The sequence below is a fragment of the Myotis daubentonii genome, chromosome 17 (genome assembly GCF_963259705.1).
Source record: "Myotis daubentonii chromosome 17, mMyoDau2.1, whole genome shotgun sequence".
NCBI lineage: Eukaryota > Metazoa > Chordata > Mammalia > Chiroptera > Vespertilionidae > Myotis > Myotis daubentonii.
Window position 1 is genome coordinate 6,938,869 of NC_081856.1, and position 72,089 is coordinate 7,010,957.

The window sequence follows — 72,089 nt, forward strand, 5'->3', positions numbered from 1 at the left end:
AGAGCTGCCTCAAACAGACTGTCAAAAGGCAGCGAGAAGGCCGGGGAGGGTCGGGGGGCAGAAGAGGGAAGTAAGAGATCAACTGAAGGACTTATATGCATGCATATAAGCATAACCAATGGACATAAGACACTGGGGGGAAGGGGAGGCCAGGGGATTGTCAAGGGTGGGAAAAAAAGAAGACATATGTAATACCCTTTGTAATACTTTAAGCAATAAAAAAAAGAAATATTGCAGAAATATTAAAAATTTGGAAAAAAAAGAAAAAAGAAGTAAAGAAAAGCTCAGTGCTGTAGTAATAGAGCTCTGAGTATTCACAGGAACCACATTGTAATTTTTTATATTTATTCTATCAAGAGAGCTAGAGTAGGTGGGAACTCACCATTCACTTGTGCATGGGACAGTTTCTATAATGTTGTGAGAGATGTTTTTGTTGCTGTTTTCATCAAAGTGTAAGAAAATGAAAGAAAAAGAGTCTCCTGAAGATGCTATACACTTGGGCCTACTATGTGTCACACATATAGTCTATATATTGTAAATATTTGCCATATGACATATATTGTACTTACAGTAATCTTATGTAATCTTTATAAGAAGCCTGAGTGGTAGATAATATCCACATTTGATGCATAGGACCCAGAAGCTCAGTAAGCTTAGGTAACGAACTCAAAGTCACACAGCCCGGAGGAGTAGAACAATTGGTCTAAGTAGTCCAGAACCCACGTGCTTTCCACTCGATCATGGAAGCAAACAGGATCCTAGTGAAATGTATCTAGTGAAGATCAGTCAAACAGATGCTCTACCCAAGTCATCTCTAGAATGTTGGCTAATGCCAGAGGTGAGGCAGACGCCGGAACCAAAAGAGTTTAACTCTCCACCATCAGCAGCTGAGCTAGAAACAAACAAGCACAGGAGGAAAACCCTCAAGAACGGAGAGTCAGTTAACATCTAACACACTAAGAATGGGTTAATGTGACTACATGTCATGCTGCCTAAACTTCATATAAAAGAAGGGACGTAGTAGCTCTTACTAGGTGCACGCGCTCGGATGTGATCCAGGACGGTGTCTATTTCCTGTGGAAGAGAGGGCTGGCACTCCCTGCAGTGCCCCGGGTGTGCATCTCCAATATGTTGGAAGTAGGAGTTTAATGGAAGGTAACGATCTATAAATTATCTTCCCCAAATGACAAGCAGGAAAGCTAGCGTCTTCTATTTTCTGCTGACATAGAATGTCCGTCAACAGCAAATGTCAAGTAGTAGAAACAACTCCAAAAGAAAGGTATTGTACAACAGAGCTACTGCTAAAACCATAAGAAAAGCAACCACAGTCTATGCAAACAGATCATGAAAACACTATTTTGAATCACCCTTAATGACGACAAACACAGCCTCACCAAATTAGTGAACCACCAGGAAAAATTCAACCAATGGAACCTGCTGGCACCCTCCATAATGATTCCATTTCTTAGAGCCTTTGCAGGGAAAGCAACTTTGGAGGAGAAGATGGAGAGAAATGCTTCATCAATTTCCTTTTAAAGACCCTTGCTGCTTACAAAATTAGAAATCAATCTTTTGTGTGTTGCTTAAGAGCTAAGACAGTGAAAGCAAATGGAAGAAAATACTCTTTCAAATACACACTTCTATTGTTGACGTTAAACAACATATCATTAAAGCAATCAGAACCAGTGCAATTTTCTCCAAATACACAAAAACACAGAGCTAATCAACTGTCACATTGTCAGGCTCAGTCACCCACAAGCCTGTCCTCACTACTCTAACAATTTCCTTCCTCTCCTGTTCCTTCAAACATTGACTTTGAAGGTAAATAAGGAATAAATTTATTTTGAAGGGTGTTGAATGTCTGAGCCTTTTAACAAAAGGACATTTGCAAAAAGGAGAAAAAAAGCACGTGTCATGATAAAGGTAAAATAACACAATCTCTTACCACCTTAGAATTCTTAGAAAATAAGAGTTTTAAATTAAAGCCACAGTGACACAGTTCAGATGAGAAGGGCTTCTGTTACATTTCAAGTTCATTTGTCTTCTGAATCATCCCAAAACATTTAAAGCTAGTATAAATTCACCTTACATTATGTTATTCTTCTGGAAAAGGCATAAAATAAAGCTCTCCATTAATTTTTAAAACGTGGCAATCTCGGCATCATGAAATGTAAATAAGAACCAACAGCAGGATGGGTATGGCAAAACAAAGACAGAGTCAACAGAAGGGTAGGAATTTGTCTTCTCCCGGGCCAGACGTTAGTTAGTTTTACTGATTCCAATGCTTCCCTGGAAACACCGAAGGCCTGGGTTGAAATGGCTCTGTGCTATTCACCCATTAAAGAGATGGGCTTCTTTTTCTTTTAGGCTTCCACTGATCCCGATTTACACACACTTGGTGAGTAAAAGGAGTTGCTAAGGGACTTTTTCTAATACACAGAGTTTTCTGAAAAGCCCAATATCTAGCTGAGAAATCTGCTTCAGTATTGAGCAAACATAAAGCCTATGGTCTGTGAGGTTTCTTCTACACATTTTGAAACTAAAGCTTTTAAAGAAAGCAGCTTAAATAAACTCCCTAAAATCCCCTTATAAGTGAATTAGAAATTTGTGAAAAATATCCCAAAGGTAGCTGCCTGCAGACATCAGAATTAATTTTCCATTGAAGAGTTTGATGAGACATAGCATAATCTCTCATTAAACTTTTCAATACTGGACAAACTTTCAGACATAGAACCAAAAGTTTACTTTCAGTTTCAAGCTGGCTTCAAATATGTTAGATTAAAAATTCATCATAAAATTTGTATAGCAGATGTATTCGATTTCTGTTGCTGTGTAACAAATTACCACAAATTCAGTAACTTCTAACAACATCTGTTTATTATTTCACAGTTTCAAAGACTGAATGGTCATAATTGGTTCTACTCAGCTTCTCCCCCAGATTGACATCCAGGTGGTAAATGAAGCTGGGGTGACATCTAGAACTCGGATCCTCTTCCAAACTCATTCAAGTTTGGGCCAGCATTATGTTCCTTGTGGTTGTAGGACTGAGGTTCCTGTTTCCTTGCTGGCTATAAACTGGAGTCTGTTCTCAATTGCTGGAGGCCACCTGCTCTCTTCCCCACATGGCCCACAGCTTCTTCAAGAGCAGCATAAGAATCTTCCTCACTCTTGATCTCTTTACCTCTTTTGAGAAATCACCTGAAACCTATATAATCATATTAATTGATGTCAACCTAATACATTTAATTTTTAAAAGGGGGAAAAAGAATTCACCTGGTTAGATCATGTTCTGGAGGTCAGGGGGGTGGAATTGAAAGTTTCAGTCCTCTAATTATCTGGTTGGTTGCACTGGCGTTCAGCCCCATCCTTGGGTGCTATCCAGAAAACACCTCATTAACATAACAAAAGACACCTGTATCACTCTCAGCACTTAGGAAATTCTAAGGCAGTGGTTCTGGATGAGGCCCAGAAATCAGGATTTTTAAAAAGATTCCCAGGTGATTCTAATGTGCAGCCAAGGTTGAGAACCACTGTTCTAAGGGTTTTGGGAACTGTGAGCCAAGAACTGTGGACTAAGACCAATATATATGAGAAATAGATTTTGATCATCTGAATGATCACAACATTGCAGCCCCCAAGAGTACAAATTTGCCCCTGGTTAAGGTTATAGAAAGAAGCTGAAACAAAACTCTCAGTTACCATATGAAAGCAAAAAATGAACTGTATTGATGTCAGCAAGCATCAGCAGGAGGTTCCAGGGTGAGTTTAATGGAGTGGGATGGGATTTTGAAATCCTCTTCCATATTCGCCAGCTGGATCCCAAACATTGGCTACTCTTGGGGGCGTTTAATCCAAATGCTTGTTATGTTTGATGTTCCTCATTGTCTGTTATGCTTTTCCAAGTATCAGTTATCTATTTGCCTGGGCTATTTTTTTCCTTGCTGAAGTTGCCAAATTCTACGTGGGTGGTACTAGGTACGTAGCCCTGTTGCAGGCTGGGTTAGTCCAAAGCATAACAGTTCAGTGGGGGAGAGGGCTTTTTCTTATACTCCTCTGCTAGAGCCCATTAATGCTTATGGCTGGGGTAAGGATGGGGAGATATATACATTCCTCATGGTCATCAATTCTGGAGATTAAACCTATGGTGATAGGTGTGAACAACCCATAATGCAGACTGTAGTAAGGTTTCTTAAGTGAAAGTACAGGGAGGGAGAATTCTGAAAGCGACTCTTTCAAATGGAATCAGTAGACCCAAATTTATCGAAGTTGGAAGGAAGATTTTACGCCTGTCACTGCAGAGCACAAAGATTTAGGGCAGGATCAAAAGAGAGGCCAGAAATTAGCACATGGACAAGAATTCAAAACACAAAATTTATATTATTCATATAACTTTACATATATAAAATCTTCAAGTATCCCTGACTCACAGCAATGAAACAAATGATCTGAGATTTATAGACTTTTCCTCTTGAAATTCTGACCGCATGGGTGTCAGGAATTGTTAGGGCCGGGTGACAAGCTCATTTTACTCCTCCATAAACTTTGCTATTACCTCACAATGTTCCATAATACCAGAAGGTCACTTAAGAAAATTATTACTTTTCTTAAAAGCAAATGTCTTATTTTGGTTGCACTTAATATTTTCACCATTCCAGGGAAGGAGGGCATCCAGCCCAGGGTCCATATTCGGCCTGAGAAATCACGTGGTCTGGCCCTGCCAAGGCATTAGGGGTGAGTAAATTAAATGTTCGACCAAATACAGCAGGCTAATTTTTAAGCTGATAATTTTGTATGGCCCGCAAATGATATTACATATATCCAAATGGCCCTTGGCAGAAAAAAGGTTCCCTACCCCTGGGCCAGCAAAAAAGGAACGTAACACTTGTAAAGTCAGATTCCTAGTTGGGCCTTTTAAAAACGAAGAGAAGTTTCTAGAATGTTGTAACTACCTAGTTATTCAAACTATTTCGATCATAGTTATGAACTTTTTGAAGTAATTTTACTTCTTTTCCATGCAATACATTAGGGACTTCAACCCTTTTGTTTTATTAAAATGCAAAATAACTGCAGCATCCTGCTCTTTTGGAAAATTCAATTACATTGAAAATCAAATACAGAATATTGCGCCTGAGCTATGGTGATTCAGTGAGCTACAAATGTATGCAGATTATCATGGAAGAACACAGACACAGTAATAATGGCAGCTGCAATTTGCTCATCACTTTCCCATTTACAAATCACTTCCATGAATGTAAAGTTATTCTTCCATCCGATGTTCTATATCCACCCCCACCCCTGTCCTCTCAACCTCCCAAATAAGAGGATTTCAGCAGTCGATTACTAGAATTAAGAAAAACTATTTAAATGTTGTTTGTTGGTGAAGCATGTCTACCGGTTTATACATTTTTGTCCCTAACTATATGATTCACATGAAGAGTATGTATGTGAATTAGATTTCATGACCCTCAAATATTCCTTTCCTGCCTTTCAAACAATTAAGACAAAGTTCACAGTTCAAAAGACTGGTGTCCGGATCCCAGGTTATAGCAGACAGTTCTATCTTAACCTCTCCCACCCGGGACTCCTGTAATGCTGACCACCGGAGGCAGGTGACATTCCCCACGTTTGCAAATTCCTGTCTGGCTTCTCACCTTGAAAGGCCTGGGGAGGAATTATTGTGTCAAACTATAACCAGCAAAGATGTGTCTGCAGGCTGTGAACTCCATGAGCACACTCTCCTCGCAGTCAAGAAGACCCTTCAGGCTTCCCAATGCTCTTTCTTGGCCTCTGAGTTGTAATAAATTATCAGGCATTTTTATGTTGCAAAAAATTAAAACAAATAGAAAACCTCACCTTTCACTGATTGACTAAATGACTTAATCTGCTAACTGATACCTTTTATCAGATTAATTTTGAGAGACAACCCATTTATTGATATGTAAGACAACTCTCTATCCCCAATGTTCTACTTAATTATTGACTAAATTAAATTCAAGGTGGAATAGAAATAGATTTGCAAACATTGGAGTCTTTTCCATACATTTAGGAATCATATTTAATGGTACCATGAAAAGAGTCCTTCCCCGCCATGAGCCAAATGACCACATGAAATACATTAGGCAAAATCCCAGAGTTTAACAATTGATTTTTCCTGCAAATTGTGCAAGCAGAGTGCAACACCATAAACAACCAGTACTTTCAGGTGAGGATGATAATTAACAGGACAAGCTTACTTAAGAAGAAAAACGATGAAAATGAATCCAGTTCACCTTGAGAAAAGACCCTGAGTGACAAGTTAATATGGTTGCTAAGGAAACATCAAGTGCTTACAAAAGAGGATTAATGGCGAGAAGGAACTAGACTCAAATAACAGATTGCTCTCGTGTTTGCATTGTTCAGGCAGGATAACAAATAGAGGAGGGCCTGCCAATTGAATCTGCAATATCCAAGCAATGCCACACATAATTATTTAATACGTATGACAGATGTGGCTTCCCACTAGAAAGATGGGAAAGCACCAAATATGTTCCCCCAAAATGCACTGGTTTAATGTACACAAAATACATGCTAAACTGATGCAGAAGATAAAGCCACACCCAATATTTATGAAATAAGGTAAGCCTACTAAGTAAACAGAAGTTTGTCTAATGAAATTCTCCTAACAGCTAGAAGAAATGGGTGTCTTTTTTTCTAATTTCTTCTTCCTTATATTTTGGGTTATTGTACATTCCCATTAAGGAATGTCATTTAAAGGTGGAATTTAGATGGAAAACTCAAAGGTTAATGCTTTATTTGCATTTTGGCTCCTTTAAAACACAAAGCAATAAAAATTCTGACTTGTAGACTCACTGGCCCATAAAACATCTTAGTCTTTGGCAGAGAAGGTGGAGGACAGGCTCCAGGTGCCAGGATGTGCAGGAACCTCTTTCATCTGGGAGAATGGATCAGAGCCCACCCTCAGCCTGTCTTGGGAGGGATGGTTATGGAATGGTTTGACCGTGTCTCTGGGGTTGTTGGCTGGTCTGCATCTTCTGCCTGGTGGCCCATGAAGAGGTGAGAGAGACAGGGGGCTCCTGACCTTGAGCTCCAACAGAGGCTTGAATAATATTTTACAAAGATATCCAATAAGCATCCAAAAAGAGTATTACATATGTTTCCTCCCCACCCCCCCCCATTGACCTCTCCCTGGCCACCCCACCACACACCCACACACACACATGTCTCCCTAGTGTCTGTGTCTATTGGTTATGCTTATATGCATGCATACAAGTCCTCTGGTGGATCTCTTACCCCACCCCCTCCCCTGCCTTCCCTCTGAAGTTTGATGGTCTGTTCTATATTTCTCTGTCTCTGGACCTATTTTTGTTCATCAGTTTATGTTGTTCATTATATTCTATACTAGAGGCCCGATGCATGAAAATTTGTGCACTTGGCGGGGGTTGTGCGGGGGGGGGGGGGGGGGCATCTCTCAGCCCGGCCTGTGCCCTCTCACAGTCTGGGACCCCTTGGGGGATGTCTGACTGGCGGCTTGTTGGACATCCTTAGCGCTGCTAAGGAGGCAGGAGAAGTTCCTGACCCCACCGCTGAGCTTGCAACCGTCAGCCTGGCTTGTGGCTGAGGGGAGCTCCTCCTGTAGGAGCACACTGACCACCAGGAGGCAGCTCCTGCATTGAGCGTCTGCCCCCTGGTAGTCAGTGTGTGTCATGGTGACTGGTAGTTCCATTGTTAGGGTCAATTTGCATATTACCCTTTTATTATATAGGAAATGAGTGAGATCATGTGATATTTATCTTTTTCTGACTGACTTATTTCACTTAGCACAATGCTCTCCAGGTCCATCCGTGCTGTTATGAATGGTAAGAATTCTTTCTTTTTTATGGCAGTGTAGTATTCTATTGCATAGATGTACCACAGTTTTCTAATCCACTCATCGGCTGATGGGCACTTAGGTTGTTTCCAAATCTTAGCTATTGTAAATTGTGCTGCTATGAACATAGGGGTGCATATGTCCTTTCTGATTGGTGTTTCTGATTTCTTGAGATATATTCCTAGAAGTGGGATCACTGGTCAAATGGGAGTTCCATTTTTAATTTTTTGAGGAAACTCCATACTGTTTTCCACAGTGGCTGCACCAGTCTGCATTCCCACTAGCAGTGCATGAGGGTTCCTTTTTCTCCATATCCTCACAAGCACTTATCGTTTGTTGATTATAGTCATTCTGACAGGTGTGAGATGGTATCTCATTGTTGTTTTGTTTTGCATCTCTCAGATTATTAGTGACTTTGAGCATGTTTTCATATGTCTCTTGGCCTTCTTTATGTCCTCTTCGAAAAGTATCTATTTAGGTCCGTTGCCCATTTTTTGATTGGGTTGTTTATCTTCCTTTTGTTTAGTTGTATGAGTTCCCTGTAAATGTTGGAGATTAAACCCTTATCAGTGATAACAGTGGCAAATATGTTCTCCCATGAAGTGGGCTCTCTTATTGTTTTGTTGATGGTTTCTTTTGTTTTGCAGAAGCTTTTTATTTTTATGTAGTCCCATTTGTTTATTTTCTCCTTAGTTTCCATTGCCCTAGGACAGTGATGGCGAACCTATGACATGCATACTCATTTTTTTTGGTTGATTTTTCTTTGTTAAATGGCATTTAAATATATAAAATAAATATCAAAAATATAAATCTTTGTTTACTATGGTTTCAAATATCAAAAAATTTCTATATGTGACACGGCACCAGAGTTAAGTTAGGGGTTTTCAAAATGCCGACACGCTGAGCTCAAAAAGTTCGCCATCACTGCTCTAGGAGCTGTATCAGTGAAGATATTGCTACGACATATGTCTGATATTTTGCTGCCTATGGATTCTTCTAAGATTTTTATGGTTTCCCAACTTATGTTTAAGTCCTTTATTCATTTTGTGTTTATTTTTGTGTATGGTGTGAGTTGGTGGTCTATTTTCATTTTTTTTTGCATGTGTCTGTCCAATTTCCTCAACACCATTTATTGAAGAGACTGTCTTGACTCCATTGTATGCTCTTGCATAACTCATATTCTTGAACCCACATGAAAGCATCAGAAAGTACAGTTTCTCCCTTGAGGCCCTTAGAGAAACTCCCACCTGGGAATTCTCCTGCTTCCTAACCCTGTCTCCCCAGCAGCCCGTTCCCGTCCCACGGTGACACTTTCATTTTCTCTGCCTTTGGAAAGCTCACCTTTCCTCAGACCTCTCCCCCACCCCCACCCCAATTTCAGGAAAATTCTACCCTCCCCAACGAGAAAGGAGTCTGCTGTCTTTATCTCTTTTGCATGTTGCATACTCTGCCATCCCAGATTTCATTCTTTCCAGCGTTCTTCGGACTCAGAAATAAGGCCTGTGCATCACTGTCCTCAAGGACTGTTGCTTCCTTCCTGCGCTGCTTTCCCTGCAGAGCGCTCCCCCCTCGCACAAAGGAACAGGGGTTCTGCCTGAGCTATCAGAGCACAGGCAGGTAATGGAGCTCCGTGGGACTCCCAAAGCCTCCCCCGTGGAGGAGAGAGAGTGTCGGTCACACAGACTCCCTTGTCTGGGGCCTAAGGTCTTGTTCTCAGAAATGCTGGGACACATCCCCAGAGTTGTTTGACCCACAGCTACTTTTACCAACTAGGTTTCTATCTGACCATCCTGGCTGAATTATTAGTAAAATTGTTAGACATTTTGGTCATAAGAACAACAGGACTGCAGATGACCAAAAAATGGACAGAATTCTTATAGTCCCATTATTGACAATAAGTTAATTGTAAAGGTAACTGACATATGAAAAGATGCTCAACTTCACTAGCTACAGGGAAAATGCACATTAAAACCACAATGACATACCACCTCACACCTGTCAGAATGGCTATTATCAACAAGACAAGAAGTTACAAGTGTTAGAATCTTTATACACTGCTGGTGGGAATATAAATGAATAGCCACTATGGAAAACAGTATGGAAATTTCTCAAAAAATTAAGAGTAGAGCTATCGTATTACCTAAAAATCTCTCTTCTGGGAATCTACCCACAAATTTTTAAAACATTTATTTGAAAATATATATGGTCCCCTTTGTTCCCTGCAGCATTATTCATGGTGGCTAAGACATGGAAACAACCAAAGTGACCTTCAGTAGATGACTGGATAAAGAAGATGCGGTACATATACTGGTATACAATGGAATACTACTCAGCCAGAAGAAAAGATGAAATACTGCCACTTGTGACAATATGGATGGACCTTGAGACTATTATGCTAAGCAAAATAAGTCAGTCAGAAAAAGCTAAGAACTATATGATTTCACTCACATGTGGGATATAAAGCTGAAAGCAACAAATGAACAAATAAGACCAACAAACTCATAGACACAGACAACAGTATGCTGGTTACCAGAGGGAAGGGGTGTGGGTAGGTAGTAAAGGGTAAAGGGGCCAAATATATGGTGATGGAAAGAGACTTGAGTTTGGATGATGAACACACAATACAATATACAGATGATATATCATAGAATTGTGCACTTGAAACCTATACAATTTTATTAAGCAATGTCACCCCAATATCTATATAATAAAAGGCTAATATGCAAACTGACCGAACAGTGGAACAATCTGTTTCCATGATGTGCACTGACCATCAGGGGGCAGACACTTAACACAGGAGCTGCCCCCTGGTGGTCAGTGCACTCCCACAGGCAGAGCGCCACTCAGCCAGAAGCTGGGCTCATGGTGAGTGCCGCGGCGGTGGCAGGAGCCTCTCCCGCCTCTGCAGCAGCGCTAAGGATGTCCAACTGCTAGCTTAGGCTAAGCCATCAGTCAAACATCCCAAGAGCTCCCAAACTGCAAGAGGGCACAGGCCCAGGCTGAGGGAAGCACCCCCCTCCCCCCGCCAGTGCACAAATTTTGTGCACTGAGTCTCTAGTATTTAATAAAATTTTAAAAAGAAATATTTTCAACTGCATAAACTTACAAATCCAAAAGAAAGTAGCTGTAGCCAACCACTGACCTCAGATACAAACAAACCAAGAGGTCACTGGTATGATTCCCGGTCAGGGCACATGCCAAGTCCCCTATTGGGGGTCATGGAAGAGGCAGCTGATTGATGTTTCTCTCTCTCCCTCACCCTTCCTTTCTCTTTAAAAAATAAATCCATATATATAAAACCCTAATATGCAAATAGACCGACCAGCAGAATAACCAAAAAACCAAACAACTGATCGCTATGATGTGTGCTGACCACCACAGGGCATGAGCAGAATATGGTGGACGTCGGCAGCAGGTGGCAGAGCGTGGAAAATGGCAAGTATCGACCGCAGCGGGATGGTGGAGCAGGTGAGCGGAAGCGCCAGATCAAGGTGAGGCACCAGTCGCTGTCATCAGGGCGAGCCTCTGGTGGTTACTGAAAATTTTTTGGTCCTGCATCTGTGGTCCTGCCAGGTGCTTGCACCCACTGCCAGCACTCAGCGCTGGCCCCGGTCGCTTGTCGCCGTCAGTGGGGGTGAGCAGCTGCTGCCGGTCCCAATCGTCCCTCAGGGCTTCTCTACCTCCCCTGCTCCTGAGGGGCAATTGGGGCTGGCAGCCACCTCTTACACTTGCTGCTGGCAATGGCCCTGCTTACACCGGCACTGGAGCCACTGCTTGCACCTGCTGTTGGCGCTGGACCCATTCGCTCCGCACCACCAGCGGTCAGCAGGTGCGAGTGGGGCCAGCACTGTCAGCACGTGGGAGTGGTGGTGGTGAGAGTGGGGCTGCCTGCAGGCAGAGGACCGGGGAGCCAGGGTGGGAGGGGGTGGGCGGGGGCGTGGAGGATGGGCCAAGACCCACCCTTGTGCCCACCGCAGCTTCGCAGCCCACAGTTCCTTTCAAGGTGCACGAATTCATGCACTGGGCCCCTAGTATAAATATATTTTTAAGGGAAGTAGGTGTCGTCTAATCAACTATTTCACCCCAAATGTTGATTCACTCATTCAACAAATATTTAATGGACAGTAATCTCGCGTTACTGGCAGGTAGCAGGGATGAAGAGCTAACAAACGACAGACAGAGCCGCCTGTTGCGGTGCAGGAGCCTGTCCCCTTTTTACACCCCAGCTCTGGCTCCTGCGTGCTGCTTTATTGCTCCCTAAGGGAGAGACTCCCAGGAGCGGAGTTGGTGTGGGTGTACCTGCTAAGCCACATCCTCATGCAGGCAGAATCATGTGGGGAGCACAGCCTGCTCCTCCCGCAGCCGATCCAACGCCCTCATCCACCCTCTAAACAGCTCTGAGTGCTGCTGCAGTTTTGGTTTGTAGACAAGCATCTACCTCAGACACAAACAAACCGAGGGTGCTTCCCCTGTGAACGTGAGCGGGGTGGAGGCTGCCCACGACTTCTCCATGACAGCATGGAATTGGCAGGGACAGTGGCCACCAGTTCCCACAGTGAACTCATGTGGCAAACCTCAGGGGAGAGGAAAGGGGCCTCTCTTTCATCCACAACAAAGTAACAGCACCGGGAGCAGGGAGGGAGCGGCCAGGATGGCATGCTTCTCACTGTGCTCACCGCAATCACGCCTGCTGCTCTGAGCATGGCCAGGATGCCCTTGGTGCTCTCTGTGACCTCTGACAAACAGCGGCCAAGCAAGGCTCCGCCTGACAGCATCCACCTCCATCAAGGAAAGAGCTTTAAAAGGGCAAATGCCATTCTCAGCTCCCCAGGGGACTGGGCATAGCCCCCAAGTGCCCTGATGTCCACACCAGAGTATCTGCAAGAGGCATGTATTAGACGCAGCACAATCATACACGAAACATATTTTCCCTGCAGGGAGGTGCCGGGGAAGCCAACAGTACATGTTTCCAACAAGAAAAGCTGTGGCCACACTTCCACTTTCTCCCCTCCCTCCTTCTAAGCTCTGAAATCATTTTCATCTTTGCCTGCATTTTCTCCATCCCTTTCCTCTCTATACATGTTTGCTCTTTGCTCACTAAACTATAAGGATTTTGTATCCTTACCTCCAGAATAACTTGAGCCTCAGGAAAGAAGGTGAGCGGGTTTGGGAGCTGATGGAAGCTCTGATACCTCTAGAATCCTGTGAGAAACAGGGGGTCCTCATACATAGTCCCAGACATGGCTTTGTCTGCTGTGTTCCTGTGTCCAGTGGCAGGCGATGGAGAAAAGAGGCATTGAGGGACAGTTGGGAAACTATGGCAGCACAGTGGAGGACCAGAAATGGCTCCTCGTTGAATAACTCAATGTCCTAGGTAGGACAGGGAAGAGGGAAGACAACCCTCTCCTCCCCCAAGTCCACCCCGTCCCCAATGCCACACAAATATTGAAAAAGCTACCATGATGAGCCCAAACTTTAGGCAAAAATTGTTATGAAGAAATAGAACTATACGTTTCTTTAACTCACTTTATACTTTGAGTCTTTATTGAGTGATGCAAACCGAATTTTAATCCATTTAGCCCCTCTCTATTCTGAGGTTACACGAATTCTGGAGGGCTCCCATATTGCCGAGGTTGGTGTGGCCTGGGAGGACAGGCATCACCTGAGAGTTGATTCCCATCAGATCTTGGCCAACAGTCGACCAGATAGATGTCATCCAAGCTTCCTGACTGCAGGGGTCTCAGGGCCAGCTCTTGCTCAGCTGTCACTAGTTCTTGGGATAGCATTCCATTGTATGTATATACCACACATTCTTTATCCATTCATCTGTCAACAACAGGGGTCACTTCCACACCTTGGCTGGTAGGAGCAATGCTGCAATGAATGTGAGAATGCAAATAATGCCTCAAGATCCTGATGGGGATTCTCTTAGAGATAGACCCAGAAGTAGGATCGCTGGGTCATATGGTGGTTGTATCTTTAATTTTTCAAGGAACTTCCGCACTGTTTTCCATATTTGCTGTACCATCATCTTGGATATGAGACCAAAGGCACAGGTAACAAAAGCAAAACTAGTCGAGTGGGACTCCAGCAAAGTAAAGCACTTCTGCACAGAAAGGCTGCAATCAACGGAATGAAAACCATCAGCTACTGGATGGGAGAAAATATTCACAAAACATGCGTCTGATAAGGGATTCATTTCCACAATATACAAGGAGCTCCAACAACTCAATCACAAAAACCAACCAGATAAAAGTACTCCATCATTTTTTCAAAGATTAAGACCATTACTATACTGTAAGTGAGGCTTTTTGTCCTTTTAATTTTTGTTTTTCTTATTGAACACCTTGGGTAAAGTGAGAAACAAGGGAAGGAAGAGGTTACAGAAAAGCAGTGAATGTTATAAGCCAACAGAAGTCTATTATCTTTCATATTTTTATATTCATATTCAATATTTTTTTTGGAAATTATCTCACATGTTTTCCATTTTCTGTTCCTTCAGTTCTTAAAAGTCCTCCACTACAGAATGAAAGGAAAACAATGAGAAAGAGTGGCTCCTTCCACAAAGTGCCATAATCTGAATATTTTTCCAGAAATAAATAAGATTAAACTCGAGGGAGAAAGGTGTCTCCAGGCAAACACCGAATTTAGAGCCCATTCTTATTGCCAAGCGCTAAGTATGCTGTCCCTGCAGCGCCCTGGGCACCTCGGAGAACTGATCTCCTTCAAGCAGCCCCCCTAGGCCAGTGGCCGGCAAACTCATTAGTCAACAGAGCCAAATGTCAACAGTACGACGATTGAAATTTCTTTTGAGAGCCAAATTTTTTTAAACTGAAACTATATAGGTAGGTACATTGTTATTAACTTCATTAGGGTACTCCTAAGCTGGCCTTTGCTAAAAACGTCTTCAATCTGATTGAGGTAAGTTTGCTAAGGTTGACCCCTTCCAACTCTCCCATCCACACTCGCCTTGTATACTTGTTTCAGACAGACGAGTGTGGATGGGAGAGTTGGAAGGGGTCGACCTCAGCGAATGTACCTCAAAACAATGTACCTCCCCCGCACTGTGTATCCCGCGGCCGCCTGCACTGCATCTCCCATCGCCCCGACCGACCCACACCCATTTCTTCTAACGCCGCTTCTTCAAAATAGACTCGCCCAGGACAAAAACCAACTTCTGCGCATGGGCCACGAAGTTTCAATCGCACTGTACGTGCGTGCCTGCACGTGGTATTTTGTGGAAGAGCCACATTCAAGGGGCCAAAGAGCCGCATGTGGCTCTCGAGCCGCGGTTTGCCGACCACTGCCCTAAGCTCACTACCAATTGACCCCCCTTGTGAAATTCCTCCTGCACGTCTCTCCTTTCTTATTTGCTATGCCTATACTTAGAAAACCCCTGTTTGTTTTAACCATCTTACAGACACTAGAAAACAAAATCTGTTCTAGAGTAAATTGTTCCCCAAAAGAGACATCTAGAAATCATACTATATCTTCGTAAAGATACACAAATCAAAGGGGGTCGAAATGGCTCCTGGTAAGAGGCCATGAGTCACCTTCGCAGCCATCCCTGCTTCCCCAGGTGGGAACCCCTTTCCTTCGGAAGCCGCTCCTTCCCAGGCACCTGAGCACAGAGCGCACGTAGCAGAGCGGTGGGTGGGACACATGGCGAACCTTTCTGCTACACCCACACCGTGTCATCCACCTTCTCCTCATGTCTCTCCAACTCAAAATGTTTAATTCGAATTTTCAATGATTAGGAACCCAATTATGTCTTGGTTTCAACTTTGGGAAATGGTCACCTTGAAATTTTGTCATTTGAAATGGTCTGAAGAGTCACAGAGGTCACCGGTGAGTGTATTCAGTACCTATTCAACCACAAGTAAGTATTTTAACGCAAAAACAATGTTAATAATCACTCGTGAAAATCTAATTAAACTTTTACTCTCCATTTGATCCCCAACTTCCAATAATAGATCCTTTTTGGTGCCATTTCTCTCACCCTTTTGTTTATACAATAAGTTAAGCATCCCGGAAGCACCAATTGTCTTTGTTTTTCAAGGAGTTTATTTCAGATCCATCCTTTTCTTTTCATCTGCTAATTTATCTGTGTGAAAAATGCATGGACATAAAATGTCTTATTGTGAAAGGAAAATCTCTGCATGATTCATATTCTCCAGCGGCTGTGGAAGACGAGTGCTCCGCTGTTACACAGCATTCCTCCCACTTCCGCTCATCGCCTAGGAGAGCAGCAGACCCTCTCCATGAAAAATTCATGAATGCAGACTGAGTTATAGCAGTAATGTAATTGACTTGAGAAAATCAATAAATTAGACTATGGAGTCATAAGTTGGAAAAAAAAAAAAAAGCTGTAATTTGCCGCTTCTTTCAACTGGTTTTGGAAACGACTTGATTCCATCTGGTCTGTGCAGACTTCTCCCAGACATGGCCATCATCTGGCTGCAGCTCTGGAACCTAAATTGTTTCCTTTCCCAATAGGAGAAACACTTCTTGGCTCTCAGAGTCTGGCATTGTCTCCCATGTGACCCCAAATCACTTTTCCTCAAACCCTGTTCATTGCTAACCAAAATATATGATTTCCCCTCCATATTTTTTGCACCCAAATGCTATGTCTAAAAACAATCATGCCTCACGCATCCAGAATCAGCAGACATGACTGCTGCTGCCGCATGTTTAAGTTCACTTTTTTCTTCGCGACATTAGATCTTCTAGTAGGGGAGAACGTAGTGTGGGGATCAGAGCGTGGTGCATTGGAAGGCTCTGGGTTCAAATCCAGCCTACGCCTGGCTGTGTGACCTTGAGTAAGTTCCCACCTCTCTGCATCTCATCTGTGTACTGAGCACGTTTAAATAAGATAGGACAAGGAAACCACGCAGCATGTACCTGATACAGAAGCTCCATCCTAGCCTTCAGATGCCTTCATAGTATACTTTATAGGAACCTTTGCATCATGTGTACAGCCTTGGTTCTCATCACCCACAATCCTGTTTGCTCAGTTAGCCGTGTCCCTGAAGGCCCTCCCCTTTCTGTACGAGCACAAATTTAAGTTCTCCGAAAGACCCTTTAGCCTGGATTCTAATTCTCCTCTGGCAAGGACATGTGTCCAAAACAACTAAAGTATAAAACAAGTGAGAGAGAAGCAGACATGTGTGTCTTTGGGACTCTTGGGATTTTAATTTATGGAGGAGGTTAAGTGACAACACAGAGGCCCATGCTATTGAAAGCATTTATTACTTACACCTCAAGAGGAAGGCGCACTCATGCAGGGCCACGTGGGCAGCATCAGGATAAGTGTGCTGTTGGTCAGAGGGCAGAAACAGGAGCCAGGGGCAAGCCTGGGCCACAGCCTTTATTGGGGTTTCCACTGGGAGGGCAAAGCAGGCCAGGGAAACATGTTGGGATTGGCTGGGTGAGTAACGGAGCTCCAGGAGCAGTCTCTAGCCACCTGGCGCCTGGTGCTGGGGTGTGTAGGGCAGGGGGGATAGTGTCTGGTGTGTAAGTTAGTAAAGGGATTGTTGGGAGTATGAACTCAGAGTTGGTGATCTTCATGAGAAAGGCATCTTCTTGCTAAGCCCTTTGCCATCTCCAGGAAATGCTTACCCAGAGGGCAGTCTCTCCCCAGCCAGCACGAGCAATGTTTGAGATGTCAAAATATCATAAGTTTACGAAAATGACATGATTCATGCAATAAGGAAAAGAGAGAGGAAATCAGTGGCATGATGTGAAAGGGAAACGTTTCAAAAATGGGGAAGGACTAATGCAACATTTTACAGAGAAACACATTTCAGCTATGAGACTCTGTTATTACAGTGAAACAATAAGTTCCCAAACGAATCTCTCATCAGTGGCTCTAAACAACTTCATCCATAGCAATCCCTTGTATTCACACCTACACCCACATCTCTACTTCCCAGCAAAAGGTCTGGCTCCCAGCAGCATTCTCTCCTCACTGGTAGAACCATCCTTCGCTGAGGGCTTACCTTGTGTTAGAAACTGCCTCGCCCAGAGCTTTGAGCATTGGTAAAACCAGGCCCCCTTCTAGGGGCTCATCATCACTGAAACCAGTTAATACAACACAGTGGGATTAGTAAAGCCTGTCTGAGTAGGTAGTAGATTAGAAGAGTAGATTAGCAGTGAGTAGGTAAGCAGGAAATTATGCAAGTCGGTGCCTGTTCCTGGTGAGTGCGAACGGAGATGTGTTGATTGTGAAGTACACACTGGACCCCATGAAAGATGAAAATATCTCATTAAGAATTGTACTTGTCCAACCAGCATGCCTCAGTGGTTGAGCACGGATCTATGAACCAGGAGGTCATGATTCAATTCCCAGTCAGGGCACATACCTGGGTTGCAGGCTCGATCTCCATGGGGGGCATGCAGAAGATCAATGATGTTTCTATCATCATTAATGTTTCTATCTCTTTTTCCCTCCCCCTTCCTCTCTGAAATAAATAAAAATATGTATATTTTTAAAAGATTAAAAAAAGAATTCTTATATGAGAAAGAAAATATAAATATATATAAAAATTGTTATATTGATTACATGTTGAAATCAATGTTTATAATATTTGCATTTAAAATTATTAAAATTAAATTTACATGTTTCTTTTTTCCTTTTTCAATGTGGCTATTAAATTTTTTGTACTCCATATACGGTTTGCATTTATGACTTTAATTACATTTCTGTTGAACAGTGATGATCTGGCATACCACTGGCGGCCACCCCAGTTGGCCCCTATCAGGACTGGACGAGATGGCCCCAATCACCCTGATCGCCCTGATCGCCCCAATCACCGGCCAGGCCAAGGGACTCCGACTGCACAAATTTGTGCACCACGCCTCTAGTTAGTCATATATGTCAATATCAGGGGAAGTCATGGCTTCTTACACTCACTGATGTCCTCTCCTAATTTGGGGCATATTCATGTGTGGGTTTTGTCCCTTAAGTTGCTGATTGGAACTGGCTGCCACTTAGCACATAATTTTGTCTCAAGCTTTCCTTCTGTCAGTTCTTTGACATCCACTGAAAAATTACCAGGGCTCCCAGGGGCATTTTGTCATCCCCCCCTGGTGATCATTAACCAAATTGTGAGTTGGTTTCAAAAGCACCATTTTTAAGAGCTCTTTTTGGTCTGGTAAGCTCACAGTAAGTTAGACAAAGCCACACCAGCCAGGGCTGGTGTTTACTGTTTGTCATTCCATGACACTGGCTTTGACCCTGAGCAGGAGATGAACCACATCCTGACCACCCCTGGCCAGGAAATGTAAATCAAATGACAATGTTCCAACACCTGCAATGAACTAAATTTAAAGCAGAGAGACAAGTGATGGGATCAGCATATTTTTTGTGTGAACTGAAATAAAATCCACATGTGAAGTTTAAACTCTCTATTCATAAACTCTCTATATATTTATGGATCCTATATAAAATTTAGTATTCTTCTATGTATTTTAATAATAGATGCTAACACCTTTAGGGTGCTTATATGTACCAAAGTGTCATAGGCACTTCATATGTGTTGTTCCATGTAAGCCCAAAACACATTTATGAAATGCTATGGACTTAGTGGTTGTGTTCCTCCAAAATTCCTAAGTTGAAGCCCTAACCCCCAATTTGATGGAGCCTTTGGGATGAGGTCATGAGGGTGTGGTCTTCATTATGGGGTTAGTGTCCTTATAAAAAGAGACCAGAGAGCTTGCTTCCAACCATCTCTCTCTCTCTCTCTCTCTCTCTCTCTCTCTCTCTCTCTCTCTCTATCCCTCCCTCCCTCCCCCGGGTGCACAGACAACTGCCTGAAAGCCAGAAAGACAGCCCGCACCTTGGATACAAACCTAATGGCATCCTGATCTTGAGCTTCCCAGTCTGTAGGCTGTGAGAAATATGTTTCTTCTTAAAATCACCCAGCCTATGGTATTTTTTTTAATCACACATGGAGAAGACTAAGACGTGAGATTAAGTACTGTATGATTATAGTTGAAGAAGAAACTTCACAAGGTCATTTTTCTACTGAGGAGGGTAAACCCACGTGCCTGATTTTAGTGTCCACACATCTTGCCTCCCCTCAGAGAGCCAAGCATGGAAAGAAAACCAACCTTTCCATGAAAATGTGACCATTCTCATGTGAAGCTGTTCATACACTCAAGTCAACCTGGTCCTGGGATTCACAACACCCATCTTATTGTACTGAGCCGAGTATCACAAATGATCACAAAAACTTCCAGGAGAGTAACAATTCAAAAGCTTTATATTCCCTATTTGACCAGAATTTACCTCTATGTTAATTATCATAGTAAAAGAAATGTGTTTTTTTTAAAATTTTATTTAAAGTATTACTTAAGTCTCCTATTCACCCTATTGACTCTCCCTGGCTGCTTCCACTCCCCAGCACATGTCCCCATTCCCCTACTGTCCGTGTCCCTTGGTTATGCTCATATGCATGCATTCAAGCCCTTTGGTTGATCTCTAATCCCACCTCCCCCCCCCCAACCCACCCCCACTTTCCTTCTTAGGTTGGACAGTCTGTTCGATGCTTCTATGTCTCTGGCAAAGTTAATGCTTTTTTAACAGGAATTGGGTGGATACTGACTTTACCTTTTCATTCACTCAGTAGCAAGTTATGTACTAGACTGGAAGTGAATAAATATTTTGCCGAAGACTTTCACTCTTTTTCATTCATTTATTCAATACAGACATATTTGGTGCCTATTCTGTGTCAGGCACTCTTTAGGGCGTTAAGGAAACATTGATGCCGAAACCGGTTTGGCTCAGTGGATAGAGCATCAGCCTGCGGACTGAGAGGTCCCGGGTTCGATTCCGGCCAAGGGCATGTACCTGGGTTGCGGTCACATCCCCAGTGGGAGATGTGCAGGAGGCAGCTGATCGATGTTTCTCTCTCATCGATGTTTCTAGTTCTCTATCTCTCTCCCTTCCTCTCTGTAAAAAAATCAATAAAATATATTTTTTTAAAAAAGGAAACATTGATGAACAAACTAGGTAAAGATACCTGTCCTCATAGAATTTACATCTGGTCGGGAGAGGGAGGATGATTGCAAACAAATAGTCAATTAAATCAGTACTTAAGTTCTGATAATGAGACATTTTATGGAGAAAATAAAACAGACAAATGAATGAGGGGGTGGGAGCAGAGATGATCTCTTGAAGGTGCTAACATTTGAGTCAGAAATTTTGGGGGAAAGCATTTCAGACAAAGAGAACAATGAGTGCTAAGTCCTTGAGTTGGAATTGACTTTCAGGTTCCAAGGAATAAGGCAAAAAAAACTTTCTAGAGCCACTGTCCAATTTCCTTTGGGCTCAGTGGGATTCACTTTAGACCCTAGGTATAAACCAATTGGCATGGCTGGATTAAATAACCCAGCGAACTCTGGCCCATGTGCTTGGGCATTAAAGATGTCAAGTACCTATTTGGGTTTTGTTTATTCCTTCTTTCCTGTTGAATGTCATCTGTACTTGAAATCTTCCCAGGGTTGACTTTAAAAAGGAAGCATAGGTCATTCAAATGAGAGAGCAAGCAGACGGGAGATGCTGTAATCAGAGCATTAATGATCATGATTGGATTTTGAACATCTTCCAAGAATACTCTTTGCATTCTCTTGCAACCTCTGTCAATCTGATTGATTTATGCTAGAAATTATGATCTCATGTTACAATCTTGCATGGGTTTGCTGCTGGGATACTGGTGTTCTTCACTGGCAGTGATAATGAGCATAATGAAGATCATTAAATTACTACAGCCATTAGCAGAGGAATTTGGGGTGGGAGATCTCATTTTCTTTTTATTTGTAAAGGGAAAGGTATTTGCTAAATAACTTTGCATATTTAATGATATCTCAGGCAAGTATATTTAAGTATTTATTTTAAAATGTAGTAAGCCATTTTGGCTACTGGGGTTTGTTTTTTGTTATTCCATAGAGTTCTATAACCACCCTATTATTAGCTAATATCATAGAAATGCTAATGATGCACCTTACTTGGGGTAGACAAGTACCCTTTCCTTGGAAGTTTTAAAAAAGAACTAATTGCTACATTTCAATTTTTATACAGGCCACTTTTCCCAGTGAACAGATACTATACTTATTTTTTTTTAAAACCAAATTGCAAGTTGCTGCTGCAGTATGTCTGCCATGGGCAGAAGTGGTATGCGATCCTGACAATCGCAGTGGTCAATTAAGAGAAGAAATTGCCTTTGCCATTGATGACCTGGAAACCCAGAGATTCAGACATCCATGGGGACCGAGGCACCTTTCTCAGGCTTGTCTTAATGGGAGGACAGTGTCTAACAAGTGGGATTTATGGGCCTATGTAAACATGGAGAGAGTGCACAGATGCCTTGGTACTTTCTCAAGGGTCCACCTAGAATACCTGGAGTTCCAACATAATTTATTTTGGGGTGGTCGTTGGCATTTCGGAAAATCAGGACCACGCATCATGGTGCCTTGTTAAAGAATCAGGTTGGGCTGATCTTTACCAGCATTAACATGTTTTAAAGCAGAATTTCTGTGAAACATCCATCAAAGCAATGATGCTTACCCCAGAGCTGCTGGTGGTGGTCTACTTAGCATCTTGATTGAGAGGGCAGCATTGAACATCTTCTTGTATCGTAAACTGGAGAAAAGAAACCATTCTTTTCAGTAATTATCCAGAAGTCAGTAATACCTAGCTAGAATGGAATCTGTTTTTGCTCTTTCAAAGGATGGTAAATATTCATCAAATGTCAACTATGCATACTTATAATCAGATAAGACAAGCACTCAAGAGAATTGCCTTAGAAATTATTTTGTATTATCTGAAAGACAAGTAAAATTTTACATTCTAAGCATAACCAGAGGATTATTTAATAATTATATATAAATCTATTAAAAAATATGTAAATATGAGATAATATATTATAGAATCTTCGCAAGTCATTTATGTTCAGAGCACTTGGAGCTTTTGTTCATCATGAAGGATGTTGAGAATATTTTAGCTCAGTTAATATCATGTCTTTAAAGAAGATATATTAAACATTTCTTTAAGTCACAGGCTGGGAAATGTTTACAAAATCAATTCAAATCACTAGAATTACTTAGATCCATCTAGATTTTCTTTTAATCTAACCCTGGCTAAATAAGAACGATGATTCATTGGGAGCTTAACTTACTCTTTGGCGGCCTAAAAGGAGATATTTTAGGTTTGTTAAATAAATATTTGTTTTAGATATGCCAGGTTCATGATGTCTGCAATTCTAGAAACATTGATGTCATTGACAATGGCATTTTATCATCACTTAGATGTTTGTGACAGTATGAGAAAGGATAGAAATGTGTAACACAGCATTACATCAAATTTTGTGGCAGAAGAGATCCTCATCACAAACTATTGAAAGTTTTGTTAGTATTTAATTATTTAAATATTTCCAAAACCATTTAAAACTGAGATTATTAGTATTATTCATTGCTTTCCCAGGTTGTAATGCTAACATATCCAGTCATTTGTTAATTCAATGAGTGCCCACTGTGTATGAGATTCATTCCAGACACTGGACATTTGCGAACAAAACAGGAAGAAACTGTCCCAACTGTGAGTGAAACTATCAAGTAAGCACAAAAAATTATAAAAATAGATGGGTCATCACATTGGCTAAAATGTGATGCATTAATGGCCTAAAAGGTTTCAGGAAATGACATTTGCTCTGAGAAGAATAAAGTATCAGGATAATTTCATGTGTGGCATAGTTGACCTGCCATAACTTATTTCTTATGGGAAATATATTCCTTAACTAAAAATCTGATCATAATTTCTCACTTATTTTTTATTAAAGTGAAAAAGATCTATAAGTAGATTCACAAATAGGTAAATAGAATAATGAACACAAAAACCAGACACAGTGCTCTGCATCCATGTTCCTCTAATATTCTTCAGAAATAGTTCAATTAGTTGATGGCTAAGAATTAGGAAAGATATTTAAATACGATGTGAGCCAAAAGTAGAATCATTTTGGCACAATTGCTTTGGCAACCAGATAGATGAACTAAACTCCCTCCATCCAGTTAAATGACAGTGATATGGAGGTCCAAGCTCACTGATCCTGATGGCTTCCTAAGGATGCATTGTCAATACACATGTTACAGGAGCTGATTTAAAGTTATCCCATGAAGTTACCAGATAATCAGATTTCCTCATCGCTCCCCGAAGAGCGAGATTCTTGGGGTACTGCAGAAATAAGAATTCCCAGAAGCCCCCACAGTAGGATGAGGTGTGATAAAAGGCTTTATATGCGTGAAGTTACATTTCTCAGCTTCCAAAGCCCCCTGCCTCTTAAGCCAGCCCTGAAAGAGGTACAGCTGGGGGTCCAGCAGAGCCAAAAGCAAGGTCGGTGTCCAGAGCTTCCGTTCCATGTTGCAGCGGGTGTAGCTCAGCATCCAAGCTACTAGTATTTAAAGTCTATTCATCCATTGTGTGGAGTCCCACAGGGCTGTGAGCCACGTGGGCGCAGGGGAGTGCATCCCCCCGCCACAGGAGAGCCAGGAATCCAGCGCCAGAGAGAGAGAGGCTCCCTTGTTTAGAAGTTTAAATATTCAGGTTTCCTTATAGTGGCCACTCCCATCTTGGCCACTAATTTGTTCCCAGGTGTGACTGATGGCAAAGTACCTTTCCATGTCACTCAGACCTTACTGGGCATGTGCCTAAACTGCCTTTGTCCAGTCCTGTCTCCCAACCATCTGGGGAACAGACTTGGAGAATGTGAAATGCAGTTTTTGGCAAAGCTGTATAAATGGCATGCCTGTGTCACCTGGTCTCCCCTTTACTGCTTTCCTGTTAAATAATAACCAGGTTATTACAATGGCATCAATGATACAGGTGGGTGTTCGATAACTCTTACCTTCAAAAGCTTCTGCTTCTTTAATTTATTGGTAGGAAAACATGGGAGTTTCTATCAAGTACTTGGGTAATCATTAGAGTGGATCCATTAGACTCCGAGCAAAGTCCTACCCTTGATTTCAGGTGTCCCTGTGGGCCACTCTTTTGTTCTGAGATAGTAACAGTAATAACAGCAATGACTAACGCTTATTATTTTGAGATCATTATACTAATGATAATAGCAATAACAGTTTCCATTTGTTGACTTACTCTATACTAGACCCTGTACTAAATGCTTATGTGCATTTTCTCTTTTAATCATCCAAGCAACTTGAATTTTTAATAGTGGAAGCTGAAATGTGAGGAGCAAGTAAGTTTCACCATTAGGCAGGCAGTACAGGGGGACCCGGGACTTGGCTCAAATTTAAATAACTCCAAAGACTATCATTTCAGTAAAAAAAAGAAAGCCTCCATCCTTCTACTCAGGATGTAGAATCTAAGGTTATACCAAACTTCTTTTAACCACAACCTAGATAATACCTGATATCTTGGTTCTTTCAGCAACTTTTATTTTGAGGCCTGTTGAGGAGAGAGAAATTTTTCTCTGCCCTTCTAGGTTCTTCTGGAGGGTATAAGAATTAATTGAAATGAGACAGATTAATTGAAGAAAATAACCAAATTTAATTACGTGCATATGTACGAGTGAACTATGTAAATATGAGGCCCCAAGACAAAGCAGTGGAGGTTCCTATGCCATCTTGAGCGGAGAAGAGGGTGGTGGCTTGGAACTTCACATGCAGGCGGAAAAACAATTGTTGGGTAAACACCTGTTTCCTGGGCCTGCAGAGATGCAGAAACAAAGAGACCTAAGAGACACGACTCTGAACTCTAGGTCTTGTGGAGTCTCCCCCACCACACACAGTCCATATTCTTTGTAGATGTCTCTGCTGATAGCTCTATTCCCAGGAGAGGCCCTTTCTCCAAACCCTTCCATGCAGTTAGGTGGGAGGCAAGAAGAAAAGCTTCCTTTCTGTTCCTTAAAAATGATCAGCCCAAATTAATCCTCAGACCAAAGAGACACATAGTGGGGTGGCCCATTTTGTTCCCCCACAGAAGTTTTTCCTAGAGCACCTAGCAAAACTTAGCAGTATCAGTGGGCATTCACAAAGAATAACCTAAGAATGTTAATCATAGAGTTTTAGGATTAATTTTAATATGAAGCCAGAAATATAGAAAGCTGTGTGAATTAATTATTAAATTGGCTTTTGAAAACCAGAAATTCACTTAATTTATTTTTTTAATTTTTATTGAATTTCTTGGGGTGACATTGGTTAATAAAACTATATAGGTTTCAGGTGTACAATCTATAGTACATCATTTGTATATTGTATTGTGTGTTCACTACCCCAAGTCACCTTTCTCTCCATCATCAGTTATCTCCCCTTTGCCCTCTCCCACCTCCCCCCATCCCCGTCCCCTTTGGCAACCCTCAGTCTGTTCTCTGTGTCAATGAGTCTGTTTTTATTTTGTCTGTTTATATTGTTCTTTAGATTCCACAAATAAGTGAAATCATATGATATTTGACTTTCTCTGTCATAATACTCTCTAGGTCCATCCATGCTAGGATTAATTGTTTTAATGAAATGGCCTTGATCCTGAACAAGGTACTTATCTAAATAGATGGCTATCCCACCTTTGGGTGCAATTGGGTCAAGATGAGGGAGGAGTAGAAAGTAGGATAGAAATGTGTGATGAGAATTTGGGTTGAAAAGCTGGCTGAACATTAGTAGTCTGAGGCTTTGGCAAGTATCTACGTTCTGTGGACATCACTTTCCTTCCTGAAAATCAGAGATCATAATCATTACTTAATATGGTTGTCATGAAGAGTAAGGAGATATGGTAGAGCTGGAAACATGTGCTATTTCATTATTTTTCCCCCAGAAAATATTTCTAAAATTATAGTTCTTCCTTGCCACTGACACTTAACTACTTGGTCTTTGGTATTATTGTATCTGTTATATCAAATTAAAATTAGATGTATGTCAGGACAAGTAAATAACCATTTATATACACATTCATGTTAATTTTGTACTTAAGATCATGCAATCTGCAAAGCAGAGTAATTATCCAGTGGATCTGATCAGAAGAACCAGATGTGTTAGTTTCTGAGAGTGATGCGTGTGCGTGTGCGTGTGCGTGTGTGCGTGTGCGTGTGCGTGTGCGTGTGTGTGTGTGTGTGTGTGTGTGTGTTACACAAAGGAGGGAGAGAGAGAGGGCAATTCAGAATTCAGATGCAAGTCTCCTAATACTGTTAGATTAAAACCAGGGGTGGGGGAAACACCCATGTGTGTTTGGAGGATTTTGGGTGCCTCACAGCTGGTGCATCGCTCCCTGCCGGGGCCTGGCTGTAACCTTGACTCTGGTATGCAGCACACTAAACATGGCATGGACCACTAGCTGAGAAGTGGCTGAAGGAGATGTCTGGGCTGATGGTCCTGTCCTGGTTATCTGTTGCTGATTAACAAGCTGGGGCAGGTAAGGGCTGTGCCCAGAGCCTCCACAGTATACTAGCAGCTCTCACAGTATTCTAATTGGTGAAACAGTTTAGAAAGTGTAGTAGAGCAGTTATGGAGAAACTGAGCAGAACAGAGGCTGAATTAAGGACTATCTTCAGCGTTGAAGGTGAGGGCTGAAAGGCAGTGTTGATTTTGAAATACGAACTTGCTGCTTCTGGCAGCCAGATACCCTGTTGATGAGTTTGTCCTCCGGAGTAAGTGACTAGGAAGCGCTGTCACATGTTGGCCACGGGCCACCTCTGCCAGAGCGCGCTGTGAGGCGAACACATGGCTTCCTTCCTCCCAGCCCAGTCCTGGCAGGTGGGCCTCTGACAGTGAGCCCTGGAGCCAGGAGGCAGTAGCATCAGTAGAGGCAGCAGTCAGTGATAATGACAGTAGAAGAGGCAGATTGGGAAAGCAGAATAACCCTAGGTTGGTTTTCTATTGCTGCCATAACAAACTGTCATAAAGTCAGGGGCTTAAACAGCAGAAATTTATTACGTCTAATTCTGTCGGTCAGAAATTAAACACAGGTCTCAGTGGGTGAAAAGCGAGGTGTTGGCAGGGCTCTGTTCCCTTCTGGAGAGGAATGTAGCCCCTCACCTTTCCACCCTCTGGAAGTGCCCACATACTTTGGCTCTTAGCCTCCCTCCTCCAGCTCCAAAGGCACCAGCATTGCCTCTCTTTGATCCTCCTTTCTTTGTCACATCTCCCTCAACTCTGTCCTCAGCTGGGAGACATGCTGGGCATTGAAGAACTCGTGTGATTAGGTCTTGCCCAGGATAGCCTACCCAACTCAAGGTCATTCACTTTATCACATTCTCAGGTTCCCCTTTTCCTTGGAAGGTAACTTATTCATGGGATCCATCATAGGATTTAGATGTCTTTGGAGACGATTCCCCCACAAATCCTTTAGTGATGAAGAAGCATTGTCCTTTCCTCTTGTTCCTTCGCTCACCCCACATCCTTGCCTGCTTCAGGATTTCTGGGGTACTAGGTTCTGCCCTCACCCGTGACCATAGCAGTAGCCAGTTTCCTGTATGGCTAATATGGTGGCCGTGGTTACCAATAATGGCATCAAGGGAAATGTGATGGGGACTCATGTCCCTGGCAGGCTGACGAGATGATCAGAATGAATTCTCAGGCACCTGTGGACCTTAGAGAAATAGGAACTATTTGAAGAAGAAAATCTGGCAGAAAGATAGGACTTTCTTAGTTGAGCATTCAGAGAGCCAAAAACAACAACATTTAGGAGATTACATAAGAACTACTTCTCAAAAGGTGGTGGAATGCAGGACATAGCCGTAGAGTGAATGAGTATATAGATCATTCCTTACTGTTGCTGCTTTTTATGCCACACTCAAATGCCGGACTTGCTATTTCGAAGAATAATGACTGAAGTACACAAATGTGCACATACACACAGAGGGACAGAGAAAATAATTTTTAAGCAAAACCTCTGTGGATATACGAGATTTAGTTTCCTCTCGCATTCCCCTGCAATCGTCTATTAACAGCATCCCCCAGTATATAACACTCCGAAGAGGTTTCTCTACTGCTGAAATTTTTGCACATCAAAGCTGTTATCAGTTATCTGTGTTTCATTTGGGGAGGCTGGATCCAGAGGGGCATTCACTGGGGTGCTGCTGTGGCTTTTCTTCTCAGTGTCAGCAAGGTTGCAGTGCTTAAAAAATTCAGTGAGCATTTTCCTTGTAGCGTTTATTAAATTCCATACCTTTCATGAAACAAGGACTACCAGCATTGCACAGCCATACTCTCCTACCTGTGAAATCTTAAAATCCGAATAACGGGAGCAGTAACACTGAGACCTAGCAGAACGCAAGAGCAGGGGCGAAGGGGAGGAAGGAAAGGAGTGGTGTGGAGTTTTCACATTCAGGAAGGCAGCATTGATTGACAGCAGGCTCCCAGCTCCCTAAGACAGTTCATTTTCTAAAGTGCTGTTTGCAGCTCTATTTGGGGCACCAAGTGAAACACCACAATTTGAAAAGAGACTTTCATTTATTGACATGCAAAGAAAGAAAGCGTCCTACAAGTATGCCATGGCCTTCTTTTCTTTTAATTTTGGTTGGAGTGTTGCATGTGCTGGATTGATATACCCTCCTTGGGCATGAACACATGTCAGAGAAAAAAGCAAGAGACTTGATTAAACATGTCATCTGTTCCATGCACTTTCCTTCCCTAAATGCTCATGAGCTCAAATTTTAAAGAGAAAACAATTCAGTCTATGTTTTGGGCTTCAAATGCTATGTTTGACTTAAACAATAAAGCAGGCCGTGTTCTCCTGCCTGGCTGAGCTTGAGTCTGACTCATGGCTGTCTCAGCCTGGACCCAGTTGCATCCAATAACTGGAATGTTGGTCTTAGTCACCTTTTATGAGAGAATTCTTGGCACCAAGGGAGAAAGATGCTGGGTAGAGACTCATCACTGATGTATTTCTTCAACAGGTTGCTTGTTGACATAATAATAAATAGGCAACATTAAAAATTTTATGCCTGTTTTGTGGTGGGAAGTCACCTAGATCCTAGGAAACTCCATCCTTCTATCTTAAAAGGTCGGGAGGAAAACTTCAGGAGAAGGTTGAAGGCTCTGTGTTTTGGCCTGAGCTGCCTCTTCAGGGAGGTGGGTCTGTGTGGACTTCAGGGATCCATTTATTACAATTTGCAAAATGTGGGTGTTAGTTACTCTGTCCTGATCCAAACACTTACTGATTTTCATTTCATATTTAATTTTGAATTTCTCCTGGGCTAGAGCTCCCTGCTTCAGAAGACAATGCATTCTCAATCATGTTTTAAAGTCTTCCCAAAAGAAAGGGGGGAGCTTATGTACCTCTTAGTACAAATGGGGCTCACTTCTTAGAGGTTGGCTATTTAATAAAGAATAGATGAGATATGCCAGCCATTTGGCTTGCTCTAATGAAAATAATTCAGGGTTGGAGTCAATAGATCACAGCTTTAGTTTGACTCAGCAATTTATTAATCTGTATGACTTTGGGTAAAAGAAAAAAAAAGGCATATACATACAATGGAATATTATTTAGCGTTGAAAATGAAGGAAATTCTGCAATTTACAACAATGTGGATGGACCTGGAGGACACTGTGCTAAGTGAAATAAGCCAGTCATAGGAGGACAAATACTGCATGAGTCCACTTATATGAGGAATCTAATATAGTCAGACTCATAGAGACAGAGTAGAATGGTGGCTGCCAGAGGCTGGGAGAGGAGAGAACGGGAAGTTTTAGTCAATGTGTCTGAAGTTTTAGTTTGGTTCTGTATAAATAAGTTCTAGGTACCTGCTGCACAACACAGTGCCTTAACAATACTGTACTGAGCACATAAAAATAAGAGGATAGATCGATATCATGTTAATTATTCTTACCGCAATGATAAAAAGAGTCTAAATTCTATGTATTGTCTGCTCCATGTAGCTTCTCATATGGTATCTCATTTATCCTCATGACTATTCTTTGAAGTTTATTTGGCAATCATCCCTACTGTACAGAAAAAGGAAATGAACGTCACACAGGTAAACCAGTTGCTTAAAGTCACACTGTAACTAAGCAACAGGGAAAGATCCCAATCCAAAAGTGTTTCAATTCTAAAGTCTCTGCTCATTGTGTCTCATACATTATTCTTCCTGAATCACATTTTCTATGGTTATATAGTGAAGTGAACAGCACCTGACTTGTACAACTGCTGAGACAGGTAAAAATAATGTATGCATGGTAGATGGCACAGAGGTTGAATAAATTTAACCAAGTTACTGAACAAAAAAGTTATTGAAACCTGTTACGTACCATGCATGGTTGTAGGGGCTAAGGGGCAGGTGGCAGACAATCAGCATGGCGTTTGATGTCATGGGCTCTTCCTGGTTTGGTATTATCCCATTTTATTATTTCAATGTGGGGGTGGGGGTAGAATGGGGAGTGTATTAGTCTGCCAGGGCTGCCATAACAAAGCACCCCTGGCTTACACAATAGACATTTATTGTCTCGTAGCTCTGGAGGCTGGAAATCCAAGATCAAGGTGTTGGCAGGGCTGTGATGGAGAAGCTGCGCTCACTTCGGGTGCTTTGTTGACAGTCTTTGGTGTTCTTTGTTTTGTAGAAGCACCACCCAATCTCTGGCTTCATCTTACATTGAGGTCTCTTCATGTGCTTCTGTGTCCAAATTTCCCCTGTATAGGGACACTAGTCATAGAGGACTAGGGTCCCCCTCCTCCAGTATAACCTTATCTTAAGTAATTGCATCTGCAAAGATGCTACCTTCAAATATTTTCACCTTCTAGGGGATTGGAAGTTAAGAATTCAGCATATGATTTTGAGAAGGGGCCACAATTCAACCCATAACAGCGAGTTTCTCAATAACTAAATTTTGATATTCTTTGTTTGGATGCAAAAAAAAAAAAAATTGCTGTCAGGCCTTTGTGCAGGGATAAGGGGACAGGAGATGTTTTCACAGGAGTGAATGCGCTGGTCCTGCGTTGCGGGTCTGCAGCTCGGGGAATTGCCATAACAACCTTTGGAACAGAACCAGGAATCCGTTCCTCATGGGCCCTGAAATAGGGCCAGCTTTCTCTCACTGGCTGGTTTCTCTGGACACCAGATTGCTCTTTTCTGAAAGAGACTTGGCTAATGGTGCTGCCCTTGCCCCTAGTGCGAGTTTTCAGCTTCTGATCCACGAACAGCAACCAAAACCAGAGTCTGGTGTGTTCAGATGGAGCGTGGGGCTGAGTGGGAGCAGTTCATGCAGCCATTCCACAAGCCTTTGTGACAGCTTTCTGAACACAAAGCTTTCCAACAGTAGGGTAATTAAGAAACATACTGTGAGGTCTTTGTCCAAGAAAGGCCAAATACTGTCCCCCCAAAATACCAAGAAAGCAGCAAGCCTGACCATGTGTCCGTCCATCTCACCTGATACTTAGGAGAGGAAATAACTGAGTTTCAAAAGCTGATTAACACTACGGACTGCCTAGTGTTCCATGCATGTTTCTCATTTCCTCCTCCTGGCAACCTTGTGAGGGAGCAAAAGGAAGTTACAAAGTTGAGTAACCCAGTGAAGATCTCTCCAAGCTGTTTCCACAACAACACGCTGAAGTAACTGGCATTATGCAGCACACATGGGAACATGGGGCCCTAGGTTTTGCTTTCAAAAATTTCCTGCTATTGGGCACTCCCTGGAATCCATGGATCACATCTCAACAGGCAGTGAGGAAATGCTTGCAGAAAGCTAGGCCTGCATCACTGGGAGCTCTGCCAAAAGAGGAACTCCACCAGGTGCCCACCTTCTCAGTCCTCAGTAGATGCTGAGGACAACCCACCAGGTCCTATTATCCATCCCTCTTCACTGGGTCCTATTACCCATCCCCTTTCATTGCAGGACTCATCTGTCCCGCCATCTTCTTCCTCCTAGTCCTTCCCCATGCCTGTCCCTCCTGCTCCCTGTGGATATTACATCTTGTCTTTAACAAACTCTCCTAAATTCTTCACCCCTTTTATTATCCTTCCTCCCTTCTCATCCAAAGCAAAACATATGTATGTCCCTGAATAGCTGTTTTCACTCTATGAACCTAAGTAAAGGCCACTCTTCCCTCCCCCCTACTTAGTAAGTCAGAGCTCGGCGGCACATTTCCCAAGACCCTGAAATCTTTATGATACTCGTGATCTTAATAAATAACTGTGCTGATCAGAATTGTGAAGAGGGTGTTAATTTCCCTGGTGCCTGCAGCCATTTGATTCTGGGCCCTTTCCAGGTGTTGAGAGTATCCCTTATTGTTCTTCTCAGATATCACGGATGAGAGCGCTCGGGCTGTGGCACTGTTTGGTTTCCATGAGGTTTTATCCAGCCAATCTGACTGCATGTCTCATAGCTGTCACTGACATATAGAGAGTCAGCTAATTTTTTTTTTCTTTCACTTGTTTTTTGTAGTTTAAATTTTGAATTACAGTTTACATTTAATATTTTTTATCTTTTAAATCTTTATTGTATTTTTAAAATTCCTTATTGTTGAAAGTATTACATATGTCCCATTCCCCCTCCCATTGACCTTAACCAGCCCACCCTCAGCCCCCAGCCCAGGTCTTCACCCCCTTATTGTCTGTGTCCATTGGTCATGCTTACATGCATATAAGTTCATTGGTTGATCTTTTCCCATCCTCCCCTGCTTTCCCTCTGAGGTTGGACAGTCTGTTTAATGCTTCTATGTCTCTGGTCAGATGTACAGGATAGTGTTTAGAGAACCATGTAATTTACTGAGTGGTCCCCCTGGTATTTCAAGTACCCACCTGGCACAATTCATAGTTATTACCATATTATTAACTATATTCCCTATGCTGTACTTCACATCTCTGTGACTATTCTGTATCTACCAATGTGTACTCCTCAATCCCTTCCCCTTTGTCACCCAGCTTCATAACCTCCTCCCCTGTCATCCATCAGTCTGTTCTCTGTGTCTATGAGTCGATAGGCAGCTAACCTAAGGGTGACATGGGGGAACTCCCTGGCTTTGTGGAAACAAAAAAGAGAGTGATAAATACGAATGCTCCTAGTCTGACAATGAGTCAAAGTTTCTGAGAAATTTTGTGTCTTTGTTTTTACTTTTGTTAATTAAATGCAGGCTTCCCTTCTCCTCCCAGAAAGTAAATCATGTGGGCAGAGGAGGAGAGGGGAAAGCGGAGACTTCCATTTAATCAATGAAATTCAAAGCCAACTTGAGGGCCGTTGATGTGAATTGCTCAAGTACTTTTGGTGTATAATCTGCTAATATCTATCCAGTTTTAAAGCCCATGTATCAATCACACTGAGCATAGGAAAAAACCTAAAGAGATTAAATAGTTTATTGGGCATAGTTTATTGGGTATAGTATATAATATTCCAGCAATGAAGAAAAATCAGCTATGGAAAGCATTAGTAAACTTTACCATAGTTCCCTTGTAAATATTGAGATAACATTTCCTTTACTAAATAGCAATTTTCCACTGATTTCTCTACCTTATAATAATTCAATATTGAAGTGAAAAAAATCTTACTTTTTTGATATGGAATAAAAAAGTATTTGACAAGCTTCATGCTTTTACTTTTATCTACAAATTATATGTTTTAAACAGAATGGCAATGCTTCAAAATACAGTTTAGTGCATGCCAGTAGTATCTCTTAATGACTCAGACAGAATATAATGTTATACCATGAGCAAAACTCATCTGCCATAAAGAGTACAGACATATCAAATGGCTTATTCTGTGGAAACAATTCCAAATCAGTTGACTCTCGTGTTACATCTTATGTGACATACACCTTAACATTGCTGTGACTTTGTATGGACATCTAGCTTCTCAGAGAAATTTAGAAAAACATGATCAAATAAGGTTTCATTGAGAAAAGAAGTAGCATGTCTAATGATACAACTCTCAATTCTCTGTAGGCTTTATTATTTATTGAGCTATAGTATTCTGAGTATTTAAAAAATGAAATAGAATAAAGTTTTACACTACCCTTCACTTATTTGGGTCTCTCTCTCTCCCCCTCTCTCTCTCTTTTCATACAATTTTTTTAAAGTCCATGTAATCTAATTATCCTAAATAAAACTCTGAAGAAAGCAGCCCTTCATAAAGGAGTACAACTGTTCATTTTTCTATGATTTGTGGAAATCACTCGTCTACCTTATCAGTTTTTTCTTTTTCACTATTATCTTTTGTCTTTGTGGGTTTGCAGTGTTGGAATTCCCTGGCTGGATTCGGCTCCAGACCATGGGTTAGGTGAGGTAGGGCTTTTGCACCTGCATTCCCGTGGTGGAGTGGCCTGTGAGGGGGACACTTTTCTCATAGCAGAGGCCAGGAACACGGGAGCTCCAGTGAACACCGCAGGACCGTAAGGTATCCTCTTACAACTTCCAGTGTCACTTCTGCCCATCTGCCATTGGTCAGAGTCACCTGATGACCCAAATCAGGAGAGTCTGGAGGCCTGCTCTGGCCTTAGGAAAGCTACAGCAAGAGCGGGAAAAGGAGGAAGAATTGTGAGCAAATGTTACTGTCTTAAACAAGGAGTGATGGAATCACATCCATCCTTTTCCTGCATGCCTGTAGAATTAAATGACTGTTCCGGTTCCTCAAACCTGACTGACTGTTCATCAGAATGATCTAAAAAGTTTTTAAAAATATAGAATTGACTACAGTATTCCAGAAATCCCTTACACCAAAGTTTTGAGTGTGGAAACTGGGATTTTTTTTTTTTTATAATGTTCTATATGCTCTTAGTGCGGGGTTGGAATCTTCTGGTCTGTATCATAAATTTCTGCACCTACATTCCACCACATTCTTAGACAACATTCACAAGAATTCTCTCTACTTGCTTTAGATTTCCTCCTCCTTTAGTTTTTTTTTTTTAAACCTTATTCTACTCTGGCTACTATAATAGCAACTTTGAGACTTTAATCAATTTATTAAATTTTACAGAAGTGTTTGGACTCTGGCCTTCTGAGTCCAGGACACTGTCCATCAGCTTCCTTTGGAGAAAAAGAACCCCCAAAAGCTCAATATTGTGAGCCATTTTTAAAAAGATTACATTTTGCTCTTTGGCTTCATGGAATTAATTTTCATGTATGGTATGTAATATAAATGAATCTAAGTTCATATTCTCCATAGAGTAATCTGGTAGTCTCATGTTTATATAAAAACATGCCTTACTTTTCCATCCTTTCAGATTTCTACTTTCATTTTCAAGCAAATGAAAAGGGAAAGTAGTTGTGAACACTCACTAATAAATGTTACTCTTCCGTGATGCTCACAGAAGGATTTTAGTTCCTTGTATTTCTTTCCTGTCTACTTTATATGCCCTTAATATCATCCTTGTCCTGAACTTCTTGCTGTTGAAGAAGGGTGTTTATCTCCAAGGGTAATCTACTTTAATATTTGTAATCAATTTCTCAAATTCCAAAGAAACAGTCTAGGAACATGGATTTTAGGCTTAAGATGTTGATTTGAATGATAGTTTCATCATTAATTAGATAAGAGTTGTTGGATACGTTTCTTAACTGTGTTGATCCTATGTTTCCTCATTTCTACAATGGAATTAACTTGTTTGCTTTATAAAGCGTCAAGAGAATTAATTGGATACTGTATGTAAACTGGATCAATTAATCTGGATGAAAATTACATTGATTTCCTTCAGAGGACGGTAAATACGTTTCAGAAGGTGGATCATGCACAGTAAAGGCCGATGATAATACTTAGTAACGTATAAAGGACACTGGAGCCAATTAAACCCAGATTTAAAATACTGGCTCTCCCGTTTACAGTTCAGTGTTTTTCATCTGTATATTGGGATCATTATGGAATGAAGTTTGTGAGGTTGCTACGAAGATTAAATGAAATAAAGAATGTAAAGTACTTAGTAGTCCTTGTCTCTATATTGTCAGGCTGTGGAAACAAACTGGGTTTATTATTACTATTTTCACTTGAACAAAGTCTCGGGGAAAAGGAAAATCTCTGGCAGGGGGCTGTGGATGTGAGGGCCAGTGGGAGGGGGGCAGCGAGGTCAGGGACTGCACTGCCCACCCGCTCTCCCTTCCTTCTCTGTGGCCTCATACCTGACACTTCACCCAGCCAACAACTGTTTGTGCAATGCATGAACACAACAGGAGCACATTCTAGATGATGCATGAAGTGTGAAATCAGATACATGGAAAAAAAGATGAAGTGTGTTTCAAAATTTGTTACAGTCAAAGCACTTACCAAATATATTTAAGTAGAGGACGCAGAGGTTCTTGAAAAGAATAACATATCGGCATTTTGGGGGATAAAAGAGTAAACAATTATCTCTGTTTTTACTTAGTCTTACAAAAAGAAATTATTTTTTCCTCTCAGAGATGCTCTCTTCGTTGGCATCAAGTCTTGGCAAAGAAATGCCATTCAGGGGCCAGGCTTTGCAGTACTTATTATACCAGTTGGCCAAGGTATCTGCATTGTAATTCCATCATTGGAAAAATTCCTACAGACAGTCTTTCCTGTGTATGGTAGAGACTCTGGGTTAATTATACAATGAATGGCCCAAATAGAAAAGGCAGACAATTAGGAAAAATGGGAATCTGTTCTCTATTTCCGAGTAAAATCAACACCAACCACCTCCCTGACTTCTGTCTATATCTGAAAATCTCCCTCCTTCAGCCAGTAACAGTAACACTCATTTAGACTCTCTTCACTTCCCCGCACAAATCTATTTCACCCTGAAATTGAGGACAAGAATACATAGCTAAAGACACAGAGGATTGAGTTTTAAAGGTATTCTACCATCGTAGTCCTGATTGCCAGGGTTTTAGGGCTAGCAAAATTAGTATTTACTGAAATCCTAAAATAATATTTATATCAATACATATATGTGTGTGTTGTGTGAATAATATTTTGAGCCCTACAACAACTCCACCAGGTAGGCAAAACAAGTGTTATTTTCCCCATTTGTAGAAGAAGAAACAAGTTCAAAATGTTTCAGTGCGTTTCTCAAGGCCAGTCATGTATTGAGTGGTGGGCCCAGAATTTGACCCAGGCTCTAGGTTCCATGTGCTTTCTTCCACTAACATCATGATCCGAAATAATGAAGACTATAAAAGCCACAAACTAGTCATTAAATCTTCTCTAATTGAGATAAACAGGTAGAGTGGGTATGAAGGTCCCTGTCTGACTGGTCGGAAGACCATGCTGAGTCCAGGGTCACTCACAGACTCTGGGCGGGTGAGGTGAGCATAAGCTATCAGGGAATGGGACACAGTTTAACCAGATGAGGACATTGGTGCAGAGGTCAGAAGGTGGACATAGACAAAGAGCAGCATGCCACCAAGCTGTCACATCAAATAACCCAGCAAAACACACTGTTAGGATCTTCTGTGTGGATCCCAGTTTAAAGTCACTGCCCATTGCCACTCCAGAGCAAGCTCAACAGAAGCATTTCATTATCTAAGCTCCATTTAAAATATTAACAGCCTTAATTTTGGAAAAGTGCACCAGCCATATGCTGTTTTCTATATCAGTGATTCCTAGTCACACTGAACATTTAAATGTAAAATTCAGGCTTCCCCAGTCAGCTTCTCCCATTTGCAGTGATGAAATGGGATTCTCTAAATTTCAAAAGCATTATCCACACTCTCTTATCCTTTGAGCCAGCCTTCCCCAGCTTCTCAAATATGAATGTTCAGTCACCTTCATTTTGCTCCTGTTATAAGCCATATCTACCATGGATAAGGCTTAGAATTAAGTCAACTTACTTTTGCTCCAGAATCTCTTTGTTATAAAAAATATGTGGGATCCAAAGACCAGTCCTGGAATCAATGTTGCCCCAGATCTTTCTTCTTTACTGTATCAGTTAGCTGCTGCTATATAACAAATGAGCCCTAAACTCAGTGGCTTAAAACAACTGTTTATTAACTTCTGACTCTGTAGATCAATCCACTGGGCTCATTTGGCCTCACTCATGTGTCTGCATTGGGCAACTGTTGGGCTCATTTACACATCTGGCAGTTGACTGCTTCATGGCTGGGGGTTGGCTTGCCGTTGAATAGATTCCTAAATTCTCTTCCCCATGGCCTCTCACCCTCCAGCAGGCTAGCTTGTGTGGTGGTCAGATACCAAACACAGGTCCCAGGTTGTCCTGTATTTCTGATGGAGCAGCTATAAATCAAGGTTGCCCAGGACCCCTCACAGAAAGAACTCAGGGAAAGACTTACTTGTGTTTATCAGTTTGTGATTTAATAAAGGATATGATAAAGGACACAGATGAATGGGGAGGTGAAGAGACACACAGGATGAGGTCTGGAAGGGCCCTGAGCACAGGAGCTTCTGCCCTCTGGAGTTGAGGAGTGCCATTTTCTCATGTATGAATGCCTTCACCAACCCAGAAGCCCCTTAAACCCTGAACTTTGGGGATTTGTATAGAGGTATCATCATATAGGCATGATCAATTTTTAATCAGTTTCCAGCCCCTCTCCTTTCTTCATTGAATGAGGGTGGGGATGAAAGTTTCAAGTTTCTAATCATGGGCTGGTCTTTGTGTGACCAACCCCCATCCAGGAGCCCACCCAGTTACCTCATTAGAACAAAAGACTCTCCTATCACCAGGGTCAAAGTCCAAACATTAGTAGGAACTGGGGATGGATATATACATTCTCCTATTGTCTTTAATGAATCTTCAAGATAATTCCTGGATAAAAATAAATAAATAAATAAATAAATAAATAAATAAATAAATAAAATAAGGACTCCTCGTGGCTTTCAGGAGGCAGAATTTCTTTGGCTTTCTCAGAGGCTTAGGAAAGCATAGAGAAGATGTCACAGCCACATGCCTGGTGGTCATCCTCTATTGAGTTAAGAAGATTGTACCAAGTCTACTTTATTACAGGTTAAAGGGTGTGCTTTCCCCACTGTTACAGAATCATTTGTGCAGAATCACTTTAGTCAGACCAATCACCTGCCAAGAAGAATGACCAAGATGGACTGCTCTGAGCAGAAATTATGGTCTGTAATGTTTGTTTTGCTTCATGTGCAGAAATAGCCTCCAGCTGCATCTCACTGAGCCAGACTAAATTGCATTTGATTCATGGACTTTGCTGCAACGAGCCTGGATGACAGTATGGCAGGGACCCAGCCTTGCAATCCTTTGGTTCACATGGCATTAAAATGGTGTGCAGTAAGTTAGATAAACTGAATCTTTCTGTATCATTGTTACTTGCACAAATTAAAATATGGGACTTTCAAATCAGAGAAATACCATTTTACACACACACACACACACACACAGACACACACACACACAGAAAATTTTAACACTGTCTATACATGTTGAATCATTGCTTCATCTTCAGAGAGCGTTTTATCTAAAATTTATTTTGCTCATTAGTTTATAATAGTAATATATTAAATATATCATGCTACATGCTTTGAACCATTACTTTCTTAAATTTCACAGAAGTCCTCATTTAAGTAGATACCATTAACAACTAACGGCACCGAACTTGGGGAGGGTAAGTAACCTGCCTAATGTCATACAGCTACTAAGTAGTCATTAGAATTTGAGCTCAAGTGGTCGGAATCCATTTAGAGCTGCTGCCCATCCCACCTTACTGGTTCTTCTCTCCCTCCCTCCCTCTCCTCTCTTCCTCTCTCCTTCCTTCCCTCACTTCTCTCCTTCCTTTCTTCCTTCCCTTCCTTCTTAATTCAACTGGCATTTCTTGGATACCTATTTTTATATAAATTTAAATACAAAGAAGTATAAACTTCAGGCTCTTAAAGAATTTATAGACAGAGAACCAAGTTGGTGGATAGGTAAATGCTGGTATTCACTACCTCCCACAACTATGTCAAAATTACAACTAAAATACAGAACAGCATCATTCAGAACTACCTGAAATCTGGAAGAATGGAAGTTCTTACAACCAAAAACCCAAAGAAGAAAGCACACTGAGACTGGTAGGAGGGGCGGAGGGATGGAATGGGCTGGTCTGACACCCACGTGTGTTGTGTTTTTAATTGAGAGGGATATCTCGGCTGCAGATGCCTCCTGTGAGGAGCAAGGGGTCCCAGCCTCACAAGAGATCCCCATTTCAGGGTTCCAGAGCTTGGAAGAGAAGTCCCCATAACTTTGGGCTGTAAAAACCAGCAGGAACTGTGGCTGAGTGACACAGTTCCTATTAAAGGCTGGTGCACGGAGTTACCTGAACTTTGAGCTCTAGCTCTGGGGCAGTGGCATGGGGAGACCTAGGACATGAAGGAAATGGATCTTCTGACACTGGAGCAAGAACACAGGGGTGGCTTTCTCCCAGACAAGGGTGCTCACAGGGGTCATTGTTCCTATGCTGAGACCTCCCCTGTCGCAGAGCTGACTGGTAGCCATAGCTGAGTTTCCATCAGCTTAGCCCACATTGTTTACTCCACCCTGGTGATTCCCTGACACCCTGCCACATCCAGTTTGAAGGCCCTTCCAAGCTGTTTGCAGCAGCTTTACCATATGAATGGCCTGTCGTGGCTCAGGCTTCAGATTTTCCTAAAATCTCTCAAGCAAGCATCCGCTGGCATCAGCATGCTCCATACCCATCAATAACATGCCCAAGATCTGGCACTAGCACCAGCCTGCCTTGCTTCACAACTTAGCCTCACCTGGGCATGTCCAAGCCCAACATAAATAGCAGCCATCTGTAGATCGCTCTGTAGCTCCTGCTGGGTAGCCCCAGGCAGTGGCTGACTTTGCACCTCTCTGAAGGCCCCAGAGCCAGTACACCTGGTGGACAGCTTCAGACCATTCCAGATTACAACTCTACACATCCACAAGTGACACATGCAAGGGGCAGAGTCAGTGAGCACCAAAACCCTGCTGAAGCAAGTCCTGCTGCATAGGGGTGTCTCCTGCACAACAGTTCTTCCAGTGTTGTCTCAGCTGGTCCTCACAGCTAATTGGCCTGGAAGAAGAAGGAAAAGAAAAGGAAAAGGAAAAGGAAAGGAAAGAAAAGAAAAGAAAAGAAAAGAAAAGAAAAGAAAAGAAAAGAAAGAAGAAATATGAATAATAAAATGGCAATAAATACATATTTATCAACAATTGAATCTAAAACTCAAAATAAATGAACAAGGAATCTAACAAAATAAACTGATGAATAAAATAGAGCCAGAGGCATGGAAATATGGAACAGACTGACGAATCCCAGAGGAAAGGGGTGTATGTGAAGAGATTAACCAAAGAACTGATAAGCATATATGCATTACATATGGACACAGACAATAGGATGGTGAAGGCCTAGGGCAGGGTGGAAACTGGGTAGAGAGGGGCACTAGAGAGAAAATGGGGGGACATCTGTAATACTCTCAACAGTACTTAAACTTTTTTAAGTTGGTCTGACCTGTGGGGCCACACTAACCAGGAGCCATGGAAATAAGGGAATCCTGGGAAATGTATCTGAAGCTCAGGTAGATTAGCATGAACCAAATCCCCTGCACTATATCTATTGCACTTTGGCATTCCTGTACCCTTCTTTTAACCATTCTTGATATAACTTCCAGATTAAGACAATGGCAAAATGATGCTTCTGTCTAACATTATCCACATAAAAGGATAAAACTCTGTCTTCTAGCAGAATCATAATTTCCCTTTGTTCATCTTTAACTTGTAAACTTATATTTAAGGTTAATTACTATTGAAACTTATTTTTCCTTCTGTTAGCTGATAGAAATAGAAGAAGAGAAAAAGTAGTTAAGATATGCAAAACTATATTCCTAATTTCAGACCTACTCCAATCACTGTCATATCTCACGGGTCACATAGCCCAAAGGATGAAACAACTTGCTTCTCTTGTTCCAGACTCCATTGACCTCAGACCTGATCAAAAGGAAAAGCTTTCTTCAGTCATTAGGCAAATGGGTCAGAGTAGCATATCCAAATGAGGTTTATTTTGCATGCAACATTCAAAGAGGTATAACCAATGCTCTTTCTTTGGTGGTGGGAGGGGTCAGATGCAGAAATTTGTCCTTCATTTTGGAAGGTATATTTCACTGGGTTCCTAGACATTTCATGAAGTGGCCAGACTCAAGTTTTGTGGAATTTATTTCCTGTCCACTGGTTGCTTAGCTGTTTCTAAACCATAGCTATTTTCATCTCCTTTCCAATCAGCTAAATAGTACAAATAAAATGGATCATATGATACCTCCACTGAAAAATGGAGAGGCAATTAAGGTCCCTGCATTCTAGATTATGACATAATGAAGGAGACTTGACATAGCCTGATGTAAGATGGTGATGAAGTATTGTCATCTCAGCCAGCTAAAAGGAGACTGCTTCTGATGGTCGCTAGTAACAGGTATGGAGCAAAGAGCATTTGCCAGATCAATAGCCCCATGCCATATGCCAGGGGATATGTTCATTTACTCTAGTAACAAAACCACATTTGAAAGAGCAATTGTGATTGGAGTCACCATCTGGTCAAGTGTATGAAAACCCACTGTCATTTTCCAAGATCCATCTGTCTTCCATACAGGCCAAATTGACAAGCTAAGTGGGATGCAGTAGCAATCACTACCCCTCTCCAATTCCTCTAGGAATACAGTATTGTTTCTGGTCTACCAGCTAGGCAGTTCTAGTGCCTGCCTTCCACTTGGCTTTCCCTAAAATGACAGCCTTTACTCCACAGGTCAGAAAACCAAAGTGGGTACTCTGCCAGTTTCTGAGCATGTCTATTGCAATCGTGCATTCTGGAATTTGGGAAATTACCGACAGGGTGAGTTTGAAGACTCCCTGTTTCACTGTGAGATAGATCTAAGCCCAAATTCCATTGACCTCAGACCTCTATTCACCTCTACTGGGACGGGTGCACCACAGTGAAATTTTGGTCTCCAGGAACTAGTTTAAGATTACAGTCAGCTGTCTTTCAAGAGTCTGATTATTCCCTCATATATAATTCACAGTAACCCTGGTGAAGGCTGCACACCTCTTTGGGGGAAGTCTAGAAGAATCATCGCAGAAATTGTCATCATGGAATAGAGCTCCTCCTTAAGGGCTCAGCCCACTGGTGGGAACTGCCAACCCCCACTCTGAAAGAAGCTAGTTTTGTTTGAGTTACTATTTACCATGGATGAATAGTAAAGCTAAATATTGTGAAGCTAAATATTGACTTGTGGATCTAAATGATTCTTGTTCAGAAGAGATGTAATAGTTTTCTGACTAGTAGAGAAGATAATCCCAAATGTCACTGCTTTATTGCACCCAGGACACTAACTACTTGGATTAACTATGGTTTGGTTCCGTAGCCCAACTTGCTTCTCTTGTTCCAGACCTGATGGAACAAGAGGGACTAGACTCTGTGAAGCAAAATATTGATTTATGGAGAGTATTAAAGATGCCCCCCCCTTAATTTTGCGAATGTTACAGATGTCCCTCTTCCTTCCATTGACTCCTCTACCCATTTTCCACCCAACCCCAGTCCTTCACCACCCTAATGTCTGTGTCCATGGGTTATGTATATCTATCTATATATATAAAAGTCTAAGCGATCGTCCGACTGTTTGACTGTCCGACCAGTAGCTATGATGTGCAATGACCACCAGGGGGCAGATGCTCAACACAGGAGCTGCTGAGCTTCAGTGATTTGGCAGCTGTGGTTCTCGGGTGATGCACCTGAAACTAGAGAGGAGGGAGCCCAATTCCGGGCTGTGTCACTCGAGAACCACCCTCTTGCATTCCAGGACCCCTCGGGGGTATTGGACTGCCGGTTTTGGCCCGATCTTCACAGGCCAGGCCAAGGCACCCCTCCTGCCAGAGGGACCTCGATCACTCTGCAGATGACCTTCGAGTCACAGCACCAACCCAGGTGCTGCCGGCCGGGGAGGGACTGCGGGAGATTGGCTCCAAGGCATGTCCAGCCCATCTTGCCCAGTCCCGCATTGCTGGCCACCTTCTAATGAATTTCCTTTCAATGTGCACAAATCTGTGCACCAGGGCACTAGTATGTATGTAAGTTCTCTGGTTAATCTCTTCCACCCCTGCCCCCTTCCCTCTGAGATCTGTCAGTCTTTTCAATGTTTCCATGCCTCTGGTTCTATTTTATTCATCAGTTTATTTTGTTCATTAGAATATTTGTTGGCTTATTTCACTTAGCACAATACTCTCCAGGTCCCTCCATGTTGTCTCAAAGGTAATAAATATATCTTTATTTTTAACAGCTGCATAGAATGCCGTTGTGTAAATGTACCACAGATTTTGATAGCTACTATGGAAAACCGTGTGGCGTTTCCTCAAAAAATTAATAATGGAACTGCCATTTGACCCAGTGATCCCACTTCTAGGAATATATTCTAAGAATCCCAAAACACCAATCAAAAAGAATATATACACCCCTATGTTCATGGCACTACCTACTTTTCTATCTTGTACTGCAATCTTATTTCACGATTCTGTTCTTTATTCGCTATAAATACTCCCATATGTCCTATACTCCTTTGAGGAATCTTTATGAATTATTAATTTCCCTCCTTACTGCTGTGAATAAATCTTTGACGCAGTTGCAGAAAACTCATATTTTTTAACTGAAAATCATGACAGTTCTCTAATGGTTTCAGCATTGGACATGGTGAGCCTTTCTCCAACAGTCTGAGCCTGCCCTGCCAGGCTTGAAGGAGAAGCAGGAACAGTAGAGCTGAACCGGCTTCGTCACCTGCCCCCAAGGGTCAATTTGTGCTCCGCTGCTGGGGAAGAGAGAAACAGGCTGTGAGCAACGGTTATTAACATTCTCAACTCATGAGTCCCCCAGACCTACCAACCAGAAACTTGGAGGTGGGGGTCCAGCAATCTGCCATTTGAGGAGCCTTTCGAGTGATTGAAATGCAAGCAAAAGTTTCAGAACTTCTGCTCAGCATATATCCAGTGGGGAATCCAAGTATCTGTTTCTCAAATGGGTGTTTTATACAAAGCTCAGCCTCTTTCTGCACGTTCCCTGAGAGAACCTGTCTTCAACACCTCACACTGTCAATGAGAGATTCTCATCTTTGTCTTATTTTATGTGTGACTTGCTTATTCTTCATAATTTATGACTTAATTGGCAAGTTTAGTTAGATTTTACTACAGGATTTAATATTTAAAAGGAGGGTCAGTCCTGGCACCTGTGTCAGTTGGTTTAATGTTGGCCCATACATCAAAGGGTCGCTGGTTTGATTCCTGGTCAGGGCACATGCCAGGGTTGCAGGCTCGATCCCCAGTAGGGGGTGTGCAGAAGGTGGTCAATCAATGTTTCTCTTTCATCATTAATGTCTCTCTCTCTCTCCTTCTCCCTTCTTCTCTCTCTTTGAAAAATCAATAAAAATGTATTTTTAAAAAAATAAAAGAAGGATGAAAATTAATTCATGAAAGTGTTGTGGGCAGGCCAGACAGTTTTCTCCCTGCCCTCTGCTGCTGGGAATCCCAGTTACGTTCACAAAGGCAAAGATTTAGAATGCATCCCCTCCCCCTCTCTGATTCCTCTTCTGTCGGTAATTCATTTCCATCCAAGCAGATGACCTGAATGAGGAAAGTGCAGCGAGAAAATTAAACCGTAGCGTCAGAATGTGACACAGATGGTCCTGTGCCCAGTACTTCATTCGATAACGTCAAGAGCTGTGGTGGGCTTTCTGGAAATGTCTGCTTCATGATAACCTATTGGGTTTGTCCCAGATAAAGCTGAAGAGGGAGTTAACTAATGAGACAAGCAGTACAAGTGTAGACAGCCATATGGGGTGTAGACAGCCATATGGGGCTTTCTTGCCAGAGATCACTAGCAGGTAAAGCCTTCCCTCCAACCATAGCTAATCCAAATGTAGACTCATAGATTGCTGGGGAGGTGCTCGCTGTGGGGACACACTTTTCGCTTTGCAGGACCAGGCTCATGCTGATCCGGGCTGCTGGGAGATCAGTTTGGGTCCTCTTGACCCATTCTGACACCTGGAGGGCAGGGGAGCTGCCTTTGCTGCAAGGCTCAGGACTGTGACACCGCCTGGGCACGGAGCTGCAGCACCACCTCAAGCTCAGAGCTCAGATTGGCACCAGCACAGGGACCGTGTCCTTGTGAGATCATTTCTCTCCATCATCAGGACTTCTCTTTTCATGAAGCATTAAAAACACATGCTCTCTGGAAACAGGAGGCCTCATGGAATAAACATTTCAAGAACACAGCTTCTTCCCCGGTAATCATCTGTGAGACTATCAGTTTGGTTCACTGGGGAGTCATCGCTAAGGTAATTTTGGATTCGTCGTGGTTTCCCCGACATCCCTGGAGCATCTAAAACTTTGTCTGACAGTCAGAGGATGTATCAGACCAAGGCCCTGACTGGTCCATAGTGCAGTTCTCCTCGAGTAGGTGCTGCCCAGGAGAGTCTGACCTGGAGCCATTGGTGCCAGGGGTTGTCTGGCCTCTCTGCTTTCTGTCTTCAGTGCCAGAGTTCACCACACAAACTGTGTTATACAGACAAGGCAGGTTAAGTTCTAGATATTTTGATTTTTTAAAAAACCTTTATTGTTGAGAGTATTACAGATGTCCCTCTCCACCCCCCCCCCCATTTAGATATTTTGATTTAAATAAAATGAACAAAGAATGACAGCTTATTTATTAATTTGCAAGAAATGATACCTACTCATATCATAGTTTCAAAATATTTATGCTCATTCTTTGATGAGTACTAGATTGGTGTATTATTAAATGTTATTAATACAAATGATTATTATTTTTAAAATAGAAATAAGTATGATTCATTGAATACTTATCATATCCAAAGGCTAGTCTTACAAATGGAATGGGGGATATTTTGAAAGTTGTTCATGTCTTTCTGAGCACCTGGCCCTTATCCAATAGTACCTACAGAGTCAGAGTAGAGACTGAAATTCATTATGTGGAAAGAATGCTACAAGAGAGATTCTAACATTGAAAGTACAATCTACAGTAAGATGATGGTAGTCTTCAAAACTGAACAACTTGTAAAAGAATCTTTACATTTCTTTATCTTACGCTTTAGTCACTCAATAGCCAAAACTGGCAGGCTAGACCTAAAGCTTTCCTATATAATAAAGAGCTAATATGCAAATGGTGATCATGCCCTCGCACCCTCACCTCAACTGGGGATGTGCCTGCAACCAAGTTACATGCCCTTGACCAGAATCAAACCATGGACCCTTCAGTCCACAGGTGGATGCTCTATCCACTGAGCCAAACTGGTTAGGGCTCTGTGTTTTTTTAAACCAATTACTTTTTCTTTTCTATATTGCTTCTTCTAATTAGCATTTACAACAGAATGTATGTTTAGAAACTCTGAGAGAAATATTATTTCTTCCTTTTTCCTTTTACTTTATTTTATCATGATTTAGTTTCTCACGCAAGGTTTTGATGTTCGTTCTGAGGCAAGGGGATTGTAAGTAGGTCTATGAATCCGATTCCGTGAATCTGAGTTGTTAGGGTCAACACAAATTTCCATCTTATTTAGGTTGTTCAATAATTATTGATTCCCTATCATACAAAAGATATTAGCGGGGACAGTGGAACAAGGGGCTATCGTAGGAAGGCCTAGGACAGCCTCACTGAGGATGTTAAAAGTACAGGGCTGGAAAGATACCCATGTGCCTTCTCAACACTCACTTTGATGGTAGTGTATTCATAAATAAACTAGTTCTGGTAACCCATCAGGGTATATACCCATTTTGATTAATTAGTTGATCGAATGCAGCAAGTCAACTGGTTGATTGGGTCATTAGAAAAACAATGCATTGAAACCAGAGTCAGAGCCAATGTGAAGGGAGCCTCCCCTATTTGCTAGGGTCATAGTGCCCAGGACTGCTGCAGTGATGAGGAGTGAGCCTTTACATGAGCTACTTTGAAAAACAAAGCAACGAAGTTGACAATAAAAAATAAAATCAATCATTTAAAATATTAGTGTCAAATCATTTATAATCAGTCCCATTTTTATATTATGTTTGTGTGTTTTTATATCTTCCTATGATAAAAGGGTATGAAAATAGCATAAAGTATAATTCCTGAGCTAACAAACTGTCCCATTCTTAAATTTTGTATGTAGTTCTTTCCAGATTAAATATTACATTTTTTATCCTCACCCAAGAACATGTTTATTGATTTTTTTAGAGACAGAGAGGAAGGGAGAGAGAAAAAAATATCCAGTGGTTGCCTCCCATACACGCCCCAACCAGGGGTTGAACTCACAACCTTAATATGTGCCCTGACTGGGAATTGAACCTGAAACCTTTTGGTATAGGGGACTATGCTCCAATCAACTGGGCTTTAAAAAAAATTTAAAGTATATTTTGTAGTAGGAAATATTTATAGTGTGCCCTTCATGTTATCACATTTGGTTGAAGTTCATACTTTGGTCCTCAAGAGAAAGGAGGATGAAAGAAATATTTCTAGATTGTTTCTCCCCTTCACTTATTCTTCCTCAGGGAAACATAATGGCTCCCCTATGGTTATATCATTTCTCATGATTATACTTCCAAGAAACTATAAAAATCTGGGATGTAGCTTTCCATCCAAGCTGTGCTCTCCATATTCTGTTTATTAAGATGTATGTATTCATGTTATTTCTGTTGATTACCAGTTTTACTTATTGAATGGTTCCTAATCCAGAAACACAGTGAGAGAAGTATAATTAAGTATAAGCTCAAACTCAAAATATCTGTATTATGCTGACCTGCTTTCATAAGAAAATTGTCATATACTGTATACTCAATCAAAATATTTTGATTAAACTTATCCTAACTGATTATATTGTCAATGGGAGAAAATTGATATAAAGTTATTAATACTCAAGCTAACTGGTACTTATTTAGCAATCTTTATAGGTTGTTAATGAAAAGTTTTATAAAATATTTTAATGGAGATTTCTGAATATTTGCTTCCACATATTCTTAGTTGATACAAATGTCATTGACAAAATAGTCTGTTCTTTTGATTTGTGTGTGTGTGTGTACCACAAATTCTTTATAGATAACATTTCAGGTGATTCATTTTACATAAATAATATTCCCATCTCCTAATTTAAATCCATTCATGTGACTACAGGCTGCCTGTTAGAATCACCTGGGAATCTTTGAGAAAATACTCATTACCAGGTTTCTCTTTTAGAGATTCTAACTTAATTATTTTGGAGGAGGGTCTGGTTTTGAATAGTTTTTAAAATTCTTCATGTATCGCCAAACCGGTTTGGCTCAGTGGATAGAGCGTCTGCCTGCGGACTGAAAGGTCCCAGGTTCGATTCCGGTCAAGGGCACGTACCTTGGTTGCGGGCACATCCCCAGTAGGAGATGTGCAGGAGGCAGCTGATCGATGTTTCTCTCTCATCGATGTTTCTAACTCTCTATCCCTCTCCCTTTCTCTCTGTAAAAAAATCAATAAAATATATTTAAAAAATAAAAATAAAAAAAAATAAATAAATAAAAAAAATAAAATTCTTCATGTATCATATATGCCAGGGTTGAAAACACTTCTCTATACAGTAGTTCTGGAAACTAATTTTTCAGGTACATGTCAGATTCACCGAAGAGCAGATATCTACAAAAATACAGACTCAAGGGCCCTAATGCTGAGGATTATAATTCAGTAAATCTTGGGTGTGGTGTTTTTGTTGATTCCAAAGTATGGTCAGGTTTGGGAGCTTTGGCCTAAATCACTTATTCTACTTAGAGCTACTTTCTAGCTGCACCATGGACAGCACCCAACTTACAAATCATGGCTGCAATGCTAGAATTCTGTACTTTTTGAATGACAAGGATCTTTGAGATAATAATTTTAAAATATACCAGGTGAGAAAAGCAAATCATATAAAAATTTTTAACATATTTTACAAAGGCCACACAAGCAGGATTGCCAGAAGCCGGTCCATCCTTGCTGCTTGACACGGTTGCTGCAGGGAAGAAACATCTGCACAGCATATGTCTCGGGGACCTGGCGTATATGGCATATTGGTCTTGATGTGTTTGCTCCCCTTCTTGGCGCTATGTGTTTTAACCAAGGTCACCTCTCCGAGAAAGGTTGTTTCCCCAGGTAGGGATTTTCCCCTGAAGTTAGGGAGGGAATAAAATCCCTTAACTAAGTGCCAGGCGGGTAGTTAATCACTTTAACTACGAACAATCACGCTTAAGCTACATAATCTTTACTCCCTGGAATGGAGATAAGAAATGCCCTAACCTTTGGAATAGAAATTGACAGGATTAAAATCAAGTGGTATAAATACAGATGTAACAAGACAATAAAACACAGAACCTGGCGACCGAACCTGGCTGGAGAGGCTGGAGAACCTAGCGAGAGATCCTGGCCACAGAACCAGGTGAGAGAACCCAACCATGCTGATCACCTGAGCACAGCCTCCGTATCCTTCCTTCTTCGCCGACTCCGTCCACACCTATGGGGAACCCCTGGACCTGCTGGGGCTGGACCCCAGCACAGGATGAAGAGTGCTGATGGCCTCTTTGCTCATCATTCCTCTCATTTCTCCATCTACTGCTGGATTTTCTTCATTTTGTGAAACACGCAGTGCCCTCCCGCAGCCCCCTTTGCTTTATAAGCTCCTCACCAGGTTCCAGTGTCACTTCCTCAGGACACCTCTGGGGTCTCAAAGTCAGTTACTGTTGTCATATATCCTCATAAGCTTCTATAGATCAATGTCCCAACACTTCACATCTTTTATCTCGATATGAAATTATATAACCAGCAGTGTGATTATTGGATTACAGTTCTCTTCTAGCAGACTCTGAACTCCAGAGTCTGTGGCTGTTTTGCTTATCTTGTGCCCTTTCCCCTCAGCACAATGCCAGGCATGTATCAGGCATGCTATGAATATGTGTTTAATTGAATTGATCAGCAACCATAGCATGATGGAATTTTATTTGTCCTGATTTAAAACCTAATGAAGTTTCTTGCTCATGCTATTTACTTTTGACTTCCGTGTGCTGTTTATGGCCAATACTAACATGTGTGAGAGGGTCTTTTACTATCAAATAAAAGCTCTTTATGCCAGTAAGCTGTTTGCTGTTTTCAATTATGCATGAATTATAAGAAAAAAATGTACTGGCTTGCCAAGAAGCAGAGAAATTTTGGTGTTTCTATTCAGGAAACTGCAAGATAGATTTTTATTTTTCCCCTATAGTTATATATAGCACTCTCTGTGGAGAGATAGTAAGATATAAAGATATAGATGTAGACATAGATATATGGTATACTCTTCTTCCTATTCAACAGTACTCACAGTGTGAAGAATGACGAGACACAAATATTATTAATATGCTAACAGAAATATATTCAAATATTTACATTCTGTCTCTAGGGTCTCTCACAGATACACGCGTAGCTTTCCATATCAGCATTGTGATGACGCTTGGCAAACGTGTGGGTCTAATTTTGTAGCCTTCCCCTTGAACTCCAGGCTGCTCTATGTTATCCTCCTACCTGCTCAACTTCCCAACTTGGGTGTCTAATGAAAATATGTAATTGAACACATAAAAATGGATATCTTGTCATCCACAAATTTCTGATTCTCCCCTCCCCCCTCCTATCTTTCCTTCTTCAGTAAATGGCACTTTAATTCCTTGAGCTGCTCAGGGCAAAATAATACATGAAACCAAAAAATAATAGTCATTTAAAACTCCTCTCACTTCCTCAGCTCTAATTTCTTATGAAGTGGCATTTGCAGCCCCTTCAAAAAATTTCCTGTATCTTACCACTTCTTACAGTTTCCACTGTCTCAACTCAGTCCAAGCTAAACTCACTTTCTCACTGACCTCTGCGCTTACTCTTGACCTTGACATAGCAACCACAGTGGGTAGGTAATCAGACCATGGGATTCCTATGCTCTGATTCGCTAATAACTGCCCAATTCACACAACACAAGCACCAGGCCTACAAAGCTAATATGTCCCCTACAACTTTGCCATCTTAGCTTTTGCTATTCCTCCTCTTGCCCACCCAGCTCAGTTGCCTTCTTGCCAGGAATGTCCCATTCCTGCCTCAAGCCCTTCGAAATTCCGTTTCTTCTGCTGGACAGATCCCTCCCAAGTCACCATCTTCCCATCCACATTTGTTTTCACAGGTCACCTCTCCAAAACAAAGCCTTCTCTCCTAGGAAACTCTTGGAAATTAGCATGTCTGTTCATTTCTGCCCCTCTATAATGGTTTATTTTACATTCTAAATAATTATTATCTGACAGATAAAGTTTGACAAATTCTAGCAAAAGGAGCCCCAAAAGGAGATATAGGCCTTCATTACTTACAGTTTCCTTTAGGAGCTGGGGGTTTGGGGATAACACGAGTACTTCTAGGGCCTATGGAAGTGGTTCTCAGTGGGAGTATGAAAACAATATAGACAATTTATTTGGAAGCGAAGAATGCAGTGTGCACTCCGAGAGGCCAAAGTTCTCAGACAAAAGTAATTCTGCAGGTCTTTGATGAGATGACTAAGGCATTATTATATCATTCGTATATTTCTCAGCTGTTTCCAACGGAATTCAGTGATTTTTTGGTTTATTTTTCTTTTCCAACTTTGTCATCGATACTTTTTCCACGTGGAACCTATAATACCCAAGTAATTTATATCAGCAAATATTTTGTTTGAATATATCTTATAGAAAGCCATTGCTCCTGACTAAGCCAGGGATACAAAGCTAAATTAGAAAAATAATGAATTCTGTCTGATTCCACTTACATGAGGTACCTAGAGTTGCCAGGGGTTGGGGAAGAGGACAATGGGGAGTTCATAGGTACAGAGTTTAAACTTTACAAGATGAAAAAAGTTCTGAAGATGGTGATAATGGTTGCATGACCTGTGAATGTAATTAATGCCTCATTTTCACGGTGATTAAAATGGTAAACTTTATGTTTATGTTATCATAATAACAATAAACTAAAGAGACTGTCCCTGCCTTCAAAGAGACCGTTGTGTAATTAACATGACATGTGAACCTCTATGACAGTGATGGACCAGACTTGGGTTGCTCTGTGGGTCTAAGGTCAGTTCTACTAGGTCAGTGCTGTGCTGATTGGAAGCCATGGCCTTGACCGAGAAGAGGCAGTATCTGCTAGGTCAGGCGTCTCAATTCAGCTAAATATGCCCTCGATAAAATGACTCAGCAGAGTGAGCTCAGAGGTCAGTTCTCTGTTCATGGAGACAGGAGTGCTGCTCTGCCCAGTAGGGCTGCTGCCAGCTGGGCTGGGATGCTGACCATGTGTGAAGTTGTTCTTGCTGTTCCGGAGGCTCTGGACTGCCTGTCCCTTCCAGCCGGGTCCTGTGGGTCACGCAGAAGGCGCGAATGAGGCTTCTGTTGGGCGGTGAATGTGAAGAGCCTTTGGAAACCATCCCATCAGGCTTTGATTTCGGTTGTTTCTTTTTCTTTTTTAATTTAGTCCAGGCAGAGAGGTTTGCAAAACTCTTCAGATAAGATGACTGAGATTTCGGTTGTTTCTTTTTCTTTTTTAATTTAGTCAAGGCAGAGAGGTTTGCAAAACTCTTCAGATAAGATGACTGAGATTTCGGTTGTTTCTTTTTCTTTTTTAATTTAGTCCAGGCAGAGAGGTTTGCAAAACTCTTCAGTTAAGATGACTGGCTGATGGTGATTGTTTAAATCCTGCCAGGGTTGCCGCAAACAACTAGGAAAGGAGACGTGATGGCAGGGAGGTTAGGGAGGAAATCTGTGTGTGAGCGTAAGACTAACATGGGAGAAGTAATGGGCAGAATTAGTAGTAATGGGTCCCTCAGAATAGAATCTAATTTAAAAGGGCTTAAGTGGTGCCCAGGAATGTTTGTGTTAAAAAGAACACCAAGTTAAGGTAAAAAGAAAACCTACTGGCTTGAGATGAATGGTCAGCGATAGCCTGCACTGACCACCGGGGAACAAGGAGTCTAGAGAGCGAGGTCCTCATTTAAGATCACCGGAGGGAGCATTATCTCAATCCGCTGAGGTTCTGCTTCCTGGCAATTGTAGGCAGTTTGGCTCAAATAAACTCACAAACGTTCTTTACAGGTTTGCATGTTTTTATGTTAACATTATTTGGCATAGTCGTGGCAGGATTCCAAAGAAGCTCACCCAGGAACATTCCTTGGACCCGGACTCGGTGCTAGGATCCAGCAAAGGGCCCATTGAGCCCACCGGTTCTCCGCCCATTGGGTGAACTTGGGAAGTATTATTTATCCAGAAATTGCTGCCTTGGAATGTTATATCTTATAGAAAAGCAAAGTTTTTATCAAATCTATAACCAAGCCACTTTTAAATTTTGTCATTCACGGATAGTCATTGCTTTACTCTGATGCATTTGTAGGTATATTACATCTTTAGAAAAATCAGTGAAAAGGATTCTGATGTACTCTAAATTGCAGGCTTCTAAGGAGGTTATATCTTTGAACTGGATGAAGACTTATAGGACTTCAAGAAATAACTGAATTCAAAAAGACTACGGGCAAATAATCAGGATAAGTAAAAATAGGTATGGCACTAAATGAATCAAGAATAATTATTCTTATGGCTGGTTAAAATATTGTTGATTTTTAAATCTTTTGTTTCCCAAATATAAGGACAACTAAAAGGCAGACATTCTACATTCATTTCACAGTACTCCCAGGAGACAAAGATCAAAGACTATGGCAATCCGGAGATTTTTGTCCATTGGGAAATACGTTAATGAAAGGCTCTCCCCAACAGTGTTAAAGGACCTCACCTTACCAGGTACCTAACCACGAATGGACATCTGCCCCTGTCTCTCACACTTGCCTTCATCTCAAGGGTGAGAAACGCCAACTACAGAGGAGGTAGACAGCCATCCCAAGACGTCAACAAGGCCTGTATGCTCACAAACTGATGCTGCTCAAGCCTTGTTCTTATATCACCCAATTGTTATTGATTGAATGTATATAAAATAATTTTTATACTGCAAAATAAAAGATCACTAGACCCTGGATCTTCACGGAAAACCCACTGCCTTGTTATGAAATGGGTCTATCAAGCAGTGGTCAATTATATCTATTGATTGGACTAATTGATAGAATCAATAGGCTGTTTCAACATCATTGAAACAGCATTTTTAATCTCCCTGTTTCTTGGCCTCTCTTGTATTAAAAAAATGTTTTTTTCTAAATCATTGGTAAGGTCACTGAGGGGCTTTGAAAGCAGTATCATGCGGGGGGCGGGGGAGGAATAGACAGGTGTAGGCTGGGTCCAGAGTCTACTCCTTATCTCTGGCAGTTGCCACCACCATCAGCACCATGACTGTCATCACCTCCCATTTTCTAGCACAAGTAGGCACAGGCATTATTCTATGTTCAGAACAGCACTCTCGGTCGGAGTTTCCACTGTCTTTTGCAGGTAAGTGACTTATAACTCAGGGAAGTCATGACTTGCCCAAGATCACACAGCTAGTACGTGACAATACAGATCAAAAGTTGCTCCTGACAAATAGCAGACTTCCTCTCCACCCCAATGCTGGCTGGATCACCTGAGAATAATGTCTTATCTGCATGTGAATTTCCTCCTTTTCCAAGTGGAATTAATATCTCCCAGTGTCAGCATGAGGATCAACTGACACAGTAACTGACTTGTAAGTTACAGAGAAACACTCCTATCCAATGTAGCAGATGGCCTAACTCTCTTTCCATCCTCATGCTCTAGTCTTTTCATACATAGCAAAGACATTTTCATGGGATTGTGGGCTCCCAGATTGTGCCTGCCCACGCCCCCGGTGCTTCTGCACCTGGCACCTAAGTGTGGCCGTGTGCCAATGCGATGAAAGCAGAAGCAATCTTCCTTTCCTAAGGTGGCTGCTCAGTGCCCTTTTCTCAACTCCCTCTCTGCCCCTTCTCCAGCCACCTGCCTGGGGGTGGTGAGGAGAGATAGGTCCCCAGGATCATGGACAAGAGCTACATGTGAGCCCCAGCAGACATTTGTGAGAGAGAAATAAACTTTCTTCCTCAAAATCTTAAGTGCTATAATGTATCTGATAGATATTGTTAACCACTGAATATTGTAATATTATTAGATGTTATCTTGTATTAGCCATTGATAATGTTGCATATTTTATATAATACACTAGAGGCCTGGTGCACAAAAATTTGTGCACTGGGGGGGGGGGGGGGGTCCCTCAGCCCGGCCTGTGTCCTCTCGCAGTCTGGGACCCCTCGGGAGATAATGACCTGCTGGCTTAGGCCTGCTCCCAGGTGGCAGAGGGCAGGCCCAATCCCTAGGTGCAGCCCCTAGTCGGGCTCAGGGCAGGGACTATTGGGAGGTTGCGATGCCACCCTCAGTCTCACGCTCAGGGTAGGGCCGATTGGGGGGTTGGGGTACCACCCCCTGTCACACTCAAGTCAGGGTCCATGGGGAGGTTGTGGCGCCACCCCCTGTCACACAAAGAGCAGGGCCAATCAGGAGGGTTGGGGAGCTCCCCCCTGTCACACACAGAGCAGGGCCTATCAGGGGGTTGAGGAGCTCCCCCCTGTCACTCACAGAGTAGGGCCGATAGGGGAGTTGGGGCACCGCCCCCTGTCACACACAGAGCAGGGTGGATCAGGGGGTTGGGGCGCCACCCTCTATCACCCACAGAGCAGGGCCGATCAGGGGTTGGGGCACCGCCACTGTCACACTCAGGGCAGGGCAGATGGGGAGGTTATGGCTCTACCCCATCACACACAGAGCAGGGCCCGTGGGTGGGGGGGGGGGGGAGTTGGGGCGCCACATCCTATCACAGAGAGCAGGGCCGATCAGGGGGTTGGGGCACCGCACCCTGTCACTCACAGAGCCGCAGGGCAATCAGGGGGTTGGGGAGCTCCTCCCTATCAGGCACAGAGCAGGGCGGATCAGGGGGTTGGGGAGCCTTCCCCTGTCACGAACAGAGCAGGGCCGATAGGGAGGTTGTGACCCTGCCCCCTGTCACACACAGAGCAGAAGGGTGATCAGGGGGTTTGGGCGCTGCCCCCTGTCACGCTGATCCCGGTGCCGGGAGGCCTTGCGGCTCCGCTGATCCCGGTGCTGGGAAGCATATTACCCTTTTACTACATAGGATAGAGGCCTGGTGCACGGGTGGGGGCTGGCTGGTTTGCCCTGAAGGGTGTCCTGGATCAGGGTGGGGGTCCCCACTGGGGTGCCTGGCCAGCCTGGGTGAGGGGATGATGGCTGTTTGCAGCTGGTCACACACCCTTCAGGGTGGGGGTCCCCACTGGGGTGCCTGGCCAGTCTGGGTGAGGGGCTGAGGGCTGTTTTCAGGCTGGCGGGTGACTGAGGCTCCAAACTGCTCCTTTTTTTCTTTTTTCTTTTTATTCTGGGCCAGCTTTAGTTCTGGCTCTAGCTCTGAGGCCTCTGCTGCTGAAAGCAGGTATCTGCTTTGTTTATGTTCTATAATCAAAACACTGTATCAACTCCAGCTCTGAGATCCCGGCTGGCTGAAAGCTGGTTTCTGGGGTTTTGTTTAGCTTCTATATTTGTAACAATGTTTCAAACTGCAGGCTCAGAGGCCGGCAAGGCAGGCAGGGAACTTTGCAGTCCTCCGTCACTGAAGCAAGCAAGCCTCATGTTCAGTTTAAGCTGCCTGGCTGCCGGCCGCCATCTTGGCTGGCAGTTAATTTGCATATCGCCCTGATTAGCCAATGGGAAGGGTAGCGGTCGTACACTAATTACCATGTTCCTCTTTTATTAGATAGGATGATATTACATTATATATAGATACAGATCATCTGTAAATCTATATACACACAGAGAGACATGGATAGAATTGTTTTGAAAGAGGAATGGAAGTGAAATATGTTATTGGAAAATTGATTTTAGACTATAAAAATTAAAAAATTGATTTCAGACTGTAAAAATATCTATTCCAGACACTTTGATATAAGGGGGATCTATAACTGCATAAGCCTAAGGCTATAGCTATTTTAATTTTGTACATGTTATTCTATTATTTTAAATATGAGTTTAAAAGATGTAATCTTCATAAAAATATGTTGCTGAGAATACTGAATATTCCCTGGGGATGTCAATCGATTCTGTAAGAAAAAGGATTTGGTAAATGTACCAATACTGATGGGATTCAGTGGAACTCTTGTTCACAAATACCATTAGTGACTTTTCTAATTAATATCACTCTTTTGAAAAGCAATTTGGCATAGGCATCAGGTGCCATGGAAATAGTTAAGCATTGTCACCCAGTGTCCTATGTTCAGAATCACAGCCTAAAATAATCCAAAATCTAACTAATTTCATGCAAGTAGACATGCTCATCTCATCTTTCCGTACTTTGAAAAATATATAGTAGCAACATGTTGATCAGACAAAATCGTTGACTTTAAGTTCAGTGGTTAAGTATATTGCAGTCTAGACATTCAATTGAAGACTTGCCAAACCTACCTCGTCTCCTGTCTTCACTTCCTGTACTCCCCTCTGTGCGGAGAAGGCTCTGTTTTTACCCTTTCTCACCAAGATGTCTCCTCTTTAACCCTCAGATCTTACTTTGAAAATCATTTCCTCTAGAATGTCTTTCCAAATGCTCAGTCCTGTGTTAGGAATTCTTCTTATGAGTTATGAAAAAGATCTTCTTTGTCTCTTTCCACCACACGTTTCACACTGTATTGAAATGTCCTGTTTATGTCAGCATGCCCTCCTAAATAAATGGTTAGCGCCCTGCAGGAGAGGGTCAAGTGATGATGATTACGTCAGAATCCATCACAGTATTTCATATTTTATGTAATTGAGTTCCAGTGTTAAAACATTCATGATGGCCAAAACCGGTTTGGCTCAGTGGATGGAGCGTCGGCCTGCGGACTGATGGGTCCCGGGTTCGATTCTGGTCGAGGGCATGTACCTGGGTTGCAGGCACATCCCCAGTGGGGGATGTGCAGGAGGCAGCTGATCGATGTTTCTCTCTCATCTATGTTTCTGACTCTCTGTCTCTCTCCCTTTCTCTCTGTAAAAAATCAATAAAATATATTAAAAAAAACATTCATGATGAAGACACATTACAAAGCAGAATATAAATTCTCTACATACCATAACAACTGCTTACAGTAGTATTTTTAAAACTGCACCCAATGAAACACTAGTTATAAGAGACAGTCTATGGTCAAGAAAGTCAAATATGTTTGGCATATTCTGCATGCCCTGGCAGGAGCTGCCCATTTTTATTGGTATGAAAGCATAGAAAAAAACCTACTATTCCTTGTTTAACTTGTTATTTTTCAAAATGTATTTCGCACCAGAAACCCCTTTCCTTGTAGCATCGACTAACATCTTAAGGAAACAGTATTCTCAGGAACAAATTTTGAAGACCAGATTTTTTAAATGATACTTAAAAAGAATAGAAGGAAATGTGTAAAAGTTTTTAAAAATTATAGTCTGGCTTATGTAGTTTGGGGATAGGTTTTTTTCTTTTTATGTGAAACTTTTTGTTACAGTGTTAATTCTGGCATATTGTTAATTATTTTTATCATCTAAAATCACTTTTATAAGGATTCAATATTTTTGTTCCCATTACCCTTTCAAAATGAATCAATATGTAAATAAATGTGAATGCTCATATATAATTGTCCTTGACAACAAGCAGCTTATTTCCCCCCAATTTTTTATTGTGGTAAAATACACACACAACTTAGCATTTTATTAATATTTAAGTGTACAGTTCAGTGGTATCAAGTGCATTTGTATTATTGTGCAACCTTGCCACCATCAATCTGGAGAATGAGTTTCCTTTTATAAAATGGAAACTATGATTTTGACTACCCTAAGTACCTCATGTAAATGGAATCATACATTATTTGTCTTCCTGTAATTGGCTCATTTCACTTAGCATATTGTTCTCAAGTTTCATCCATGTTGTAGCATGTGTCAGAATTTTCTTCCTTTAAAAGGCTAATATTCCATTCCATACATCTCTCTTCTGGTTGCTATTTGCATGAAATATCTTTTTACATCCTTTCATTTCAACCTGTGATTGACTCCTATGATGTGTTGGATTTAAAGGGAGTCTCATGTAGACAGCATATAGTTGGGTTATGTGGGGGTTTTCTTTAGTCCTCACCCAAAGATATGTTTCTATTGATTTTGAGAGAGAGAGAGAGAGAGAGAGAGAGAGAGAGAGAGAGAGAAACATCAATATGAGAGAAACATCCGTCAGTTGCCTCCAATACCCACCGGGACCAGGGATCTTTCTTCCTTTCTTTTAGTTTAGATCATCTCTTCTGCTTTTCTTTCTTTCCCACTTTCCCTTTCTTAGCCATATTACAGTTTTTCCAACTTGGCATATTTCCACCTAATTTATTTCCATTTGGAACAATCTGGCCTCTGTTATTGTCAAGCCTCTTTAAATAACTTGTCATGTCAGATATTTATAGATGGCGCTTGTTTGCAAGGATCTAGCACTGAGAAGGTCACCCTGGCTTTTCATTCGAAAATGAAGGAAGGATAGTTAAGATCATTGGTTGAGGAAGACTGAGGTGGCCTCATAAGTGAGTAAGAGGACATTATGGCAGAATTGTTTCAATGATGTCAAATGGAGATGACGAGAATCATCTGAGCTTTACACCTGGTCTTATTGTTGCAGCTCAGCACATGCTTATGAATGTGCATGTTGCCTGTGATAGAGCATTTCAGGGCTGGTCTGCCCTTCTCACCAGCTGGAAGGCCCAGGCCTGATCTCATTCCAGACGTCAGTTGACTCAGCTATGAACTTGCAGGTTGGAGCTGGACCTTTAAGGTCACTTGGTTGGAGGAATGTGACATACTACACTTGCTATTTTATCTCTCTAAGGGTTGTAGGTCTGTGTCATTGCTCCGAAGGACTCTAAGAATGTTTTGCATCGCTCTTCCTAAAGAAAACACCCAACTGAAAGTCTCTGTATAAAACAACGGTGCTCTGTGGTTACACGTTTGGGGCTGAATATATTCATGCTTTAGCATAGCATAGTAATAATCCGCTGTATTATAAAGCCAAGAGTGAAAAGCTGAGTATCATGTAATTTTTAAGAAATGGCAACAAATGGTACAGAAATGTGCCCAGCAGTCCAGTGAAAAATAGATGAGAAAAGTGCACAGGACCTCTCTGGAGAGGAAAGAGCCAAGCCACCATTATGATTTAGCCAAGGACATGAAATACACAGGGACTTTTACCGCCACAGGAATCACCTGCGGGCTGGAAGCTGTCAGGCTTAATGGCACTAAGTGAGGAGGCGAGAGCAAACGCCCAGAGCCGGAGTCAGGTGACACGGCTTCACAGTCACGCTTCTCTCTGATGCTTCATGTTTGGTAGGCAGACAGGGGTGCTTCCCCCGAGAAAGCCAGAGAACTTCATACCTCACAAAGACAGTCATCGGTTCTGGGTGTGACATTTAAAAGTCCATGGAGAAACGCAAATATGCTGAAGGATAGGACAATTGAGCATTTCCATCTGAACTGCTTTGGCACAGGAGACAATCCGTTTACTGAAGAGATCGTTTAAGAACGAGATCCCTGGAGAGTATTATGCTAAGTGAAATAAGCCAGTCAGAGAAAGACTAGTAGCACATGATCTCACTCATATGTGGAATCTAATGAACAAAATAATCTGACGAAAAAAATAGAACCAGAGACATTGAAGCATGCGGCAGACTGAAGTATTTCAGGGAAGAGGGAGAGATTAGCCAGAGAATTGATATGCATATATGCATAGTCCATGGGCACAAAAAATAGGTGGTGAAGGCCTGGGGGGGGGGGGGGGAGGGAGGAGGGAACCAGGTGGAGGGGTCAATGGGGAAAAAGAGGGGGCATCTGTAATACTTTCAACAATAAAGGTAACATGGACGACAAGGATTAAAGGAAATGACCAAAACACCAGGATAGGAGGCAGATTTTGTACTCCAGCACAAATTAGATCACACAATGAACTGTTCAAAATAGATCAATTTCTGTTGCCTATACATTACAACAGGGGTCCTCAAACTACGGCCTGTGGGCCACATGCAAATACAAATATTGTATTTGTTCCCGTTTTGGTTTTTTACTTCAAAATAAGATATGTGCAGTGTGCATAGGAATTTGTTCATAGTTTTTTTTTAAACTATAGTCCGGCCCTCCAACGGTCTGAGGGAAAGTGAACTGGCCCCCTGTTATAAAGTTTGAGGACCCCTGCATTACAACATACAGTTAGCACTTCTTATTTCTTTCATAAACTTCCTGTTTCTCTACCTGTTCCCTAACGTCTTGGTAAAAACTATTAGCTGTGGCTAAGGAGAGGTCCTCTGTTTTGGCTCAATCTGAACTAATTTTTGTAAATTTAACTCAAATTTTGCTATGGAAATTAACTCTCTAAGGTGAAATATGGGGAAAATTGTATTTTTAATAAACATTGAGCCATAGAAAAATTCTAAGTAAGCCAATTTATTAATAAGCCACTAACTTTAATTCACAAAAACATATTACAATGAAAACACTATGTTAGATTAACTTAATAGGGTCTTGAAGGCCCTGTCTCGGCCAAAGCATGCTAGGCAAAAAACTGCTGCGGTACCATTTAAGTGAAATTTCTAATAATTACAATAATTATAAATTACTTAAGAATATGGGTTCTTCAGACTAATTGCCAGGATCAAATCCTACCTCTGGCAATAAATCGCTGTGTGTACTGGGGCAAGTTGCTTAACCTCTCTGTTCCTCAATTGTTTTGTTCTGTTAAAAGGAGATTATTTGTCCCTGCCTCATAGGGTGGTTGTTGATGTTAAATGAGATAATGCATGTAAAGGGTTTAGAATACTACCTGGCGCAGAAGAAGCCCTCAATATGTATAAGTACTATGACTATACTTTAGTAATATATCCATTGAGATATGCACACTGACCCTCCTATTGCATTATGCCTACATATTATCTAGAGTTTACGTACTGACCAACGTAAAAATTCTCCAAGACATTATTCTCCAGCATAAAAGGAGGTAAAAAATGAATCTTAAAATATTTAAAATTATCTACATTTCATGAGTTTCAATGAGTCAATGTTTTCAAAGCCTGAAAAAGAATAAAATCATTGGCTTCAAGCCCTTCTGAGTTAGCTTTTATAGAACGAAAATTACACTGACAACACTTGACAGTGATTAAATCCTTAGGCACGTGCCCCTTGTGGTCCATCCGATGTTCAAAAACGGGATGCTCCCTGATTCCCAGCACCTCTGCTGGTGCTCGGCAGATATGAATCACCTGTTCTTCATGGGAGAAGATTAAGGGGCGTTTAGAAAGGTGAGATGATTGTAACTGCAGCAAAATGTATGCTTAATGAGAGTGTGGAAATATAGGACAGCGTCTGGTCACCAGGGCGGGCATGACAGTCCCCCTAAGTAACAGTAGTGATTCAGAAACCTGTTTCCGAGTGTCCCTGGGAGGCCTGCTGGGGAGACCCTGCTTTGGGTTAGCAACCTATTTGGTGCCGGCTGCTGTCAGCAAAGCATCCAGGGGCTGATGAGGCGAGTGGAGGGGTGAGTGAGCGGAGCTGGAGCTCTCTGATGGTTACACAGGAGCTTTGCTGAAAGAATCTGTGCTCTTGGGTCAGGTCCAGACAGACATGAGTCGGCATCCCTGCAGGGCACAGCGTGATAGTGGCGTCAGGACTTCTGCCTTCACAATGCTGGGCTTGATCCTGGCCCATCATCCCTTCCTTGCTCTGTAGACCTTAGCTAATAATCTGAAACATCTATGTTTCAATATACTAATTTAAAATAATAATACCTACGTAATAGGGTTGTTATGATGGATAAGAAAAGTAATAGCTCTCTATCTCTATCTCTATCTCTATCTCTATCTCTATCTCTATCTCTATCTCTATCTATCTCTGAGAGCAATGATGTTTGGCACAGACTAAACACCTAGGATCCATTACCACTATTTATGGACACTCCCATCAAATCTCCATTTTTCCTAGGAAGCTCCGAGAAGTCAAGGTTTACAGGATCATAGGGTCTTGAAGGCCCTGTCTCAGCCAAAGCAGGCAAAATACTGCTGCGGTGCCCTTTACATGAAATCTAATTGAAGAAGCTGCCCCCTGCAAGGCTGTCTCCGTCTGATCCTTTTAATCTACCCCAGCTATTAGAGCTCTGAGGACTCCAGGCAAGTAGCCACTGAGAGCTGTGATCAGGAGACTGACTCTGTGGGGGCTTCCACTGTCCCCCGAAGGAGCAGCTTTCTGATTCAGTGAGCCCTCCACCGGGACCACGAGGTGGGAGGAGCACTGTTGTCACTGGACTGGCTGTCGAGCTATTGACTGCCTGTCCAACCTGCCCTTTCTGCAGACATCAAAGCACTGAGGGTCGATGAAGCCTTCTGTTATTTTCTCCAAGTGGAATGTTTTAGCATTTGAAACAGACTCATCTTGAGATATTCCAGCTGGAGCTCTGTGCCTAAGACGGAGGTGAGCAAGGCAGACACAAAGCAAATTGGTTCTGATCGGTACGAAGCACATTGACTTTGGTTGTAATAAACAAAACAACAGGTTCTGATCATCATATTGTCCTTATATGAAGGCAGGAAAATATAATCTGCTTAGCCATATTCGAACTCGGGCACCTGAAATGAGCAGGCATTCCTAACGATAAGCTGCTATAGGCGTTAAAAAATTCCACCAAAAAAAAAAAATTCCACGAAGCAATTTAAGCTTAAATGATTAGAGTTTTAACTCTATAAATATTGAAGACAAGGCAAAGATTCTCACTACCTTGGTACTGTCTGTGATGGCAATCAATCCCTGGAAAGTAGATAAGGGCTCAGGCCAAGATGCCAGAAAGGATCAATATGGTCTCCTAGCAACAGACCTGCATCCCGCAGCGTCTGGAACCTCTCAGTCTCTGACCTGACCCAGTAAACCACGCAGGTCGCTCCCTGCATTTCCATAACTCAGAGAACTAACTTGGGACGTATCTCCCCAAGACAGAGCTGTCCGTGCCTAACAGGTAACTCTGCGGGGGGATGAGCACTAATGCAGGCAGCAGGATAGAGAGCCAATCAATAGCATCCGTGGCAACCGACACTGAATTTGACCTAGATAGCACTGGATAAAATAAAACTGGAGACACAGAGAGAATCAGAGGCTACTGCTCAGCAAATTCACGTAGTAGAAATTAACATAAGGTGAGAACCATCAGCTCTGGAGCCCCATCCCGTTTACTTTGGGTTGTTATTCTAATCAGCGTGCAGCTATGTCATTTGTATGGTAACCGAATTAATTTTTTATATATAAAATGCCCAGCTGTTCTGACCTAAACCCAAATTGATTTTTAATTCTATACCTTGCTTCAATTTTTTTCACATAACTTTGTTTTTATACCCACTCATTTCTATGAAAGATGACAAAGACAAGCATAAGCCAATTATAATACAGCATGATCTATACAAAGCTATAATGCAGTGATGGCGAACCTATGACATGCGTGTCAGAGGTGACACACGAACTCATTTTTTTGGTTGATTTTTCTTTGTTAAATGGCATTTAAATATATAAAATAAATATCAAAAATATAAGTCTTTGTTTTACTATGGTTGCAAATATCAAAAAATTTCTGTCTGTGACACGGCACCAGACTTAAGTTAGGGTTTTTCAAAATGCTGACACGCCGAGCTCAAAAGGTTCGCCATCACTGCTATAATGTGATCCCAAATGGAACACTTTTCCCACCTGTCCTAGGGGTGGTCATGGAGACAATTTTGCTGGATAATTGGATTTCTGAGCAACTTTTCTTAGCAGTTAAGGTCAGTGTCCTTCAGACCTAGTCTGTTTTCATATCCTGGATCTGAAACTGACTAGCTGCTCACCTAGGTCAACTATATGACATTTGGTGCCTCAGTTTCTTCAACTATAGCATAGGTATTGGAAGGTTTTAAATATTAAATTAATGTGCACAAAGTTTTATAGGAATACCTGGCGTACAGCTAGTTCAATAAATGTTAGTTTTCATAACTACTCTTGGAAATAATTGCTTTGATATATGCTAATTTCATTGATTAATTCACTAAGTACCTCCTGGGAGCCCACTCAGCTGGTGCTGCTTGAAACCTCGCCCGTAGCAGTGAGCAGGAGACAGAGTCCCTGTTCTCATGGCAGCACTAAGAGCGAGGGGAGGAGCAGACTGAGTCCAAGAAGAGTACAGGAGGGGTAGATCACCCAAGAGTGGGAAGGCCCTTTGTGAGCAGGGCAGAGGAGCTGGGGGCAGCGTGGGGCTGCAGGTACCTGGGGAGAGAGGGAAGAAAATGGCCAGTGGACCCCTCACTCCCACTCCCTGAAACACAGCGTAAAAAGACAAACAAAAGAAAGAGCACATTCCTTTGGCTGGTTTAGGAGAAGAATGACCTGGCCCAGTCTGCGTGGCTCAGTAGTTGAGCATAGACCCACGAACCGAGAAGTCACTGGTTTGATTCTCAGTCAGGGCACGGAGGGCGTGCAGGAGACAGCCGACCAGTGATATTTCTGTATCGGTGATATTTCTCTCATCTTTGATATTTCTGTATCTCTTATCTCTCTCCTTCTCCCTTCCCCTCTCTCTAAAATATAGAGATCTTTATTTAAAAACACACACACTCACAAAACAGAAGGATGACCTGTTTAGCTTTATCATTTACTATCTCTGCCAACGTGGGAATGTCAGTGAATGTCTTTGAGCCTCAGTGCCTTCATCTCTAAGATTGCGATGTCAACACAACTCTTGCAAGACCATCGTAGGGGCCAAATGAGATGGTGTATGTAGAGCTTAACTCATAGAATAGGCACATGATACCTGAAATAATAATGACAAAGATAAGAGTTATTTTATTGTTATGTTTATCTTAGAGCATGAATGCCCATTAAACAGCCTGGTACCCAGCAGACAGCAGCAGTAAGTTGGGGGCTCATACACATTAGGCATATCTGTGGCCTAAAGCAGCATGTGAATATATGTGTGTGAGTGCGCTGTGCCCAGCACTGTGCAGGGCATCGGGGGAATACAACAAACATATGGATGCCCATCACTATCAAGTGATTTGCCATCTAAATGGTGAGACAACAGTGATGCGCATACATCCGGAGGGGCCACTGTAAGCAGAAGTCTAAGGCAAGGCTTCTAGGAATAGAAAAGGATTGATCTGGGTATTGAAGAATGGAATTTGGACGGGAGCAAGAGGTAGTGGAGAGGGGATAACTTCAGTCAGGGAATAACTAGAAGTGAGAGAAAGGGCTGGAGTCCACACTGTGGAGCCCGGCACAGAGAGTCTTGAGAAACGGTGGCACATTTTCTTGACCATCCCCAAACACTAGACTGTTAGGTCGCTGAAGGAGGAATGCACGAGGCCAGAGTGGTGAGGACCATGTCATAAAAATAAAATTGAAGGTCCTGAGATTTTGGGGACCAGCAAAGGCTTGACAATGACAGCAATCATTGGTCACACCGTCCCTAGGAATTAAGCCCCAGAGCAAAGTTGATTCTTATTTCCCCATAAATACATCCCAGTACTTGGTATCAAAACAGTCATTTCCAAGGAAAAGAATGAGCTATGGGACCGAGTAATTACACATTGGGCAACATAATAGTTGCCTTTACTCTCTCTCTCTCTCTCTCTCTCTCTCTCTCTCTCTGCATTGATTTCCAAAGAGAGTTGGCAAATGCAAATTACAAACATATCGAGCGTTTCACAAACATTCCACACACTTCCAAGGCAGCTCGGAGCCAAATGCAGGGTCCAAAGTCTGGTAAACAGAATGTGAAACCACCTTTCAGAATAGATGATAGAAAGCACAGACCTGCTCCCCTGGACACGATGCTCCTACATCGTGGCTACTCACTCTGAGTCAGGCCACATCTCAATGGTTGCCTTGTCCGTGGTAGGTTGCCCCGAGCCAGACTTTTGCACCCTGAGCCACAAATGAGGGAGGACATGCAATAAGTGAGAAAACAGGTTTAACAGGACTGAAACGGAGCCCACCCCAGGCCCTTCTGGCTCAAGGAAAGGCAGCCATGGCGGCAGCTCTTCCAGCTGTGGCCAAGGATCTGCAGTTGACTGGAAAGGGAAGGTCTCTCCCAAGGCAGTGGAACAGCAGGCAGATCTAATTTGGCCTTATCATTAACAATAAACAGCTTTATTGATGCTGCTCTACTCTCTTGGCTTAGAAATGGATTTATTATTAAAGTAAATAATAGTAAAACTGTGAATTCCTATTTTTTGGACCAACTGATCTGTTACCACAAATACATAGCAAGCATTTAAAATGTTACTCAAGGCACAGACAAAAAATTAGGGGAAATAACAGACTTTTTTTATGTGTCATGAAAAGAATTTTAGACATGTAAAATTCTATTTAAAAAATTCATCCTTAGCTTAATTAAATACCCAACATCATTCACAGTGGAAATAGGGGAGAAAAGAAAGGACATAGTCTCTTAGTGGGACATGGGACTTGTGAGCATGTGAGGGGTGTGTGGTTTTTTCTCTAACCATTGAGGTTTTCATAAATTTATGGCCCCTCTCACCCATTCTGGAACTGCATGAAGGACCCACACTCTTTTATCTTCCCTGAAGGACAAAGACTGATTTCTTATTTATAGTCAACAAATAATTATTGAGCAACAGGCACTGTATTATTTTGAGAATGTTGTATAACTTGGCGTATTTTAGGAATTTCTGTTGACTTCCATGAAGTCGAATTCTGTAGAAGTCACCCTGGGGGCAGACATAATACCAGGCATTTCAGTTCCTGGGATCCTGGTCTCCTTGGCCTACTGTCCTGACCTAAGCTACCATTCTCCTATCACCTCGAACCCTTGATATTTGGTGAAATATTTTTTATGGCCTTAGATTTCTTATTAACTGAACCACTAACAATTTATCCATGACAAATGGAGAGATAATGATTTTGTTGGTAGAGAGAGAACATGATAGAGTAACTAGAATGAAAAGCATGGCTGAAGTATAATAAGACAGGGAGGGGGGGAAACAGATCTGGGTAAACGAGAGGTAAAAATAATAATGCTATAATCAGAAACGTAGAGAGTAGCTAATCCTGAAAGTATGGGAGGGTAGGGAGAAGGGAGGGAGGGAGGGAGAGAGAGAAAGCACAAATAGAATTTCCTCCTCTCTCCCCTGCCCCCTTATATCAACTCCGATTTAGTTAACAGATGTTGCAATCTCTCCCTAGCAACAGCCTCCCATTGGTCATCCAGCCCCCATGAGGTCCCATGAAATCCAGATCTGCTTTTTACCTGAACACAGCCCCACCACTACCTTCCTGATAAGCAGAAACAGCTCCAGGGAAAACCGGGAAAACCAATTCCTTTTCCCAGTTAGGGCCTAATGATCTTCCCTAAGGGTCTACCTTATCAAATATACCCAGACAGAACCAATCTCTTCCTACCAATTAAGCTCTCATTTTTGGAAATAAGACCAATAAAAACATTACTGAGTTATTGGTTGCCTCAAATATAAATAGAAATATGCATAAACTCAGTGCCAAATCGCAGACACATCTATAGAGAATGTCCTGGGGCAAAATCTCCGGGGAGCCCTGAGAGAGCCCAATTCAAAGTTCAGAGGAGACTTGATGGAGCTGTCTCCACCAGGACTTAGCTGTCAACACTTTGAAAGGAAATTTTCATTTATTTATTTATGTGTTTATTATTATTATTTGAAATTTTTCTTTTTAAATTACAGATTCACACAGGAGATCCCATAGCATAAAGTCAAGGCCAGAACCATAGAAATTTTGAAGGGAATAATTTTAATGTCTTCTAGCTAGTTAAGTTTTACTCAAAAGAGAAAAGAAAAACGAAACTCTATTATTCAATAGCAAATTGAAAGATTGCTTAGGACTCAGCACACTTAATCCATTCAACAAGGGGGTGGAAGAGGAAAGGGCCTAACCACTTTAGCTTCTTTTTCAAAGGGCACTGTTTCTGATCATTGTAAGTAAAGTTTTACTGCCTGGCACACATGTGCTATTCTCTCTGTGTTCACTGACTCTCCCGAGACTGCAGCCTCCAAGAAGCAGTCTAAAATGGGATTAAACGTGAAGGCGAGTTAGTATGAAGTGAAGGTTAACATTTCCTTTCATTGTAACGCATGATTTCTGCTGGTGCCATGAGTGTCCTTGAACCTGGGCCAAGGGAAGCATTTCTTCTAGCCCATCTCTTTAGGGATGGGGACAAGCTACAGACGGCCATGGTGTTTGCTGAATTTCCAAGGAAAGAAAGTGTCAACAGCAAAGAGACACCCTCACTCTCACCCCTCCCAGTGGGACATCTGGAATGGGAATTACTACAGTGCCAACTGGCATTCAACTTGATTGCAGCATTCTCGTGTGTTGCCAGAGCCTCTTAAAAAGGCATCTTCCCACAAAATGCCACTGTAGCCTTCGGTTCTGAACATCACTTCTAAAGTACTTAAATCGTTTCTTACTGCTATTGTGTGAGAGAGAAATAAAATATTTCTTTCCTGGGACAGAACCTTAAAGCATTTTCATGTTGCTTTGGCTGGAACTTGGTTTTCACTTCTCCTGGGACACAGCTGCAGTCTGGAGGTCACGCTGACCTCAGTTTTCAATAATTGGACAACAGTGGAAAACCCTAGTGTCCAGGAGTCAGGAAGGGCGCAGCCTTTGCTAAGATACGCATGTGGAAGTGATGTTTAGTAGCTCTCACGACAGTGATTTCATTTCCTCTGGATATTCACCAGAAGTAGAATTTCTGGATCATACGGCAGCTCTGTTTTTTTATTTATTTTTTTGTGGCTGAACCACTTTACAATCCCACCAACAGTGCATGAGGGCTCCCTTTTCTCCACATTCTCATCAGCATTTACCTCTTCTCCTTTTGATGATAGCCATCCCAGCAGGTGTGAGGTGATACCTCATTATGGTTTTGATTTGTATTTCCTTAATGATAAGTGATGCTAAGTACTTTTTCATGTTCCTGTTAGGCATTTGATTATTTTTGTTTTAAAAATGACTATTCAGGTCCTTTGCCCATTTTAATTGGATTATTTATGGGGGTTTTTCTTGGGGGGGGGGGTGTTGTTTGTTTGTTTTTGTTATGGAGTTGTATGAGTTCCTTATATATTTTAGATATTAACGCCTCATCAGATATGTGGTTTGCAAATATTTTCTACCTTTCTGGGGGTTGTCTTCATTCTGTTGATAATTTCTTTTGGTGTGATACCCAAAAAAAAATCACTGCCAAGACCAATGTCAAGAAGCTTTTTCTTCTATGGTTTTTTTTTCCCCAGAAGTTTTATGAATTTAGGTCTTACACTTAAATTTTGAGTTGATTGTTGTGTATGGTATAAGATAGGAGTT